General features: G+C 41.7%; 1 protein-coding gene across 1 annotated transcript; it reads right to left on the reverse strand.

The window, feature by feature from the left end:
- Positions 1-13,160: 13,160 nt before the first annotated feature.
- LOC125284351 (zinc finger protein 585A-like) lies at positions 13,161-35,743 on the reverse strand. Its single transcript, XM_048228266.1, has 3 exons — positions 34,623-35,743; positions 30,492-31,136; positions 13,161-13,287 (listed from the first exon to the last, which is right to left on the reverse strand). Exons 1-3 carry the CDS (start codon positions 35,741-35,743, stop codon positions 13,161-13,163), a joined length of 1,893 nt encoding a protein of 630 aa, XP_048084223.1.
- Between the last annotated feature and the right edge of the window lie 26,757 nt (positions 35,744-62,500).

The raw sequence follows: 62,500 nt of genomic DNA on the forward strand, positions 1-62,500 counted from the left end.
TTTCTCTCTATCCTCCTCCCAGTCTCTCTCTCTCTCTCTCTCTGTATCCCACTCTACCTTTCCCTTTCCCACCTACTTGTTGGTCTTCATCTCTTTCGTTTGATCTATATCTTGCTCTCTCTCTCTCTCCCTCCCTCTTTCTCTTTCTCCCTTTGTCCCTCTTTCTCTCTCTCCCTCTGTCAGTGTTGCGTTTTCACTTTCTGTCTGTTCCTCTTATTTCTCAGTCAGTTCTTTCTCTGTCCATTTATAATCTCTCTCGCTCCCTCTCTCTCCATCTCTGTCTGTCACCCTCATTCTCTCTTTCTGTCTCACTCTCTCCTTCTCACTGTCAATCTGCTCGTCTGACTTTCTGCCCCCCCATCCTCCTCTCTCTCTCTCTCTCTCTCTCTCTCAGCCTATCTGCCATGGCTAGAGCACTGGACACGCTGAAGGACGCAGCAGTGAGCTTCCGGTGTGGAACATTTTAGCCAAGTGAAGAGAAACCACTGTAAGGGGGTGCATGGGTCATCTCCCAGCATGCAACGGGAGAACGGAGGACATCCACTCTGTGCCCATCTCCCACCATGCAACTGGAGAGCGGAGGACATCCACCCTGCGGTCCTCTATGCCATAATGATACTTACGCACAAGACAAGTTGTCCGTGTTGTCATTCATAAAGCTGGATTTGTAGATGTGAACAGCAACTTCATTTTGTTTCCTGGTTCATCTCTTCAGTCCCAGTGTTCAGTGCCATGTGTGATGATGATGCGGGGTGGTCATATTCCTCCAGCAGTTTACTTTTGTTCCATATTAGCACTAGAGTGGTGGCAGGTCAGCTCCTTTGTCATAGTACTGTACGCTGAGATGCTTGGTGCAATATGGCCAGAGTTGGTGTAGTCCTGTTCCTTATGGACACGGAAGCAGAGACCCCCATCTGTTAGTAAATGTTTATTTGTTCTGTTTTGTTTGTTCTGCATTTATGTTTGTTTGTTTGTTTGTTTGTTTCAACAGTCAACCTCTTTGTGCCCTCATAGGACACAACTCAAGACAGCTTGTTTCCCTCAACATTCCTGCATTACTTCTCAATTTCAATTTCTCTCTCTCTCTCTTTCTTTCCCTCATCCCCTCTCTCTCTCTCTTTCTTTCTCTCATTCCCTCTCTCTCTCTGTTTCCTCTCTGGCCACACCTTCCTGATGACCTGTGAATGATAGATGACATTTTAGCACCCTTTATTTTACCAGGGTAAAAGGTCATGAACTTGAAAGTATTTTTTTCAAGCATGTATTGTTTATCCTGTGCTGTACTCTAAGTTTTATTCTCCTGTAGGTTTGGTTATATGTATTTATGAGTGTAGCCCCTCCAGCTGTCTGTGGGATATGTGGGGAGGACGCAACGCTGTATTTTACTGATCAACTGTCTGTGGGATATGTGGGGAGGGGACCAAACGCCGCATTTTACTGATCAACCGGTCCAGGATATGTGGGGGAGGAGATCCAACGCCCGTATTTTCCCATACGAGTCCCAGACACATGGAAATAAATGAGAGATTTTCATTATCATTATCCTTGTGTACGAGTGCAAATACGTCTTGCTGTGTGGTGTAGATTGTTTTGTTTTGTGTGTGTGTGTGTGTGTGCATGTGTGTGTGTGTGCATGCATGAGTGTGTGTGTGTGTGTCTATGTTTGAGAGTGTGTGTGTGTGTGTGTGTGTGTGTGTGAGAGAGAGAGTGCATTTGTGTTTGTGTGTGTGTGTGTGTGTTTGAGAGAGATTTAGAAAGAGAGAGAATGTGTGTGAGAGTGTGCATTTGTTTGTGTGAGAGTTTTTGAGATTGTGTGTGTGTGTGAGAGAGAGATATAGAAAGAGAGAGAATGTGTGTGTGAGAGAGAGAGAGTGTGCATTTGTGTGTGTGTCTGTGTGTGTGTATGCATTTGTGTGTGTGTGCCTGTGTGTGTGTGCGTGAGTGTGTGGGTGTGAGTGAGTGTGTGTGCATTTGTGTGTGTGTTTGTGTGTATGTGCGTGTGTATGTGTGCATTTGTGTGTGTGTGAGGGGACTCGGGTTATCTGCTCCCTGGGTCAGCCCTCCAGCCAAATGACTTTTCACAGAGCCTGACTCCAGCTCTGCCTCCGACCCTGGTGTGGCGCCGGGCGGCTCAAATGGAATTGCTGAATCCCGGCGCTTCACGCTCCGAAATAATGTGTCATCTACTTCCCCCAGTTAATCCTGTCAGAGGCGGGAAGCTTGGCACAGCACAGTGCGGTGTGGTGTGGTGCGTCCGCTACTTCCTGGAAGTCTACAGTCCTAATTAATATCTGGGGTTGGACGGAATGAACTCTGGTTCCATAATTGTAAAAGTCTGTAATTCTCTACATGATGTGTGGGTTTGTGGGGACTCGTGTGTAATATGGTCATTATAATAGTATTTTTGCTTATCACGAGTTGTAGTGGTAACACTAACAAAGTTGTGTGTCATTAGCATTCATGTTTTGGTCTGAATGTCATTTGTGTGTGTGTGTGTGTGTGTGTGTGTGTGTATGTGAGAGAGATATTAGGAAATCCTCAATTTTGCTTATCTATAAGTAGATGTTCTGAAGAGCGGGAGCCTCAAACAGATGGGAGTCTCAGGGCCAGGACAGTGGTCATCGATTCCTGACTTCTAATTTGGATGGAACAGACTGTGCTGTATAGTAACCATGTGCTCCAGGGTTACAGTTCATTTCTCCATTTTTGCCCTCCTTATCTTCTCCTCCTCTCCTCATCTTCTCCTCCTCTCCTCATCTTCTCCTCCTCTCCTTATCTTCTCCTCCTCATCTTCTCCTCTCCTTATCTTCTCCTCCTTCTTTTCCTGTCTCTTTTCATCCTCCCTTTTTCCATCTCCATCTCTCTCCCTGCCTCCTGTCTCTCCCTAGTGCTTTCTCTCCTTCTCTCTCTCTTTCTCTCCTTCCCTCTCTCTCTCTCCTTCCCTCCTCTCCTCTCCCTCTCTTTCTCTCCTTCCCTCTCCTCTCCTCTCTCCTTCCCTCTCCTCTCCTTCCTCTCCCTCCTCTCTCTCTTTTCCTCTCCTCTCTTTCTCTCCTTCCCTCTCCTCTCTCTCCTTCCCTCTCCCTCTCTCTCTCCTTCCTCTCCTCTCCCTCTCTTTCTCTCCTTCCCTCTCCCTCTCTCTCTCTCCTTCCCTCTCCCTCTCTCCTTCCCTCTCCCTCCTCTCTCTCCCTCTCCCTCTCTTTCTCTCCTTCCCTCTCCCTCTCTTTCTCTCCTTCCCTCTCCCTCTCTCTCTCTCCTTCCCTCTCCCTCTCTCCTTTCCTCCCTCTCTTCTCTCCTTCCCTCTCCTCTCTCTCTTCCCTCTCCCTCTCTCCTTTCCTCTCCCTCTCTTTCTCTCCTTCCTCTCCTCTCTTTCTCTCCTTCCTCTCCCTCTCTTTCTCCTTCCTCTCCTCTCCTCTCTCCCCCCACTCTCCCTCTCTCCTTCCTCTCCTCCTCTCTCCTTACCTCTCTCCTCTCCTCCTCCTTCCTCTCCTCTCTCCTTCCTCTCCTCCTCTCTCTCCTTCCCTCTCCTCCTCTCTCCTTCCCTCTCCCTCCCTCTCTCTCCTTCCCTCTCCCCCTCTCTCTCCTCCTCTCCTTCCCTCCTCTCTCCTTCCCTCTCCCTCTCCCTACACCTTATTTTTTCCCGTTCGTAATTAGACCTGACCTCTGTAGGCTCTGGTCCAGTGTCTCGGCCCAATGAACAATCCATCCATCTTGATCAGAGAGGTGCGGCCGCCTCTGCCAAGCGTAATCACCTCAGTAATGGCTCCGTTTGCACCGCAGAGCCCCCATGCACTGCAGGTCCAGCCCCCAGGATCTAGGCATCGCTCTGGGGAGAGACCCACGGCAGGTGGGGTGGGGGTGGTTGGAGGTTATGGTAGGCTTGACCAGTTAGGTTGTATCACTCAGTGGGAACTCATCCAGAGTATCAAAACCTTGCCACTGTGTCACCACAATGACTTACTTACCACTTACCTTACTTACTTACTTATCTGGGGCCGTATTCACAAAGAATTTTAAGGCTAAAAGTAGCTCCTAAGTGGCGAATTTAGGAGCAACTCCTAAAAATAATGGGCGTGTCACTCCTAACTTTAGGACTCCTAATTTTTTCACTAAAAGTAATTCACAAAGCATTTTAGACCTAAAAGTAGCACCTAAGTCTGGGACAGCTTAAAAGAAGTCGAGAGGACTCCTAAATCACTAAGACCTATTCATAAACAGCTTTTTGTGGCATTTCACGTTGCGATGTTCCAATCGTGAGGGAACAATTTCGCATTGTAGGCATACAAGGGATGCAATAACGCAACCAACAACAATCAAAACTACCCATTGTCAACATATAAATTAAATGTAACGTTTCATTGTGAATCAAATTAAAATGTTCTCCTCTTTGCAAACTTAAGCATATGGTGACAGATTAATTTAATAATGTTGCAAAGATACTGCATCAATCCATTATTTCATTAGGCTACTAGGCTATTTGTTTTGCCTTAGGCCTACTCTTTATTCATTTAGGCTAGGCCTTTTATTCAGTTATTTATCATCTTCAGTCCTTAGCTACTACTTGTGTAGCGCCGATTCTCGAACCTGTCTGTCATAATCATGGTAAGGGAGGTGTTTGGAATCATTCAGCGTTACAATCAGCCAATCGGGTGGCCACTTCAGTCCAGCTTCGTGCATGGTAATGACGTCATCCATAGCAACGAAGACTCACTGCTAGTTTAGGGTTGTCATTTTCACTACTAAGAGTGGGTCTGAAAGGCTTTGTGAAAAACTCCTAGCTAAAATCTTTTTGTGAGATTTGGGAGTGGTAAGCAAGCCATAACTTGACAAATATTCATCTGTGGGCCAAATAACTTTGCATTCATTCATAGTTTTGATGTCTTCATTGAGAATCTACAATGTAAATAGTTATGAAAATAAAGAAAACGCATTGAAATGAGAAGGTGTGTCCAAACTTTTGGCCTGTACTGTATAATATTTCATTGCCCATGTAGCTGGCTCTGTAGTTGGAGAGATGCACACAACAGAGGAAGTGGCATCACAAACTAATAGTGCAAGACACTTGGCATGGGCTAGTCTGCTGAAAGTATAAAATCATTGAGATGTCAAGATGAGGGTCTTGTCCTCGGTGGTCTTGTTCTCAAAAAATATTACCCCTTGGCCCATTTCGTTGTTTGTTTATTTGTTTTCAATGGCCCAGAATTTAAAAAATGACATTAGTTGATTAATTCTGCCTGCACTATGTCCTTATGATGGTGATAACTAAAGGCAGATTTATGGACGTATGGATTTCCTCTGAGATGCGCTCCATCTATATTAGAGCAAGAGGCACAGCTGTCCAGCTTATGTGCTTATCACCTGCATTATCACCTCCGCCGCGCTAGCAAATGATGCGGAAAAATAAATTAGATGCCACAATCAATTACCCTACATGGTGGTTTAAGCGTAATAAACATCCCAGTGCAGAGCTTTGCACTAAGCTCTGTGCTCTGTTACCCTGACGCACTGTGAAAGCGAGCAAAACGAAACAGCCACATCAGTTTATATTTTTAATCAACGTAGATGGTGTTCATCACATTTCTTATCGACAGAAAACCTCATGACCGTGGCGATTACTGCTGGTGCCCACTGTTCGGCTAATGGAAGTTCTAGAGGCTGGTCGAATCGACTACATGGCAAACGTGCAAAGTTGTCCACTTTCTGGTCACATGCAGTTATTGATGGAGAGATGCCTTGAACTGTAAACCGAATTGATTAAAGCCATTTTGGTGTGGATAGTGTTATGCTTGCTTTTTTTTTAATCATTGATTGTTTTTAACATTTTAACCTCCCTGGAGTCAGCTAAAGTGCTGTGCAAATGCTACACGAAACCAATCTGATTGCATGTGGACACGTTGTGGTTTCCACTTCACACGATGTTCTCACACTCATATACACTCAATGGCTCCTCTGCCTGATGGACAAAACACGCCACACTGCTCTGTGTTTGTCCAAATGTCTTGCGAGGGGATATTCATATTATCAGGCTGTGCATGAAGTACACATGCAGCACAAGAGAATTAAGCATGAGTTGCTTTTAACCTGCTAAATCCCTCTAAGTCCAGGCTTAGGAAAAAAAGAGAACAGTACCACTCAAAAATTGGGTCAGTCTCACTACCTATCTGAAGCTCCCTCATGGTCAGGATGTCTGTCCGAGTGCCTGGGCTAAGCTCGGGGAAGCTGGCACAGACGCTGAGGAAGGGGCCAGTCCCGTGTGTGTGTGCCCCTTGACATTTTGAGGTTATGCTGGGGAGACGAAAAAAAAAAATGAGAGTCTATAAGAACAGCTCCAGATTTAAGTCGGAAGGCAACCATGAAAGACACTTTTTAATCCAGTAATGGAAAATCACATTACAGTTTTCCCCCTCCAATTTTCTGCTTTGCTGTTTGAGAGAGAGAGAGAAAAAGACCCTTATAGACTGGGTACTTCCCACAGTAGCTCAACTACAAGCACTTTTTCCCTGCACTGCCTGCGTGTCTCAGACTGTTTTAAAGCCCAGTGATTGCGACTGAGGATTCTGTTCTCCCCAGCGAAGGCTTTCCCTATTGGATAATCTCTTGTCCTGTCATGGCCTCCCGGGCCTCTCCCCTGTTATACCCACAGGTGTGGACCTTACCGAAAGCACACGGTGGACATGTGTCTTATACAGACCCTCGATTGGCTTGACCGAAAGCACACGGTGGACATGTGTCTTATACAGACCCTCGCTTGGCTTGACCGATGTCTTAATTGTTAGGGAATCATGAAATATGATGAAGTTTTTTTTTCTCTCTCCCAGGGTCATTTCAATGCATAGATTCAATGCTCACTTTAGTGGTCACTTCAGTGCTTCAATGGTCACTTCAATGCTCACAATGTTTTTTTTTTTTTCTGAAATGGGAAGACCCCCCCCCACACACACACACACACACACACACACACACCGGCTGTCCTGAGTGTTTGCCTGTACTGTGAACATGTGTCTCAGTGTGTGATTGTAGAGATCTCTTGAGAATGACAGTGCACTGATGTGCCTGTAGAGGCCAAGGCAATTTCACAGCTGACAGTTTACCTTGCTGCCGTCTGTGTGTGGGGGGGGGGGGGGGTGGTTCTTGAGAGCTTTTGTGTGTGTGTGTGTGAGACTGGAAAGGTGGGTGTATGGTAGCCCTACCTTATTTGTGCTGTTCAGGTGTTTTTTCACAGATGTGTGTGTGTGTGTTGTGTGTGTGAGAGAGAGGGAGAGAATGTATACGTTCGTTGATGCATTGATGATTGAATGTATGATTGCATGCTTTTTTAGGACACTGTTGGCTTCATTTGGTTCATAATGGATTGTAGGGGATTAAACATATTTCTCCATTGTCTCAGTTCCTTTTGTCTCAGCATTCTTTTTACATGTTGGAAAGGTCAGGCTGTTGTGGACACACTCAACACAGTCATTGCCTCAGTTCCTTTTGTCTCAGCATTGTCTTTACATGTTGGAAGGCTCAGGCTGTTGTGGACACACTCAACACAGTCATTGTACCGTCACACCGGTGTGACGGGAATGTTGAGAAATGAACGTTCTAAAGAATATCTGGGTTCATTGAATTCAACATAGAATTTTAGAACCTTCAATTGTTGCGGAACTTAGAATGTTCAAAAACCTACACCTTTAAGGGTTAAAAGGATACTTTAGGTCAGTATGATGTTGGACAAACTGGACAAAGATCTGAACCATACCGACCTAAATTGTCTCCTTTCAAAACAAGCTAAAAGTTTGCACTGACTTCAATTAGTTTGTCATTTTGAATTTCAAATTTTTTTTTCTCGTTTTCACATGTTGCCCTTATCACTTAATGCTTCTGTATGCTTTTATGTAAAGCCCTTTGAAGCGCACTTGTGTATAAATTATGCTGCTCTGGCATGCACATCCTGCCTTGCTGGCGCGCATGTGTCCTTGAATGTTCTACTTTGTAGTATTTCTGTGTGTGTGTGTGGTTGTTGGTGGAAGCCCCCTGAGGGCTCTAAGGACGATTAAATGTGTGTCAACAGATGTGCTGTACAATTCCAATAAATGTAAATGTGTGTGTGTGTGTGTGTGTGTGTGTGTGTTTAAAGTAAGTGATCCTCGGAGGCAAGTTGGGGTTCTTGGGAGCATATAGGCCAGAGCAGGGTCCTGTTATCTACTTTCTAAAGCATCAAAAACACACACACACACACACACCACACACTAGTTCTGGGCATCTGTCCAGAAAGCACGCTGATGAGCATGTCTAATGGGGTCTCATTCCAGCACTCCCACTTCAGTATCTAACACACTGGTGAAGCAACAAGTCCGTAATGCATACACTCACTCTCTCTCTCTCTCTCTTTCACACACACACACACACACACACACACACACACTCTCTCTCTCTCTCTCTCTTTCACACACACACACACACACAGAGTCAGACCAGCAAAACTCTCCGCTACGCATACCAAACCCTTCTGCAGATTCACACACAGTTCTCACTCCCACTCATTCGTAGTCCCTTTGCATACACACACACAGTCATTGCCCACCGGTCACATGGACATCCCTACATACACACACACACACACATATCTGACAACGCACTCTCTGCACCTGCCCTTCCTCCCCAATCACACACATACCAGCCAAACAGCCACACCCACAGAATATACACACACAGGTCAAAGTGAAATGAAAATCAAATCAAATCATCAGTGCTGCAAATGGTGTGTGTTGAAATGAACTACGCAAAAATAAGAGCTGAGCGATGCCTGGGAAACATGAGCAGTAATAGGAATGGATTAGTTCACATTTCAAAGCCTCCTGATGGCACACGAGCCCATTTGTCCCCATGAAATTCCATTAGGGAAGAATCTGGTGATTTGGAGCAGCCTGAGCAGCCCCCAGCGCATGGCCTTTTTACACAGGCATAATTCCTGGGATGAGTGTGGCGCAAACAAGGGAAACATATTTATCCAGGCCTTTAATCTCTGTAATCACAAAAATGGCTTTTCATTTGACCTTGAAAAAATGGACGAGGAGGAGTTTAACCTCAATAGCACAGTGTGTGTGTGTGTGTTCAGAATTCACTGGCATCAAGGAACAATCATTGAAGGTGCCGTTCCAAATTCTAAAAACCATAAACTTTTAGTTTGATTCAGTGATGAACCCCTCCTCCCAATGTTTGTGCAGTGTGTGAGTTAAAAAAACTGTTTGTACAAAATCCTGCATAGATTGGTGCCAAGTATGACTTATATCAATCAGAGGAAGTAATAAACCTCTTAATATAAATGTAATAAACCTTTTAATAGAAGTACCCCACGGCTTCACTCTCCCTTCAAAAGCAAAACCCTAGAGGCCTTCTATTAGCAGGTTTACCTCTACATCTGAGTTATCTTAGTCAGGCTTGGGACTAATCTATGTTGTTAGAACACTCTGGTTCTGTAAATGGAAAACAAACATAGCAGACTGAGCCACAAACAACCCCAGCCAATCAACACAGAGCCACAAACAACCCCAGCCAATCAACACAGAGCTTCAGCAGCATGCCCACATCTGTTGCATCTTTAATATGTCAGTGCCCCTTGTTAGCCTATGGAAAGACAGAACATGTTTCAGTTGTTTCGTTATCATAATTGCCTGTACATCTTAGATAATGCTCTGTTTGAACAGTTAGCTAAATAGGGTCAGTCTATATTACTCTGGTAAGGCATGGTCCACAGGAACATTCTTCAATCCTTATGTACGTGTTTGTATGAAATGTGTGCTTCTTTGTGGAATGTACTTATGACCAATCAAGGCAACCTCATGTGATAATCTCTTGTTTGCGCCCAAAACAATAAAGAGCAGATTATCAATGTATTTTGTGGACGTAATTAATTAATACAGACTTACACTACCTCCAGACCGCTGCGCTCCTCTGACGAACGACGTCTAGCTCTACCACCGGTACGCTCAAGCCAATCCAAACTTTTCTCATCTGTTGTTCCTCGTTGGTGGAACACACTGCCAGTTCCTACAAGGGCAGGGACATCCTTTTTCACTTTCAAAAACTCCTGAAGACCCAGCTCTTTAGAGAACATCTACTCTCATAGCAACACTTACAACAAGTCTTACTGATCCTAGCACTCACCAGCCGTTTTAAACTGACAAGTAACTGCTAAAAACAGCACTCACCGACGCACTTATTCTTACTGTACTCTAATGTTTTTTTGAAACTGTCCTAAAATTGTGAGAATTGTTCTAAAACTTACTGTTTACCATGTTGTTAGTCGCTTTGGTTAAAAAGCGTCAGCCAAATGTAATGTAATGTAATGTAATGTAATGTAATTAATGATAAAGGCATCTCAGTCTTTTTGTTCCACATGTCAGCTGCTGAAAGTAATTGAATATAGTATCTTAAATAAGTACAGAAAGAAAAATAGTATTTTTTTCATAATCAATAGTCAGGCTTGTGGGCTGTTTAGTTAGGAAACTAAAATGATTACTGAAGGAAGTAATGGTGTAACGATTTGTGGAACTGTTCTTGAAGTGTGACTCAAGTAACAATGCTGAAGTAACTTGGCTTAAGTTTTTTTTGCAATTTCCAACAAGGTAAATGTGTGTGCGTGTGTATGCCTTCAAACAATTATGCTTTAGAGAGCTCTCTCTGATACACCTTGATGCCCGATTCTCAAGTGCACGACTCTCCCCGCTCCTCACACACACACACAAACACACGCACACACACTCTACACCCGTCACAGAAGCAATCAGCCTCTATCAGAGCATCTCACTTTTCACTTTTATCGATCATCAAAGGACGCTCATTATCTCCGTGCGAGACAATTAGCATGTTTAACAGAGGGAGGCCTAAGCACTTTCCCCGTGTGGCAAGAGCCGACACACACTAACACACACACACACACACACACTGTCTGACGGGAGGCGCCAATGTGATCCCATCTTTGCTTACCTCACTGCATCGCGGCGTGCCATCGATTGCGGAAAGTAATTAAAGAAGAGCTTGCTTATGCAAAGCCCTGCATGTAAACTAGGGAGAAAGCCATTCATTAGGAGCAGATGAAATACATGGTCTCCGAGATGCCCTGGAGATCTCCATCCCTGATAACAGACCAGCACTGGGGGGTGCCTGTGGGAGTCTGCCAATCAGTCCAGTCACTGCGTGTGTTTTTGTGTGTGTGTGTTGGTCTGTATGATATGCATGTAGGTATGTGTGTGTTTGTGTTTGTGAGTCTGTCTCGTGTGTGTGTGTGTGTGTGTTTGTGAGTCAGAATGATATGCATGTAGGTATGTGTGCGTGTGTGTGTGTGTCTGTTAGGAGTATGTGGAGGCCTGTCAGTGTGTGTGTGTTTGTGGGTGTGTATAATATGCATGTAGGTGTTTGTTAGTTTGTGTGTGTGTGTGTCTGTTGTGAGTATTTAGAGGCCCATCAGTGTGTGTGTGTTTGTGGGTCTGTATGATATGCATGTAGGTATGTGTGTGTGTGTGTCTCTGTTGTGACTGGAGGCCTGTCAGTGTGTGTGGTTGTGTGCTGAATCAATATCTATCTCCTTCACTCTCAGGCAAAGGAAGTGCTCCGTCAGCAGACACTGAGGGCCGGTTATTTGTGGGTCTGTGTGCTATGCATGTAGGTGTGTGTGTGTGTGTGTGTGTGTGTGTGTGTGTGTGTGTGTGTGTGTGTGTGTGTGTGCTATGCATGTAGGTGTGTGTGTGTGTGTGTGTGTGTGTGTGTGTGTGTGTGTGTGTGCTATGCATGTAGGTGTGTGTGTGTGTGTGTGTGTGTGCTATGCATGTAGGTGTGTGTGTGTATACATATAGGTAATAATGAATGAAAGAAGTCTATTACTATACATGTAGAGTGGCTATGTTTCTCTGTAATGTGTGTGTGTGTGTGTGAGAGAGTCTGTGTGCTATGCATGTAGGTGTGTATGTATGTGTGTGTGTGTGTGTGTGTGTGTGTGTGAGAGAGAGAGTCTGTGTGCTATGCATGTAGGTGTGTGTGTGTGTGTGTGTGTGTGTGTGTGTGTGTGTCTGTGTGTGTGAGAGAGAGAGAGAGTCTGTGTGCTATGCATGTAGGTGTGTGTGTGTGAGTGTGTATGCTATGCATGTAGGTGTGTGTGTGTGTGTGAGTGAGTCTGTATGCTATGCATGTAGGTGTGTGTGTGTGTGTGTGTGTATGCATGTAGGTGTGTGTGTGTGAGTGTATATCTGTGTGCTATGCATGTAGGTGTGTGTGTGTGTGTGTGTGTGTGAGTGAGTGTGAGTCTGTATGCTATGCATGTAGGTGTGTGTGTGTGTGTGTGTGAGTGTGAGTCTGTATGCTATGCATGTAGGTGTGTGTGTGAGTGTGTGAGTTTGAGTCTGTGTGCTATACATGTAGGTGTGTGTGTCTGTAGGTCTCTGTGTGTCTCTGTGTGTGTGTGTGTGTGTGTGTGTGCGTGCGTGCGTGCGTGCGTGCGAGGCAAGTACCCTGTCAGTAGTCACTGAGGGGCCGGTTATTTGTGAGCGTGATGAGGTCTCTCAGTCACGTCTCATTATGTAAGGACGCCATGTTCACCTGAGTGGGACTGAGATGAACAGTCAGCCAAGTGCTTTACATAAAGCATTAGTGCAGCGTCGTGAGCAAATTTCACTTAATGGCTGGCTATGGAAGTGGCCGATCTTTAGATCGGAATAGTGTACACACTTAGTGTGCTGTTTGTGTGTTGGAATTGTGTGCACTTAGAGTGCGCTATTTATGTGTTAGAATTGTGTGCACTTAGAGTGTGCTGTTTATGAGTTGCTGATGAAGGGAGGCAGGTCTCATCAAATCGATAGTATTTCCACCGCATGTCACAAAGGAAGTTTAGGGCTTTAGTGCTTAACACCTCTGCCAGTGGCACAGTGAGGAGGTCCTTTAAAGCATATGCTTCTTCATACTCCCACGGGAATAGAGCTGGTGGGAGGACAGGTTAGCCTGTGTGTGTGGGTGGGTGGGGGGTTCGAGAAGCCCTCATTTCACACAATCACGGCAATATCGCAACACGTCTGCACTGGGGGTGTCAACGTGTGCGTGCTGCCTGTTCACACATTGCTCTCGTGGGGAATCCCACCACACATTAGTGTTTGTGGCTGTCACTACAGAGCAGAAGAAAAAATACCTGATCAGCGCAGACACCTGTGGTTCCCATTGTGCAGCTGTGTGTTCCCATAGTGCAGCTGTGTTTCCCACAGTGCATCTGTGTTTCCCATAGTGCACCTGTGTTTCCCATAGTGCATCTGTGTGTCGACCCTGGTGTGGTGTGGAGTCTAGACAGACACAGGACCAATCCTTAAATAGAGTTAGGCAGATTAAAGCAGCAATGATGAAGAAGAGGAGGAATATCCCTACCCTGTTCTGCATCCAAAAAACAACATCCCTTAAAGAAATATGCAACTTTTTGCTCCTTAAGACTATCAGCCAAAAACAGAACTTGCACCAGGGTTGAAAGTAAATGTAGTTTTTGAGTGTACTATTTCAGGTGAACAGTGAATCTATCATTGAGACATTGAGACAACAATCACATAGTGAAATTTGCTGACGACACAACTCTGGTGGGTCTCATCACCAAGGGCGACGAGACTCAATACAGGTTGGAGGCTCCACCATCTGACCACGTGGTGCAGGGACAACAACCTCCTGCTGAACGTCCAGCAAGACCAAAGAGATTGTTGTTGACTTCCGGAGAGGTCACACCCAACACCTGCCACTGACCATCGACGGTGCTGTGGTGGAGAGAGCGAGCAGCACCAAATTCCTGGGGGTGCACATCAGCGAAGACCTCTCCTGGACCACCAACACTGCATCACTGGCTAAGAGAGCTCAGCCAGCCTGTACTTCCTCTTGGAAACTCAGGCTTAGAGCAAGTGCTCCACCAGCCATCATGACCACATTCTACCGAGGCACCATTGAGAGCATCCTCTCCAGCTGTATCGCTGTGTGGGGCGGAAGCTGCACTGAATACAACAGGAAAGCCCTGCAGCGCATAGTGAACACAGCTGGAAGGATCATTGGTGCTTCACTCCCCTCCCTGAAGGACATTTACACCACCCACCTCACCCGCAAGGCGACCAAAAATTGTGAGTGATGCAAGTCACCCGCTCACAATCTGTTTGATCTACTGCCCTCTGGGAAGAGGTACAGAAGCCTGCGCTCCCAAGACTACCAGACTCACCAACAGCTTCATACACCAAGCTGTAAGGATGCTGAACTCTCTCCCTCCTCTCCCCTCCACCCTCAGCTACATAACATCCTGGACATTGGACCCACAATGGCGCCTGCACTACTCCACTTGCACACTTGAACACTTGCACTTGTACACTTTACAACTTGGTGTTGTTGTCCTGAAAACACAACACTTCTGCTGCTCTTACATAACTTGCACCACTATGCCACTTTCTTCATTACTCAGGTCAAACAGAACTACCCAAGCCTCTTATTGGCCTGACTTTGCACTGGTTTTTTATTGACTGTCTATGCACAATTTCAACAAAATTTTGCTGCTCTATTTTTCATTATTATATGTGCCCTCTTATTTACTTATTTACTTACTTTTTTGTTTACTTGAATGTTATGTTTGTCTGTGGACTTAAAATTGGTAAAATATGTCTTGTCTTCACCGTGGGATAGTGAGAAACGTAATTTCGATCTCTTTGTATGTCTGGAACATGTGAAGAAATTGACAATAAAGCTGACTTTGACTTGTGTGATATTGTATTTTTTTTTCCAGTCATGATATATAGGCTCCAAACAAGCTAAAGAATACATTCTGTTTCCTTGAAAGGAACAAGCCAACTGAGCTTATTTGTCATCTACCCCAGAGTTAGATAAGAGGATATGTATCCTTTTCTTCCCTGTCCGTGCAATAACCCAGTCTGACATGTTAGCCTAGCTTAGCATAATTCACTGTGCAATAACCCAGTCTGACACGTTAGCCTAGCTTAGCATAATTCACTGGAAGTGGCTTAGACCCGTTAGCCTATAGAAAGCATATAGAAGGGAGTTATTGCACGAACAGAGAAGAGAAGGGTCTGTATGCTCTTTTCTAACTCTGGGCTAGACGCCAAGAAGCTAATTTACTAAAAAGTTGGCGTGAGTTGGACCTGGTGTAGTGGAGACTGAGTGACAGATGTGTGTGTGTACAGATATGTGTGTGTACAGATGTGTGTGTGTGTGTAACCAGTGAGTGACCAGTGGCGGAGGCTGCAAGTGTCCAGACAATGGCTAATCAATGCAGGGCTCCACGGGGCTCGATAGCAGTGATTGATGGGAGAAGGAGAGGAAAATCATCCTTTATCGATCCCTGTCACTCTCGGTCCTTTCACTTCAGAGAGACACTCATGAAGGCAGAGCTCATGATGCACTTTAGAAACCACTAATCACTAGGACATACAAACACGCACGCACACACACACACACACACACACAGACACGCACGAACGCACACACACACACACATACAGACACGCACGCACGCACACACACACACACACACACACACACATACAGACACGCACGAACACACGCACACACACATACACAATGACATTCTCTTTACCATGAAATTGTAGACTTCACACACACACACAATGCCATTTTCTTCACTTTGAAATTACACTTTACATGCACACTCATGCAAATACATAAATACACAATGATATTCTCTTTACTATGAAACGACAGACTCCACACACACACACACACACACATACATAGAGAGAGACTTGAGAAGGTGTGTGTTGAGGGTAGATGTAGGAGTGCAGTCTCGAGCTAGTTGGACAGTAGGACTCAGCAGTACAGTTGGAAGATGGGATTTTCCCAAATTAGGGCCAATGCTTGGCAATATAGACAATAATAAAAAATAACAAAAGAAAGAAGAAGGGGAAAAAATACTTTCAATAAATGAAACAAAAATTACATGGTAGTCAAAAAATCAAATATATAATAAGTTTAGCCAGCAATAACAATAAATGACCTTAAAGGGGAACTTGGCAACTATTTCAACGTAATAAACCCATTTAGAAATCATTTGGATGGTTAAATGACCTGAAAATGGTGACTTTTCCCGCTGCCCCTAGCGTCCCCAGGCGGAAAACCAACCTTGCAACATTGAGACTACCGTCCCGGAAAGAGAAGAGAGGAACAAGAAACTTGTTTTAAATCGTGTGCTTTATCGTTACCTTTTTCCACAGTTTGAAATAGCATAATGCACAATTTCTCCAGCAGAGGGGGAAATCCTGCCAAGTTTCCCTTTAAACAAGTGAAACCTTTGTTGAGAACATAAGGACTCACATCCTGTCACCTACTGTACTGCCCTCCCTATTGACTGCTAGTCCCAGCCTAAATAGGCCTGAGAATCAGCACTGGAATTGGAGCATACCAATTCACACTTAATAACAGGGGTGTTCCAGGTGAACTAACACCAAAAGCTAATACAGCCATTTTTCAATTCTCCATTACACTAGATATATATAAAAAATAATATACTTCACTACATTGCTCACTTTGACATAGCCAAAACGGCAACAAATATTAAATCACAAAACTTCGGGTCACTTCCTGTTGACCTGGAAGTTTCACCGTCATTTTAAACACACAGCTCACATTCTTATACATAACAGGACAAGACACCGGTAAGACAAACATAACGCTATGATAACACATGTATCCGTTCAGCTACATAAGTTGAACAGTTAACCCTCATGTTATCAATTTGACCCCAAGCAACGTTTAACATCATAAAATATATGGTTCACTTTTTTTTTTTTTTGCTTCATGTTTCATGACTTTTCCTCAATTGACCGATCCCAAGCCCCGCCCCCTTTTACTATATCACAATGAGGACGTCGGAGGACCTCGGTCAATTTTGAATTTTATAGTGTCCATTCTGTAGCCTACAATACGCCGGTTATGTGAATGCTAATGCTAATGGGAGCTGGGGCAGAGTTGCCAACTTTGGGTGTTTGGCTGGAGTGAGATTTTGTGAAGTCGTAGTGCGTGTGCGTTAATTTTTTCCCTAAACCTAATTTTAAAAATGTCTGTCCCCTGACTTTTTTGCTATGTACAGTATAATCCCTGATTTATGGTTTTTTTTTAAAAACCTAATAGAATGGAAAAAGTTTCTTCAAAATGTACAATTAAATTATTGATTGCACTTGAAAACAAGACCAGTGTTTTAACCCCGTGGCATGGAAGGATTACGAGCCACTGGGCCCCTGGGCACAGACATGAACCCCCTGTCCCCCTGAAAAAGGTAGTAGCTCAGTAGAAAAAATGTAAAAATAACCCCTTAAATGATGACTTTTGGCGAGTTTTGTGGAAAGAAATAGACAGATTGAGATGAATGTGTGTATGAGTGTACGTATGTATCAGGGATGGAATATTTTTTTCCACCTACCATTGTGGCTGGTGGATTCCAAAGTCTACCAGCCACTAGAAATACAGTATGAACATTTGATGAAAAATCATGACCAAAATTATCACGGTTATTGGTATTATTGCAATATGATTAAAATGTGCTGATTTTTTTCTAAACCTACCATCAATGTTGGACAGAACTCATAATTGACCTGCCCTTCATGCCCAGTAGCAACAAATCTAAAGGTCAACAGAACAGCTATAGTGTCATAAAAGTGGTGTGGCTCCTTTAAGACCCAATCCACTGGTGTGAGTTCTGGAGCCATCCAACTTTATCTAACTCTATACTATCCTAAATCATCTGATTTTAATATTATGTCTAGGCTATATTTAACATTTATTTTCTATTTGGCCTGTTATGAAATTATGCATTAACCAATATAAGCACACTTTTTTAAGACACTTAAATACATGCATGCTTAGCATTTTGTGAAAACAAATAATTATGGCTACATCGACAAACTCTTATAGGCATACAGCCATGAGCTGTAGCCTATATCCTCTGATTTTAATATTTACCCATATGTAGGTATTTAAGCACAGCTCAGTTTTAAGACACTTAAAGCCCAAAATTGGAGACCATATAGAAATTTGCTACCATTTTAAAACCGGATTACTCTGGAACGGCTTATTGTACAGGGGATTGCATTACATCTTTGTGTTCGGTAAGGTCTGCTGTTTATTCTGGTTTACGGTTTGTCATGCGTGGAACGACAAGTTTGTGAGATATTCCTCCTATATGAATTGAAATGAGCGCAGAGCTATAGTAGCCTAATATGATTATTTCTTGAAAGTTAATTTTCTCGCGAACCGTTTATCGCAGCAAATAGAGGCTATAGCACCTTATAAAAGATGAGAAAAAGTTATTTCATGTGATGTCTGTGAGGCTACTTCGCGAGTTCCTAGAGAAGAATGGATGGCCACACTTTATCGGTCTGCCTCATGTCTAAATAGCAGCGTGTTCCGTGAAGGTGTTGCGGACCGGATTAAAATAGCCTAGTCAGCGAATCAACAATCAGAGAAAACTGCGCTGAGAACGTTGTAGGCGGATAATAGACCTACCTGCTGTTGGTCTAGACATATGTATGCCTTAAACTCATATCCTGTCATTTAGAAACAATGCTGTGGTTTAGTCTAGTCATCAACAAAAAATGAACGGATTGCAAAAAAAAGAATGGATTTGGCGTGACATTTCTTGAGTGTGCGTGAGAGCGTGAGATTGGTGCTGAAAGCGTGAGTGTCACACCAGATGCGTGAGAGTTGGCAACCCTGCTGGGGTTGGGTTAGGGGAACATGATATTTGGTGGAGTGGGTGACTGTGAGTGCACTGGCCGATTGGATCCAACCACACCAACAGGGAAGGGAATAAGGGTATGAAAGAGGTCAACTGTCAAAATAAAATATAATAATATGTAAATAAAAAATATATAATTAGCCAAGTGGCTGGAGGTTAGGTTAAGGGGTGGGGGTTGGAGGTTAGGTTTAGGGATGGGGGTTAGGTTAAGGGGTGGGGTTGGAGGTTAGGTTTAGGGATGGGGGTTAGGTTAAGGGGTGGGGGTTGGAGGTTAGGTTAAGGGGTGGAGGTTAGGCTTAGGGATGGGGGTTAGGTTAAGGGGTGGGGGGTGGAGGTTAGGTTTAGGGTTGGAGGTTAGGTTTAGGGATGGGGGTTAGGTTAAGGGGTGGAGGTTAGGTTAAGGGGTGGAGGTTAGGTTTAGGGATGGGGGTTAGGTTAAGGGGTGGGGGCTGGGGGTTAGGTTAAGGGGTGGGGGCTGGGGGTTAGGTTTAGGGGTTGGGGTTTGGGCCAAGCAGCTGGGTGGGGTTAAAACTAGGGACTGGGGCTAAAAGAAAAAAGTAAGTGCAAGAATTGGGGCTGGGAGTAAGGGATAGACTAAAACCAGGAAAAGTGCTAGAAGTGCTAGAAATCAAAAAGTGCTATAAGTGCTAAAAATCAAAAGTGTAAAATTCATGAGAAACAACCTTTGAAAATAAACACGACACTGCAGAAATAAAAGGTAAAGACATCTAAATTGTGTAAGGTGAAAATGAATAATAAAAAGTAAAAGTCCTGGGTTAGTCTAGGGGAAATGGAAAAATGGGGTGAACTGGGGTGGAGAACTTAATAGACTAAAAAGAGGGGGGGGGGAGTAATAAGGGATTAATAACATTGTAATAAGAGTTTTTTTTATAAATAAATAGGACAGGACCTGGGAGGGGTTGGGGTGGTGGTGTGAACTTCACACTTTAAGGTGATGGGATGGGTAACTGAAGAAAACTTCGGTAACACTTTACTTGATGGGTGAGTTCGTAACACATTCATAGCAGCTGTCATTAACTGCACATAAAGCATTCATGACTGTTTCATGAGACATGACTCAACATTCATACCAAACCTTTCATGAATGTGGAAGACAGAACGACGAGAACTTGTCAAAATAAAAGTCCAACAATCACAAAGCAGCATTGCCATTATTCTTTCCAGCCTTTGTAAATATTTCATGAATATCTTATGAAGTCTACATTGAATGTCACTTTACTCTACAAGTTGTGAAGTATTCGTAATCACTGAGTTTAACACTGGGAGGTAAACTAGCATACATTCAGCTGACCCGTATTTGTGTATCCTGGAACGGTTGGACATTCAGTAGCAAAAGATGAGAAATTATCTGTAAAGGTTACATTATAAAACAAATATATTTTCATGAAACAAAAATTATTTGCTTGACCATGTTCTATCTTTTTGGCACTGGTCTAGCCCATTGACTCAGATGTGACGTGATCAGGTAAGAGGTTTGGAACAAAACCTCCTGAAAGCTTCCTAATCTGAATTTGTGTTTGTATGTTTTTAGGACTTGAGAGCTGCTTGATCAAGATGTATAAAAGACTTGACTTTGACTTGCTATTCATGATAAACTTGAATCAATTGACTTGAAATGACTTGCGTTTTTTTCCTCATAGATATTAAGGACTTAATGTACAATTTTAGAAAATCTGAGTGCAAACCTGTCACCAACTGATGCGACAGACCAGCAACAACCCTCACAAAATTAACCATGGTTTTACTATGACCCTTACAGAAATTAACCATGGTTTTACTGAACCTTACAGAAATTAACCATGGTTTTACTATGACAGAATAACCATGGATTTGTGGGTAACCATGACATTGTTTTTTGTTTTCATGGGTAACATGGGTAACCATGGTTTATCATTATAGTTGATATAGACACCATGCCCCGCAGGGGTGCTGCTAGAAAATGTGGGCTCTCTGGGAGCTCCCTCTTAGTGCTGGGCCCTTAGAATCGGCCGAAACCAGTTAATCTTCAGTGTCCCGCCGGCGGGACGGTTGTATGCACCGTATTGCTATGTACCAGAGTAATGTTATACACCATTTGAAAGCTTTGACTCTTGGGAATCCAAATATGACAACTTTTTTTATGAACAATCTGTATAGTGCTTTACATTCTCAGATTAATCTTATTACAGTTTTTTTCAATCGCTAACAAGCGCTTACCCATACTTCAGATACTTTTTCTAAACTCTTAACACAGACTCACACCTACAAAACACAACTGGCCAAATGGATAATTGTCTTTTCAAAAACACATTTTGTTAAATATACTACTAACACATCTTTCTCTACACACACTAACTTTACCAAAACACTGGAAATCTGACTCAAAATAAAATTATTCTGTCAAAGAATAACACTTGTTTTCACTTCACAAGGTACATGCAGTCAATCAAAGTACACCAGGTTTCAAAATACTGGCTATTGTTGACATTACAAAAACTGCATAGACTTTTATGTTTCAGTTTTACAGGTATTTGCATGCAAAACATGCAATCCATCGTTTTTACACTAAATGTCTTGGTTGGGAACTGTATGTCCACATGTAATGTCCACATTCAAAAGCATTCCAGTAAAAAGCAAATCAGTTTTTTTTTCCCTTTACTGTTTACTACAGGAGGTACAGGTGTTTACGGTATGATATAACAGAATTTCTTTACAGTACTGATTACAGTGAACAAAATATCCATAAAACACACAAAAGAGCATTCTGAACAAAAAAAAACAGCAAATAGCCCAGATAAAAATGGGGGAACTAAAAAAACACAAAATTACTCTATCTAATCTCTGCGATCTTCAGGGTTAGGCCACATGTTTTCATCAACATCGCATCTGATGTTATCCAAGGCGATGCACCTGGGATAAAACCGCTTGGTATGTCGGATCCACCCTTGGCAATCATCAACTGTGATGTCCCTGCAGCCAGCATCCATGGCTTCAATGAGGGACATCTGGTCATGTGGCTGATGGTCATAAGCCTTCCACCTCCATGCAGAAAAGAACTCCTCTATGGGGTTGAGGAAGGGTGAGTAGGGTGGAAGGAAGAGGCGTACCAGTCTTGGGTGGACTTCATGCTGTTATTGCTTGCGAATGATGGGAAGCCACATTGTCCTCATGTTTTCACCCTCCTGCTCTGGAACCAGGCGCTGGTGGAGATCATTGAGAAAGGCAAGGAGGCGCTCGGTATTGTAGGGTCCAACCTGACATCTGTGAAGGAGTAATCCTGCATTTCCAATTGCTGCACACATGGTAATGTTTGCCCCTCTCTGTCCTGGCACAGTAACTGTGGCCCTTTTTCCGATAACATTTCGCCCACGTCGACGCCTTTTGGCCAGATTGAATCCTGCCTCCAATTCCATAACTCTCTGAAACAAAGTTTATGTGAGTCATGTCATTACTGTATACCATACTGTACTGTAACCTATTACTGTGTAAGTTACCTACTTGCAAAGTGCAAAACTTATAGAACTGGACATTGAATTGAATACACACTATACCTGGACATATTGTCGTCGTAGCTCCTTGACTCTCTCACTGTTCCTCTCAAAGGGAACAGTGTCCCTGTGATGGTGACAATGTCCGTGTGATGGTTGTGAGGCTGATGCTATCAATATTGTGAAATATCTCATGGTCCTCCACAATTCTAGTTTTAATTTCATGCAGCTTTATTGCATTATTTGCAACAACCATTTCTACAATGGCAAGCTCTTGATCATTATTGAGGAGCTTTCCTCTTCCCCCAGAGGGTGGAAGACGTTGCATTCTTTAGAGGGACAAAACATTCAACATATGCATTACTGTATGACCATATTGACATGCCAAGTGAGAATAGAAACAATCCATGTAAAATGCAGTACTTACCTGTTGGTTTGTTGAAAGACGCGTATAATGGAGGCAACCGTTGACCGCCTCAAATTGGGCTGCACTCTTTCACCAGCCTCTCTTAGTTAAAGACCGTGGTTGAATACATGGTCAATGATAGTGGCACGAATTTCATCACTGACTACTGTTCTTGCAGCCCTTGGAATGCCACCACCACGCATTCTAACACCTCTACCTTGCCCTCTCCTTGGGCCTGCTCTTCTCCCTGGCCCTGCACCTCTCACTGCACCTGCATCTCTCACTGGGCCTGCTCTTCTCCCTGACCCTGCACCTCTCACTGCACCTCCAGGGATTAAAGTGAAAAAAAATCGTTTGACTGAACTTTTTTCAGGCCATAAGTCATACGTTCATATCTACCTATAGAGATAGCACCCCTTTTGCATTCGCGACCTATTGGTTTTTAATGTACAAAAAGACGCAAACAGCAAAGTAAAGGGAGTATTCGCCTTATTCACATGGCGGCCATTGTTTAAACCAAAACGAGGCTACAGGGGACACTTACTATATAATTAATGCCACCTACAGGTGAATGCATAGAACATAACAATCCTATGGGTTGTGTACCCTGTAGCCTCGTTTTAGCTGCCAATGGCCACCATGTGAATAAGGCGAATTGAGAGTGTTCTTGATTGAGATTGAGTTTTCCTGATGAACAAAAATATATTTTAGTACCATCCCTGACCATTGCTGATAAGCCATTGCTGTTCTTTTCTACTGCAGCAATATTGTAGAAAGGCTTTAACTTCTATTAACAATCTATAAAATCAAGTTTGCAAGACTTCCAATTTCCTCCTCATCATCAACGAATCAGAACGTTCTAGATATTGTTCATATTTCCATTTGTTGCCTCATCCGCATTTAATGAAAACATGGTAATTTTGAGTTTTACAGACAACTCAGTTTTCCAATGAGCAGCAATACTGTGTGTGCTCATGCAGGCTGTCTGCACATTTGATAACGACAATCTGGAGAGGGCGCTTTTGTCTTCAGCAACAGATTGTATAAGGTTGACAAGAGGTTGCGATATGGTGAGGGACAGGTCGTGTTAGCTATGAAAGAACATCGCGTGCAGTAGCCTACTTTCTAAACGTAAAAACGGTCAGTAGATAAACGTAGCTGTTGTGGTGGCTAGTTGCACCAGGTGGGGAAGATGTCCTGAAATGCACGAACGTTAATCTTATGGCGGTCTTCTGATTGGTGGCGTACTAAAACGTTTTCCTATTGCATCCATAAACAATTTTTTTGCAGCAAACCGCGCAAAAGCAAACCCCTGGCACTTTAATTTCTTTACACCATGGCTTGTTAGTTCTCCCCTATTTCCAACAGCCGCCCATCTCCATTTATTTTTTAACTTTTGACACCTGTCTTCCTTTAGCAACAACGCATCCATGACAGCTAGTGGCCTTGCCAAATAGACGCACACAAATGGCGCTAATATCACGAGGGTTCTGGTAGGCCTACTGGTTATGGTTTTGTGCTATAAATTAATAATATTTTATAGCAAAGTTTTAAGTTGACTATTTGTCAACATACACGACTGACCCCCTTACTAAACAGTTCGCGATGATGACAATATTATTATTATTTTATGTTAACATGCTCAGTCAAAACCTTCCGTCGCAAATTGTGAAAAACGTTGTTGTACATGTCATAACAGACGGGATAATAAATTGCATAGGCTAGGTTTATATTGCGTCGCTGTACATAATGTTAGTTGCATTGATTAAAAACTGTAACAATAATAGTAGCCTACATCGGGTGGCTACTACATCTGTTCAAGTCATAGGTGACACCCAAAATGAATGACCTCCCCTGACAAGAGTTCGCGATAGTAAGAAATTGTCCACATTGATGCACGGAAAGAACACAGCCTACACTTCTTTTCCGAATTTGCACATAGAGCTCACAATATCATATCCAAAAAAGTTAAACGGATTGGCCAACCTCATCAGCTGTCTCGATTGTGTCATTTTAATCCAACTTTTAGACCGTTATTAGTCCTCCATACGTGTCTTTTTTTTTAAGCAAACGCCCCAGGCCATTGAGACAAGCGTGTAGAACAAAAACAAAGTGAAGCTCATGGCTGACGTAGGCTATCTTCTTGAGCGGTCACTGATTGAGACACAGAAAGTTCTCAAGAACACTATTAGGTCTTTAAACATTTACCATCACACACATTAATTCATCGGACCTAATATTTGTAGTTGCCTTAAAAAAGGAAAAGAAAAGGTGATAGTCCCCCCCCCTCCTATTTTTTTTTTTCTCATCGGATCTGCATCAATCTCAAATATGACATTTCTAAAATCAAATTGACGGAAATCCGTCGTATGACGGAAAACTTGCACCTCTCACTGGGCCTGCTCTTCTCCCTGACCCTGCACCTCTCACTGTACCTGCATCTCTCACTGGGCCTGCTCTTCTCCCTGACCCTGCACCTCTCACTGCACCTCCCACTGGGCCTGCTCTTCTCCCTGGGCCCCTTGGTCTTACTCTTCCTCGTCCAGACATTATAGTGTAGTTATAGTTTTCTGTTTCTGTTTCCAAAAACATCACTCCTCAAAGTCCTCCTTTTAAGCCAGACTGGAATCAGCTGTGATTGGCCCAATTTACCCAACATAAATAAGCTGTGTGTCAATTATTGAATTGTTTGTTTATTATCAGCTGAGATATATTGCTTTTGAACTGATATCATTGCAGAAGCAGAGGTTTTTATACTGTATCTAAGGTTTGGAATATTGTTTTTGCTATTGTGGGATGATGTGTGTTAACATTTGTAAATACTGCAAAAACAATCCATCATTTTGTAAGCATTGTGGAAATATGTTCACTGACTGCATATTGTGTGAAAACGACATGAAATGTGTGAATGGTATGGCCACAAAAGGCCGATGCTGTGCTAACTGTGTTTAGAGTTTTGAAAATGTAACAACTGGGGCCTGTACTACGAAGCGGGGTTACTGGCTTATCTGGGTAACTTCGAGAGTAACTTGATCACGTGTGGCGTAACTTCCCGATTAACCCGTACTACGAAAGGTGGATAGGTTTTAACCGAGGTATGCTGCCATGGCAATTTACGCTGCATCTGAAACCTGCTCCGAGCAGGTTATGTTCTTGGTTAACCCGAGGTTTCCGTTAACCACACCCTTTATAAGTACCACCTCCACTAACAATTTCTCCCGAGACATGTCGGCGTACCTGGATGATCCATACGACATTGGAGCGCAAATCGTGAGGGACTCTATTCGCAGGGCGAGGGGTTTTAGAGACCGCCAGAAAATATATATAGCCTACCCGGACGATATTCTCTATGAAGATATAGATTGTCAGCCGAGGGAATTCGTTATGTTTGTCAGATGATCTAGGAAGACGTCTCATAGCAATGCCCGTACGTGGACATTCATGTATTCCATCGGTGATGCTGAACATCTGAGCAAGAATACTGCATGTCCGAAAATAAATCGGACATAGGCCTACAGTATGCTGAACATCTGAGCAAGAATAAATCAGACATATAGTAGGCCTAATAAATTAAAATCACCATTTTAACAAACGTATTGAATGGAATGTCATATTACTGTACCCTGCACATAAAGGCTACACATTTCCACAGCACCAGAATCCGACCGAATGCCTCCCTCAACCCCCTCCATAATCGGCCTTCCACTATTATTTGCGATGGCCAACTCTTCTGAAGGCTATAAGCATACTAGGCCTACATGTTTTCATAATTCAGAAATATTAATGCAAGCTATGACTGTATAAACCACTATTCTGAATAATGTGTTTGTGTTTCATTTTCAACTGCTGTCATGTGTGTTTGGCAACGGTGTTGCATCTGAAATGTTCACAGGATTAGGCATACACTAAATCAGTCAATGGGGCTACTTAAACATTCAATTATCCTTATTACTGTAATCTATATGCCCACTTCGGTAACGCTTTAGAATAACATGTGCTTATTAGGTATTAACAGTGCATAATAAGCAGTTAACAATTTATTACTAACAGTTAGTTAACTGTTGTTATCCTTTAATAACATTAACTAACGGTTAACATGCCGCTTGTAAGTGTTAATAAGCAGCCTTTTAAGTGACTTACAAGCATATTTGTTAACAGCTAACATGCAGCTTGTAAGTGTTAACAAGCAGCTTGTTAATGCTTGTTAATGTTGTATAAGACAAAGAGGTGGATAACTAATACGCTTATAAGACCTTTCTTATTTATTTGTAGTAAATTTTGCAGCCCCCCAATCTAAAGCGAGGACCATGTAGCCTATAGCTCCACAAGCCCAACCTTCTATCTCTACTGCATCTATCTATCTTGGTTTAGCTGTGCGAAATGCACCTTCAAAATTGCTGCAGTGAGCAGGAATTGAACCCTGGTCTCTTGAGTCATAGAGTGATTTGCTACTAACTGAGCTAAACTAGGCTACTTTACCACAACATTTTGTTCACAGCTATGTGCTGACAAGTGACTAGCAGTTGAGGAGCTTTGCTTAAACTTAATATACTGTTGCAAGTTCACTTGAGTATAAACTATCCACTTTAACTAATGTCAGTAATGTTATTCATCTAGTTGTCATTTTAAAGAAATTACACTTCTCCATTTAAAATGTTCTCTATGTAACTCCCCCTATTTCCACCGGTCCCGTATTTCCACCGTCTTGCGTGTATGTGTCACTTAATATCCATTTCTATACAAACCAAGACAGCGGACTCCTATAGAAACGCAACCACCCACAACATAGGTGTATTTAAATTAGCTATGTACCAAAAATGACATTTTACCGTGACTCGAGGAGCTGTAAACAGTGTTGTAAGGCTGCGTGTACACAACCGCTTGGAGCTCCAGTGGAATTTTAATTTCACGACGAAATTCTCGGTCTAACCGTCCATGTGCCGTTGAAAAGGTGTAAATAGGCGACCCATCAGGCCAGCACTATAACTCCGAAATGGTAAACAAAATCGGATATTTCAGGCAGTAAATGCTCCCGTTAAGAACCGAACCAGATTTTGTTCAAATCTACACAACTATGGCTACTGAAAAATGTAAGGTTCATTTAGTAAATGTTATTTTGAAGTGTTAAAAAACATCGTTGTTTTAGAATTTCTGAACAAAAGTGGTGATAATTGGGGGTGTTACGATACCTTAGATAGGCGGCTAGCTAACTCGCTAGCAACTGGACAGTAACTGACAGTAGCATGGTCTGATATTAAGTTATTTTGTTTACAAATTTTCCCCAAAAACCCTCAACAAATCCAGAGAGACATAATGACCAATTTTTGGTAAAATTCCACAAGTCTCCCATTGACATTGATGCAGCAACAGACCACAAATGTTCGCCTCTGTTCAAGGCAAAGGTTTCAAATCGATCCCGAACATTCGCCTATGTTTGCGACATTGAACGCACCCACTTGTCGTCTTTAACTCTCGGTTGCTATGTAACCAAACTATAAACAAAGCTGGCATAATATCAAAGATCCTTGATTAACCCCCTCTGATAATATCTTTAGACTGCTGACAAACTGACTGTTCACTGAACAAAGATTATGGAAATTAAACTTTTTTTTTTATCAGCAACATACTTGTAAAAGGCATAACTGGTATGATATAGAACATTAACAGAATATAGAATCAAGATGATCATTACATTTAAATGACAGGAATGTGGCTCAGTCAGTAGTACTTCACTCTTTGCCACAGGCGACCGGGGTTCAATTCCTGCTCGCTGCAGCAATTTTGAAGGTGCATTTCTCACAGCTTAAACAAACTAGATAGATGCAGTAGATATATAGAGATAGAAGGTTGGGCTTGTAGAATAGGCTACATGGTCCTCGCTTTAGATTGGGGGGCTGCAAAATGCACTAGGTAAGAAAGGTCTTATAAGCGTATTAGTTATCCACCTCTTTGTCTTATACACCATTAACAAGCATTAACAAGCTGCTTGTTAACACTTACAAGCTGCATGTTAACTGTTAACAAATATGCTTGTAAGGAACTTAAAAAGCTGCATGTTAACCGTTAGTTAATGTTATTAAAGGATAACAACAGTTAACTAACTGTTAGTAATGAATTGTTAACTGCTTATTATGCACTGTTAATACATAATAAGCATATGTTATTCTAAAGCGTTACCACGCTGCAACCCGCCCCTTTTATGTGAACGCGCACAAACATCAATGGAGTTTGACCTCTGGCTGCAGTTTAGCTGCAGCACAATAAGTAGATTGTTGTGGGAAAATATTGGGAAAATATTCACATATACTGAAATATTCACAAGAATCCATAGAAATCGAATCTTCGTGTTGTATTATCCAATATTAGTTGGACAGATGTATAGTCTCTTATACACACTCATTGAACCAACAAAGTAAATGCAAACATAGAGACTTTTTGTAATTATTCCATATTTTGTGTAGTCAGTCTATATCAGAACACCTGACATACAATCTAAATAGCAAACAGTTATAGTGTGCACATCCCACTTTCTGGCAGGTGCAGAACAAAAGAAAACTATACTCAATTGAAAAAATATAATTCGACCCTGCTGGGTCTTCTTACGTTGCATTAAATAATTGGGAGTCAAGAGCAGTGTTGCGGAGTGCGGACATTATATTTTTTTCAATTGAATACAATCTAAATAGTCCACAAGAAACCTCAGAGTGTTACCTTTCATTTGAGACCAGGATTATGCTTGTCCACAAAGGGGTTCATGTCCAGTAAGCATTTGATTGTCAGTATGCATTTTGGATAAGCAAAAGTCCTGGGGTCCATAGGGTCCATAGGCATTTAACAAAACACATGAGCATACCATGGCAAATAATGGTGTAAATCACTTATATTTTCATTCTATATTGATCTACTTTTGCACACAGCTTCATGAGACCTGGTGCTAGGGCTCTGTTGTGTTTCTAAGTGATATCAAGTGACCTAGAGGGCTGAAATGTGGTCAGTTCAGAGATGCTTGTAATCCGGCAGAAAGAAAAAAATATATTCTAGCCTCTGTAACTCTGTGTCAGTATATCACACAGTTATTTTGACTGTTTCCTACGAAAACTACAGGTTCACAGCTTTCTATAGGTCAAACATTTGATGGTAGGCCCCAAAAGAGGTGGGGGAACAATGCCATTATAGGTAGGCACAGTGCAATTTCAAAAAGTACAAAAAAGAACGCGCACATCCAGATTCAAACAGGTGCTGGACCAGAATACTTCAGAAATAAAAAATGACGTTAGTCCGCACACTGAGAACTCCTTTGTGTTCTCAGTGTGACGTTTCGGGCTGAATACCCTGTGTCTGAAGAAGCATGGGTCAGTGTGTGGACTAACGTCATTTTTTACAGTGCAATTTCAGGCAAAAACTTGAAATTTGTATTGGAAATCATGTGTTAAACAACCAGCTAAAACAAAATTAGTTCATAACGAAAACATATTTTTGCTCTAAACACCACTGTGCAGATGTATTTTCAGTTTAGACTTTGGACTAAAGACCTTGGATGGATCCTTTGATGAGTCTTGAGAACAGAATAAAGCCGAATAAAGGCTTTCACTGAGAACATTGATGTGGCTTTTCTCCAGTATGGATCCTTTGATGCTTCTTGAGAACAGACTTCCAAATAAAGGCTTCCCCACACTGAGAACATTGATGTGGTTTTTCTTCAGTATGGCTCGTCTGATGATACTTGAGATGAGATATTCGAGTAAAGATTTTGTTACATTGAGAACACTGATATGGCTTTTCTCCAGTATGGATCATCTGATGCTGATTGAGATTAGATATATCACCAAAGGTTTTTCCACATTGAGAATACTGATGTCGTTTTTCTCCAGTATGGATCCTCTGGTGTGTTCTGAGATTACATTTTTGACTAAATGCCTTTCCACATTGAGAACACTGATATGGTTTTTCTCCAGTATGGCTCATCTGATGATCCTTGAGATGAGATATTTGAGCAAAGGCTTTTCCACATTGAGAACACTGATGTGTTTTTTCTCCAGTATGGATCCTCTGGTGTGTTCTGAGATTACATTTTTGACTAAATACCTTTCCACATTGAGAACACTGATGTGGTTTTTCTCCAGTATGGATTATCTGATGATCCTTGAGATGACATATTTGAGCAAAGGCTTTTCCACATTGAGAACACTGATGTGGCTTTTCTCCAGTATGGATCATCTGATGACGCCTGAGATTAGATTTCCGAGTAAAGGCTTTTCCACATTGAGAACACTGATATGGCTTTTCTCCAGTATGGATCCTCTGGTGTATCTTGAGATCAGACTTCTGAGTAAAGCTTCTGTTACACTGAGAACACCGATATGTTTTTTCTCCAGTATGGATCCTTTGATGCATCTTGAGAGCAGACTTCCGAGAAAAGGCTTTCCCACACTGAAAACAATGACATGCCTTTCCGTCAGTATGCGTGCTCTGATGGGCAGTGAGCTCTGAATGTGCTCTGAATCTCTCTCCACATGTAGTACACTCGTACAACATTTGTCCTGTGTGTATTTGCTGATATGCAACAGCAGGGAGTTCATCAAGCGTTCCCAAACACTGGAATTCATGCTGTTTCTCTCTAGTTGTCTGGCACCACAATTGTTGTTCCTCAGATTGCACTCTGTTGTCAGCATGGATCATTTGAACGTCTCCTGCAACATTAGAAATAAAGAAACTCAAGATTTTCACAATGTCTCAATCAGGCGCTGTTGATATAAGTGTCACTTTGTAATTATTGTGATTCTTTTAAATTATAATACAAACTGTTTAGGATCTCACCTTTTGGAAAATGATCTGTGTGATCATTTTCTGTTAAATCAGATATTTCTTCCTTTTTAATATCCTCAGGTGGTGACATTAATATTTCAGTCCGAGTTCCATGATCCAGTCCAGGCTCTTCTTTCTGTTTCTGAGTTTTATACAAAAACTCTGCTACGAAATCATCAACTTCTTCATCTTCTCTCTCACTCTTCACTGGCATGGTCAGCTGTGACGGTATGAAACCTGACATTTCAAGCTTCAGTTCAGCTCAGCTTCAGCTGTTTAGCAAAAGTTGCTTCTAGAAATGACTTCTGTAAACTGTTCCCTCTGTGTGGTGTTTATATATTACTCCTGTCTGACCCATTAGCCTCCTGGATTTTAACATAACCAATCAGCTCTAGGGGCTGGTATGTCAATCAGAATAACAAAGGATTGTGGGAGGGCCTTCCATTTGAAGGGTTGTTACGTCTGATGGTCCACAGGTGCGCATGGCCATAACTCAAATAGCACCCACTCCACAAAGGAGGGCAGGTGGGGGTGGGGTGGAGGTGTGAACTGGTTGTGGGGGTGGGATGGTCAACTGGAGAAAAGTTCTATTCCACCTGAATGCTTCTCATAATGTATTTTCATATGTAGTAGGTAGTATATATCCTGTGTATAACTATGAGGATAGAGTGCAATATGCCTTTAGCTTGAACATTACATCTTGAGGTAGGCTAATAGTATTATCACTGCACCAGAATCTCAGACAATGTCTGTGCTTAAAATGAAACACTCGTTTCCATCCAAGTACAAACCCTAGGTTGTTGGTAGACCAGGGTTTAATTATTTGAGTGTGGCAGAAGATCTTTGGTAGAATTTTTGTTCTCAAATGTTTAAAAACATAGACGTTTATTTTAGGCAGAAAAGCCACTTAAAAAGAATAGGAAAGCACATTTTGAAACAAAATGTCAGATGTTTCTGATCACGACCCTTCAGAGAAATATAGCAAAATACCCCCTCATCCTGACATATTAGGATTATAGCCTACTGTAACCAAACAGATGCACAAGCTAATTGAATGCAAATGAGAATGAAAAGAAGGGAATTCCATATGTATGATCTCTATTCACAGATGTGATGGTCCACAGGTGGACCTGGTCATAACTACACTGCTGAAACTCCACAAAGAAGGGGATCTGGGTTTGGGGTGGAGCTGTGAACTTCACACTTTATGGTGATGGGATGGGTAACTGAAGAAAACTTCCATTCCTCCTGAAAGCTTCCTAATCTGAATTTGTGTTTGTGTGTTTTTAGGACTTGAGAGCTGCTTGATCAAGATGTATAAATGACTTGACTTGACTTCATGACTGGAGACTTGACATGAACTTGATTCAAATGACTTGAAATGACTTGAGTTTTTTTTCTTCATAGATATTGAGGAGTTAATGTACAATTTTAGAAAATCTGAGTGCTGTTGCATGCGTCATGTGAGCAAACCTGTTACCAACTGATGCGACAGACGAGCAACAACCCTCACAAAAATTAACCATGGTTTTACTATGACCCTTACAGAAATTAACCATGGTTTTACTATAACAGAATAACCATGGATTTGTGAGTAACCATGACCATGTTTTTTGTTTTCATGGGTAACCATGGTTTATCACTATAGTTGATATAAGCATCATGCCCCGCATGAGGTGCTGCTAGAAAATTTGGGCCCTCTGGGAGCTCCCTCTCAGTGCTGGGCCCTTAGAATCGGCCGAAATCAGTTAATCTTCAGTGTCCCGCAGGCGGGACGGTTACTCCCCTCCCCCTACACTCTAAATCAATTGTATGTACCATATTGCTGTGTAAGAGAGTAATGTTATACACCATTTGAAAGCTTTGACTCTTGGGAATCCAAAAATGACAACTTTTTTCATGAACATTCTGTATAGTGCTTTACATTCTCAGATTAATCTTATTATGTCTTAATTAAATTTCATCCAAAATCCCCCCTCCCCCTCCTCCGCTTTTGGTGCTACCCTGACTTCTGGCTGCAGCACAATAAGTAGATGCAACATATTGGGTACTGAAACATTCACAAGAATCCATAGAAATTTAATCTTCATGTTGTATTTTCCAATATTGGTTGTACAGATGTATAGTCTATCTTATACACACTCATTGAACCAACAAAGTAAATGCAAAAATAGAGACTTTATTTGTCATTATTCCATATTTGTGTAATCAGTCTATATCAGAACACCTGACATACAATCTAAATAGTCCACAAGGAACCTCAAAGTGTTACCTTTCATTTGAGACCAGGATTATGCTTCTACACAAAGGAGTTCACTGCACATGAACTCCTTTGTGTAGAAGATAGACTAAGCATTTGATTGTCAATATGCATTTTGCGTAACCAAAAGTCCTACGGGGAGTTTCCATAGGCATTTTACAAAACGCATGAGCATTGGCAAATAATGGTCTAAAGCACTTATACTTTCATTCTATATTGATCTACTTTTGCACACAGCTTCACAAGACCTGGTGCTAGGGCTTAGTTGTGTTTCTACGTGATATCAAGTGACCTAGAGGGCTGAAATGTGGTCAGTTCAGAGATGCTTGTAATGTAAAACTATTCTAGCCTCTGTAACTCTGTGCCAGTACATCACACATGTTATTTCGACTGTTTCCTACGATAACTACAGGTTCTCAACTTTCTATAGAGGTCAAACATTTCATGGTAGGCCACAAAAGAGGTGTGAACAATGCCCTTATAAGTAGGCACAGTGCAATTTCAGGCAAAAACTTGAAATTTGTACACAGAGTTTACTAAAAGGAGAGGTTTTGAACAACTCGTTTTTTCTGCTCGCTGCCATCTTGCAAGGTGCGAGTTGTCCAAAATCTTTCTTTTTAGTAAACTATGTGTACACGAACAATGTTCTTAATGCTCAAGTTCATATGTAGAGATACTGATGATGCTTCGATCAATGTTTCAAGTTATGTCGAGCCTTCTTAGTGTTTGAAAAATAGCCGGAAGACCGGAAGTACGTAGGCAGGCCGAGGCCAGGCTAGTGTTAAACAACCAGCTAAAACAAAATTAGTTCATATAGAAAATATGTTTCCTCTAAACACCACTCTGCCGATGTATTTTTAGTTTAGACTTTGGACTAAAGACCTTGGATGGATCCTTTGATGGATCTTGAGAGCAGACTTCCGAACAAAGGCTTTCCCACACTGAGAACATTGATGTGGCTTTTCTCCAGTATGGGTCATCTGATGATTCTTGAGATGAGATATTTGAACAAAGCTTTTTCCACACTGAGAACACTGATGTGGCTTTTCTCCAGTATGGGTCATCTGGTGATTCTTGAGATCAGACTTCCGAATAAAGGCTTTTCCACACTGAGAACATTGATGTGGTTTTTCTCCAGTATGAATCATCTGATGATACTTGAGATGAGATATGTGAGCAAAGGCTTTTCCACATTGAGAACACTGATGTGGTTTTTCCCTAGTATGGATCATCTGATGATCCTTGAGATCAGATTTCCGAGTAAAGATTTTGTTACACTGAGAACACCGATATGTATTTTCATCATGGATCCTTTGATGCTTCTTGAGATAAGACTTCAGAATAAAGACTTTTCCACACTGAGAACATTGATGTGGCTTTTGTCCAGTATGGATCATTTGATGATCCTTGAGATTAGATATTCGAGCAAAGGCTTTTCCACATTGAGAACACTGATGTGGCTTTTGTCCAGTATGGATCATTTGGTGATCCTTGAGATGACATATTCGAGCAAAGGCTTTCCCACACTGAGAACACTGATGTGGTTTTTCATCAGCATGGATCCCTTGATGCCTCTTGAGATCAGACTGCCGAATAAAGGCTTTCCCACACTGAGAACATTGATGTGGTTTTTCATCAGAATGGATCCCTTGATGCCTCTTGAGATCAGACTGCCGAATAAAGGCTTTCCCACACTGAGAACATTGATGTGGCTTTTGTCCAGTATGGATCCTCTGATGATACTTGAGATCAGATTTTCGAGCAAAGGCTTTTCCACACAGAGGCTTTTCTTCTGTATGGATAATCTGATGCTGTTTGAGATTACATAATCGAGTAAAGGTTTGTCCACATTGAGAACACTGATATGTTTTTTCTCCAGTATGGATCCTCTGGTGTATCTTGAGATCAGACTTCTGAATGAAGCCTTTCCCACACTGAAAACAATGGCATGCCTGTCCATCTGTATGTGTGCTCTGATGGGCAGTGAGCTCTGAATGTGCTCTGAATCTCTCTCCACATGTAGTACACTCGTACAACATTTGTCCTGTGTGTATTTGCTGATATGCAACAGCAGGGAGTTCATCAAACGTTCCCAAACACTGGAATTCATGCTGTTTCTCTCTAGTTGTCTGGGACCACGATTGTTGTTCCTCAGATTTCACTCTGTTGTTAGCATGGATCATTTGAATGTCTCCTGCAACATTAAAAATAAAGAAACTCAACATTTTCACAATGTCTCAATGAGGCGCTGTTGATATTAGTATCACTTATTATCATGCTTTTAAATTTGTTTACAATCTCACCTTTTGGAAAATAATCTGTGTGATCATTTTTCATATCCTCAGGTGGTGACATTAATATTTCAGTCCAAGTTCCATGATCCAGTCCAGGCTCTTCTTTCGGTTTCTGAGTTTTAAACAAAAACTCTGCAACGAAATCATCAACTTCTTCATCTTCTCTCTCACTCTTCACTGGCATGGTCAGCTGTGACGGTATGAAACCTGACATTTCAAGCTTCAGTTCAGCTCAGCTTCAGCAGTTTAGCAAAAGTTACTCCTAGAAATTACTTCTGTAAACTGTTCCCTCTGTGTGGTGTTTATATATTACTCCTGTCTGACCCATTAGCCTCCTGGATTTTAACATAACCAATCAGCTCTAGGGGCTGGTATGTCAATCAGAATAACAAAGGATTGTGGGAGGGGCTTCCATTTGAAGGGTCGTTACGTCTGATGGTTCACAGGTGTGCATGGCCATAACTCAAATAGCACACATTCCACAAAGGAGGGCAGGTGGGGGTGGGGTGGAGGTGTGAACTGGTTGTGGGGGTGGGATGGTCAACTGGAGCTAAGTTCTATTCCACCTGAATGCTTCTCATAATGTATTTCCATTTGTTTGTTTGTATGTACTTAAATTATATAAGTTTTCCAGGTAGTATGTGCTCTAATTGTGTATAACTATGAGGATAGAGTACAATATGCTAGAAAACATTCATATACAAGTAGATATAAAAAGCCTTTAGCTTGAACATTAGGTAACACTTTACTTGACGGGTGAGTTCATAACACATTCATAGCAGCTGTCATAAACTGCACATAAAGCATTCATAACTGTTTCATGAGACATGACTCAACATTCATACCAAACCTTTCATGAATGTGGAAGACAGAACGACGAGAACTTTGCAGAAAGTTGCAAAGCAGTATTGCCGTTTTTGGTCCAAACCTCTTGATCACGTCACATCTGAGTCAATGGACTACTCCTGTGCCAAAAAGACAGAACATGGTCAAGCAAATAATTTTGTTTCATAAAAATCTATTTGTTCATTGATGTAACCTTTGCAGATGATTTCTCATCTTTTGCTACTGGGAATGTCCAACCATTCCAGGTTACACAAATAAAGCTAAATGTAGGCTAGTTTACCTCCCAGTGTTAAACTCAGTGATTATGAATACTTCACAACTTGTATAGTAAAGTGACATTCAATGTAGTCTTCATAAGATATTCATGAAATATTTACAAAGGATGGAGATTCAGGTTACACACATACAATGTTGGACTTTTATTTTGACATATTGTCGTCGTTCTGTCTTCCACATTCACAAAAGGTTTGCTATGAATCTTGAGTCATGTCTCATGAAACAGTCATGAATGCTTTATGTGCAGTTTATGACAGCTGCTATGAATGTGTTATGAACTCACCCGTCAAGTGAAGTGTTATTAACATTACATCTTGAGGTATAGGCAAAGAGTATTATCACTGCACCAGAATCTAAGACAATGTCCGTGCTTAAAATGAAACACTCGTTTCCATCCAAGTACAAACCCTAGGTTGTTGACCAGGGTTTAATTATTTAGTTCTCTAAGTCTTGGCATTTTTCTTTTCCATTTTAACTGAGTGTGGCAGAAGATCTTTGGTAGAATTTTTGTTTTCAAATGTTTAAAAACATAGACGTTTATTTTAGGCAGAAAAGCCACTTAAAAAGTATAGGAAAGCACATTTTGAAACAAAATGCCAGCTGTTTCTGATAACAACCCTCTGGAGAAATAAGAGAATTATGGCAAGATACCCCCAAATCATGCAAATGAGAATGACAAAGACTTAGAAGGGAATTCCATATGTATGATCTCTATTCACAGATGTGATGGTCCACAGGTGGACCTGGTCATAACTACACTGCTGAAACTCCACAAAGAAGGGGATCTGGGGTTGGGGTGGAGGTGTGAACTTCACACTTTATGGTGATGGGATGGGTAACTGAAGAAAACTTCCATTCCTCCTGAAAGCTTCCTAATCTGAATTTGTGTTTGTGTGTTTTTAGGACTTGAGAGCTGCTTGATCAAGATGTATAAAAAAGACTTTGACTTTGACTTGCTATTCATAACTTGATACTTGACTTAAACTTGAATCAAATGATTTGAGTTTTTTTCTTCATAGATATTGAGGAGTTAATGTACAATTTTTGAAATGTTGCATGCGTCATGTGAGCAAACCTGTCACCAACTGATGCGACAGACCAGCAACAACCCTCACGAAAATTAACAATGGTTTTACTATGACAGAATAACCATGGATTTGTGGGTAACCATGACCGTGTTTTTTGTTTTCATGGGTAACCATGATAACCATGGTTTATCACTATAGTTGATATAAGCACCATGCCCCGCAAGGGGTGGTGCTAGAAAATGTGGGCTCTCTGGGAGCTCCCTGTCAGTGCTGGGCCCTTAGAATCGGCCTAAACCAGTTAATCTTCAGTGTCCCGCCGGCGGGACGGTTACCCCACTCCCCCCAACATTCTAAATCAATTGTATGCACCATATTGCTATGTAGCATAGTAATGTTATACACCATTTGAAAGCTTTGACTCTTGGGAATCCAAAAATGACAACTTTTTTCATGGACAATCTGTATAGTGCTTTACATTCTCAGATTAATCTTATTATGTCTCAATTAAATTTGATCCAAAATGCCCCCCTCCCCCTCATCCGCTTTTGGTGATACCCTGACCTCTGGCTGCAGCACAATAAGTAGATGCAACATATTGGGTACTGAAATTCACAAGAATCCATAGAAATTGAATCTTCATGTTGTATTATCCAATATTAGTTGTACAGATGTATAGTTTATCTTATACACACACTCATTGAACCAACAAAGTAAATGCAAAAATAGAGACTTTATTTGTAATTATTCCATATTTGTGTAGTCAGTCTATATCAGAACACCTGACATACAATCTAAATAGTCCACAAGAAACCTGGAAGTGTTACCTTTCATTTGAGACCAGGATTATGCTTCTACACAAAGGAGTTTATGTGCAGTAAGCATTTGACTGTCAGTATGCATTTTGAATAACCAAAATTCCTATGGGGAGTTTCCATTGGCATTTTACAAAACGCAAGAGCATTGGCAAATAATGGTCTAAAGCACTTTATACTTTCATTCTATATTGATCTACTTTGTGCCAGTACATCACACACGTTATTTTGACTGTTTCCTACGAAAACTACAGGTTCAACCTCCAAAGTAAACGAGCGCGACTCAACCTATTCCAGATGGAGTACTGTAGGAAAAAGAAATTGACTGGAAGTACGTAGGCAGGCCGAGCCAGGCTAGTGTTAAACAACCAGCTAAAACAAAATTAGTTCATATAGAAAAAATATGTTTGCTCTAAACACCACTCTGCCGATGTATTTTCAGTTTAGACTTTGGACTAAAGACCTTGGATGGATCCTTTGATGGATCTTGAGAGCAGACTTCCGAACAAAGGCTTTCCCACACTGAGAACATTGATGTGGCTTTTCTCCAGTATGGGTCATCTGATGATTCTTGAGATGAGATATTTGAACAAAGCTTTTTCCACACTGAGAACACTGATGTGGCTTTTCTCCAGTATGGGTCATCTGGTGATTCTTGAGATCAGACTTCCGAATAAAGGCTTTTCCACACTGAGAACATTGATGTGGTTTTTCTCCAGTATGGATCATCTGATGATACTTGAGATGAGATATGTGAGCAAAGGCTTTTCCACATTGAGAACACTGATGTGGTTTTTCCTTAGTATGGATCATCTGATGATCCTTGAGATCAGATTTCCGAGTAAAGATTTTGTTACACCGAGAACACCGATATGTATTTTCATCATGGATCCATTGATGCCTGTTGAGATCAGACTGCCAATAAAGGCTTTTCCACACTGAGGATGTGGTTTTTCATCTGGTGATTCTTGAGATCAGATATGTGAGCTGGCTTTTCCACATTGAGAACACTGATGTGGTTTTTCCTTAGTATGGATCATCTGATGATCCTTGAGATCAGATTTCCGAGTAAAGATTTTGTTACACCGAGAACACCGATATGTATTTTCATCATGGATCCCTTGATGCCTGTTGAGATCAGACTGCCGAATAAAGGCTTTTCCACACTGAGAACATTGATGTGGTTTTTCTCCAGTATGGATCATCTGATGATACTTGAGATGAGATATGTGAGCAAAGGCTTTTCCACACTGAGAACACTGATGTGGTTTTTCCTTAGTATGGATCATCTGATGTTCCTTGAGATCAGATTTCCGGGTAAAGATTTTGTTACACTGAGAACACCGATATGTATTTTCTCCAGTATGGGTCATCTGGTGATTCTTGAGATCAGACTTCCGAATAAAGGCTTTTCCACACTGAGAACATTGATGTGGTTTTTCTCCAGTATGGATCATCTGAGGATACTTGAGATGAGATATGTGAGCAAAGGCTTTTCCACATTGAGAACACTGATGTGGTTTTTCCTTAGTATGGATAATCTGATGCTGTTTGAGATTACATAATCGAGCAAAGGTTTGTCCACATTGAGAACACTGATATGTTTTTTCTCCAGTATGGATCCTCTGGTGTATCTTGAGATCAGACTTCTGAATGAAGCCTTTCCCACACTGAAAACAATGACATGCCTGTCCGTCTGTATGTGTGCTCTGATGGGCAGTGAGTTCTGAATGTCCTGTGAATCTCTCTCCACATGTAGTACACTCGTACAACATTTGTCCTGTGTGTATTTGCTGATATGCAACAGCAGGGAGTTCATCAAACGTTCCCAAACACTGGAATTCATGCTGTTTCTCTCTAGTTGTCTGGCACCACGATTGTTGTTCCTCAGATTTCACTCTGTTGTTAGCATGGATCATTTGAATGTCTCCTGCAACATTAGAAATAAAGAAACTCAACATTTCCACAATGTCTCTATCAGGCGCTGTTGATATTAGTATCACTTATTATCATGCTTTTAAATTTGTTTACAATCTCACCTTTTGGAAAATAATCTGTGTGATCATTTTTCATATCCTCAGGTGGTGACATTAATATTTCAGTCTGAGTTCCATGATCCAGTCCAGGCTCTTCTTTCGGTTTCTGAGTTTTAAACAAAAACTCTGCTACAAAATCATCAACTTCTTCATCTTCTCTCTCACTCTTCACTGGCATGGTCAGCTGTGACGGTATGAAACCTGACATTTCAAGCTTCAGTTCAGCTCAGCTTCAGCAGTTTAGTAAAAGTTACTCCTAGAAATGACTTGTGTAAACTGTTCCCTCTGTGTGGTGTTTATATATTACTCCTGTCTGACCCATTAGCCTCCTGGATTCAAACCTAACCAATCAGCTGTAGGGGCTGGTATGTCAATCAGAATAACAAAGGATTGTGGGAGGGGCTTCCATTTGAAGGGTCGTTACGTCTGATGGTCCACAGGTGCGCATGGCCATAACTCAGCACACACTCCACAAAGGAGGGCAGGTGGGGGTGGGGTGGAGGTGTGAACTGGTTGTGGTGGTCGAATGGTCAACTGAAGAAAAGTTCTATTCCACCTGATTTTGTATTTCCATATGTGTGTTTCTTTGTACTTACATTAAGTTTCCCAGGTAGTACTCTAATTTTGTATAACTATGAGGATAGAGTACGATATGAATAGAAAACATTTAGATACAAGTAGATATAAAATGACTTTAGCTTGAACATTACATCTTGAGGTAGGCAAATAGTATCATTGCACCATAATAGTTATCACTGCACCATAATCTCAGACAATGTCCGTGCTTATAATGAAACTCCACTCGTTTCCATCCAAATACAAACCCTAGGTTGTTGGTATAGACCGGGGTTTAATTAATTATTTAGTTCTCTAAGTCTTTCTTTCTTTCTTTCTTTTCCATTTTAACTGAGTGTGGTAGAAGAGCTTTGGTAAAATTTTTGTTTTCAAATGTTTAAAAACATAGAGGTTTATTTTAGGCAGAAAAGCCACTTAAAAAGTGTAGGAAAGCACATTTTGAAAGAAATTGTGAGACTATCCCTTTTCCATTAAATCTTATATTGCTTTCTTTATAATTATGTGCATTATTTCTTACACATACCCATGCATTCATATTTACACACACTTTACATTTAGCAACAATACGTGGTAACCAGTAAAAACACAACACATAGACTTCCAACTTCAAACAACATACAGACTTTATTGCTTAGTTAGTTCAATGGTACATATAACCAGCAATGTCAAGACCCTTCTCAATAGGAAAAAGATGGCGTTCAGAGAGGGGGACATGGCAGAGCTGAGGCGCGTACAAGGGAACTCAAAGTCAAGCTGAAAGAGGCCAAGGAGGACTACAGCAACAAACAGAGGGAAACTAAACTTGATGTCAGAGTTCAGCTTGATAGACTACGAAACACTTGAAAAAACGGTACAGAATCTCAGCCCTTCCACATGTGTCTTAGACACTACCAATTTCTTCAAAACTGTTTTTCACCTCATAGCGGCGGATGTCCTTCAAATTGTAAATGTATCATTGCTGTCTGGCACTTTTCCTAAGTCACTGAAAACAGCTGTTGTAAAGCCACTTCTCAAGAAGAATAACCTGGATGCCTCCATGCTAAACAATTACAGGCCCATATCCAATCTACCTTTTATTGGCAAAATTATTGAAAAAGTAGTCTTTAATCAATTAACCACCTTCCTAACATCAAATGGGTATTTTGATTACTTTCAGTCTGGTTTTCGGGCAAATCACAGCACTGAAACAGCTCTCATTAAAGTTTCCAATGACATACACCTCAACACAGATTCAGGTAAAACATCAGTCCTAGTGCTACTGGACCTTAGTGCAGCATTTGACACTGTTGATCACAATATTTTACTACACAGACTAGAACACTGGGTTGGATTTACAGGCATAGTTATCAGCTGGCTAAAATCATATCTACAAGAAAGGAGCTTCTTTGTTGCCATCGAAACTGTACCTCAACACCAACGTCCTTGACCTGTGGTGTTCCCCAGGGTCGATCTTGGGGCCACTATTATTCAACCTCTATATGCTCCCACTTGGACAAATCATTCAAAATAATTTGATTTCATATCATAGCTATGCAGATGACACACAAATTTACTTAGCTCTATCACCAAACAACTATGGTCCTCTTGAATCTATGTGTCAGTGTATAGAACAAATCAACACCTGGATGTCTCAAACTTTTCTTCAGCTGAACAAAGAAAAAACTGAAGTAATTATATTTGGTAAAAATGAGGAAAGACTTAGGGTTGCCACTCTCCTTGACACAAAAGGGTTGAAGGCAAAGGATACTGTTAAAAATCTTGGTGTATTAATTGACAGTGATCTAAATTTCAACAGCCACATGAAAGCGATAACTAAATCAGCTTTTACCACCTCAAAAAATATTGTCAAACTCAGATGGCTGATGTCAAAACATGACTTAGAAAAACTCATTCATGCATTTATCTCCAGCAGGGTTGATTACTGCAATGGACTGTTCACAGGCCTTCCTAAAAAAGATTATTAAACAGCTTCAGGGTGATACAAAATGCAGCAGCTAGGACTCTAACAAAAACTAAAAGAACTGACCACATTACTCCAATTCTTAAGTCCTTGCACTGGCTTCCAGTAAGTCACAGAATTGACTTTAAAGCACTATTGCTTGTTTATAAATCAGTAAATGGAGCAGGACCTAAATACTTGTCAGACATGCTTCAGCAGTACACACCTTCTCGTCCTCTCAGGTCCCAGGTGAAAAACCTGCTAGTAAAACCTACAGTTAGAACTAAACATGGTGAAGCAGCTTTTAGCTGCTATGCGGCTCAGCTGTGGAACCAACTTTAGGATGACATTAAAAGGCCCCAACTGTAGCCAGTTTTAAATCTAGACTTAAGACCAAACTGTTCTCAGACGCTTTCTGCTAACTGTGCCGAGTTACAAATTTCTGAATCTGCCTCGATAATTATTCTACTTTGTCTTTTATTACTTTTTTTAATATTTTTGCCTTTGTTTTTGCTTATTAATTATTCTTTATTTTTAAATGATTTTACCTTGTGTTTTATGTTTTCTTTTTATTATGATCTTTACCTTTTAACTATTCTTTGACTATATTGCCCTTCTATGCTTTTATTTGTTATTATCGTTTGGTTTTGTTTATGTAAAGCACATTGAATGACCTCTGTGTATGAAATGTGCTATATAAATAAACTTGACTTGACTTGACTTGACTACAGAAGGAAGGTGGAACAGAAGTTGCAGGAGAACAACATGAAGGAGGTATGGGACGGTATGAACACCATCACTGACCTTGAGAAGAGCAGCAGCTCTGTGGAGGGAGTTCTGGACAGGGCGAACCAGCTAAACCACTTCTACAACAGGTTTGACTGCCCTGCTCCAGCTCCAATGGCAGTGGTCCACCACCCCCTGCTGACTCAGACACTGCTCTTGCTTGCTTGCCTGCCCAACCCACACCTCCCCCCTCACTCTCAGTGCAACACTCACCCCCATCATCTCAGGCTATCGCACCCATCCCCCACATGGTGACAATGGCTTCAGTCAACAGCGATCAGTCTCCAGCCAATGTGACAATGGCTTCAGTCAACAGCCATCAGCCTCCAGCCACCCCTGCTCCCCCATCATAATGGCTGATCAGGTCCATGGACAGCTGAAGAAACTTCGACCTAGGAAGGCAGCCGGGCCGGACAGGCTGTGTCCAAGGCTGCTCAAGATCTGTGCTGCTGAACTGGGGGAGCCACTGATCCACATTTACAATCTGAGTCTCCATCTCGGACAAGTACCAACACTGTGGAAGACATCATGTATCACCCCTGTCCCTAAGAAGCCACACCCAAGTGAGCTTAATGATTACAGGCCTGTCGCTCTAACATCACATGTGATGAAGACAATGGAGCGATTGGTCTGCTCAGAGACCAGGTACGCCATGCACTAGACCCGCTACAGTTTGCATATCAGGAGAAAGTGGCCGTGGACGATGCCATCCCTTATCTCCTACACAGGACACATTCTCACCTAGACAAGGGGAAAAGTGCTGTGAGAATCATGTTCTTTGATTTCTCAAGTGCCTTTAACACCATCCAACCCCTCAGACTGAGAGACAAGCTCTTGCCGATGGGTGTGGACGCTCACCTGGTATCCTGGATCACAAATTACCCGTCACAGGTAACAGATTACCCCAACGACCTGATCATTGGGGTCAATGTGGAGGTGGTAAACACCTACAAGTATCTGGGCTTACAACTGGACTGGTCAGCCAATACTGAAGCACTCTACAAGAAAGGGCAGAGCAGGCTGTACTTCCTGAGGAGGCTGCGGTCCTTCAATGTCTGCATTAAGCTCTTCAGGATGTTTTACCAGTCTGTTGTTCCCAGCGTCCTCTTCTATGCTGTAGTATGCTGGGGAGGAAGCACAAAGAAGAAGGATGCTGGGCGACTAGATAGGCTGGTAAGGAAAGCTGGCTCTGTCGTGGGAGCCGAACTGGAGTGCATCACTTCAATATCAGACAAAAGGACCCTGAACAAACTGTTCAGCATTTTGGACAATGAATGTCATCCACTCCATAGCACTATTGTAAAGCAGAAGAGCCTGATCAGCTGAAGACTTCGCTCACTGCCTTTCACAACAGACAGACTGAGGAAGTCATTTGTCACCAGGGCCATTGAACTGTTCAACTCTTCACTTAAGGGTAGAGGAGAGATAGACTTCTCTGCATTGTCTGTTTACATGCTATATTAGCACATTTGCACAACCCCCTCCCTCCCTCCCGGACTGTGGCCGTACTTGATGCTTAATACCTTTGTAATGACGTCACTCGTCAGGACCAAAGAGGGAACTGAGAGTGGTCGAAGGAAATCGTGAAGCTGTCCACGCGCTGTTGGAAATATAACAATTGATTATAAACCCCCGTTAAACCTAATAAATCTGACTCCGCTCAGTATTGGAAAAGTTTCGGTTCAGTGTAACATTGCTATCCATAGTGGGTTGGTACGCCCACAGTGCATATTGTTAATGAGAATGCCTAACTCGTTTTCTTATGACACGCACTCAAGCTTAGGAATATATACTATAGGTCTCCTCCATCTGCAGATTAATTCGGGCGGTTCCTTAACATAACACGTACTGGTCTGGAAGTAGGTCAGAGGTTACATGCTGATCCGGACTGCGATACTCACCAGCGTGTTAGACAGTCAAGCAAATTTCTATGCTACAGGGGGTCAGGCTGTGGTAGGTTTTCGCGACCAATTTAGACCATCGCTGACAAACTGCCCACCGCTGTGTAATGCTTGGTCAGTTCATAATAACTTGCCATCTCCCAGGTGATTTAGTTTCTACGGCGGCGATAACTAATCCCAATCGTCCATTATGCTAGTAACGTTACCTAAACTGCTACTCTGGACTATAAGTACAATAGAAAGGCTATGCAGGTCAGAACATGACAATTTATTTGTCAGATACAAGCTATTCATCCAATACATTATAGAAGGTACATCTAAATTAATAATGTGAAAGTTACGAAAACAGGTTAAAGGAACATTTAGGAAACCATATGAAGCAATCAGAGAATGAACATACCAGCTTAGAGGATGATGACTTCACACCTTAGTGGTGCGGGAGATTCTGACTACAGAATGGCTCCTAGAATGCTCTGTAAACTTCACTTAAATAGGCTACCTAGTTTGTGGTTGGTTACATTCACATGATTGGAGGTCAGCTGATTTGGGATCACATGAGGTTATCTAATTTGAGAGTACTTTGATGAGACTTGAGACCATAGTTGTAGTGAGAGTGAATCAATTAAGACATGGCAAGGTATACATTTGATTTCACTTCCTGTCCCTATAGTTAACTGCTCCTGTGGACATGTGACAGTAGGCCCACAATAGGCCCACACTTAGTAGTTGATCAAGAGTCAATATATGACTGAAAAGATTATCATCAGCCTGGTAATTAGGATCCTTACACCTTATACTCAATACTTGATTCTCTTTTATGTCCATATTACTATCCCCACCCTTTCAACTGTATATTGCATCTTGCTTGTGTCTGTGGAGGGGTCCACGACCATGGCATCCTTGACAGGGACAACAAGGAAGCGATCATCCTCAGCTGCACTCTGAATTACAGGCTCAGTCCCTACCCTGTCATGCTTGATCATCCTTAAGCATCCTTAAGCACACTTTGTTGGTATTTGATATTTGATTTAGTTTTTATAGTATATTTAGTATTTAGTATTTTAGTATTGTGTTTATCTTCTACTGTCTCTATTTCACAGTGGAGTTTTTTATATGTATATTACTTTTTTCTGCTGTAAGTGCATGTTGTGTGTGATGTATGTATGCTACTGAGACCTTGAATTTCCCCTTGGGGATCAATAAAGTATCTATCTATCTATCTATCTATCTATCATAAATGTGTGGTTGAGTGCACGCAAGTTATCAGTTGTGTTCTGTTACTTAGGCTATCAGTTTAAGTTTGTTATTTACCGTTATTCGTTTGATTTACCATGTATCATGTTCGCGGCGTTCCGGTTTGAGTGCGGCCGACTCTCCAGGAGTTGTACGCGTCAATGTTGGGTCCGGGTGTACTTCCTGACTGGCAAGACGGTGCGGCACGTTCCGCTGATTTAAATTCTCTATGGCCACTTCCATTTCACGTTTTTGTCATGGGGGGAAGGAGGAGCCTTTTGTGCTTATTTGCCGCTTTCTGGTTGGGATTATTTTCCGTAGCCTATATTCACAAATGTCGTTGTGTAGTTTATTTATTGCTAGCAAATGTGTGGTTTTTGAATGTTTTGTTAATGTCTGAAAGTTAATTGATTTTGTTGTGTTCCCCTTTTAGTTATTCATGGTCTGGCCAGTCTCTATTCTTGTTGTGTGTTCATGTTGGAGGTTCACATCGGAGGTTAGCCTAATATTCATTCTGTTTAGATATCCTTATTTTGGGCACAGAACTTTATTTTATAAAAAGTAGTTTATTGATTTTTGGTAATAAAATGATTTTTTGTGGAATTCACAATCCACCCTGTGTTGACTGCTCGATCCCTCACAGACTTGAGGATTTTTTTCATAGAAATTGAGGAGTTAACTTTGCGATTTTAGAAAATCCGAGTGCTGTTGTATGTATGCATTATGCGAGCAAACTTGTCATTGTTACTAACTGATGCAACAGACCAGCAGCAAATGCCAGATCAAATGAAACTGACTGAGGTAACTTGCAAATATGTATCTGACAACTCAAAGAAGAAACAAACAACAGTTTGCAAGTAGCCTAGAAATCTAGACACGACCTAGCAGCGCAAATTAACGACATAACCACCACCACAACAATTTTCATCTATCTAAAGTGATAGAAACATCAAGTTTGAGGCATGTTAGGAGTTGGCTGTGAATCGATTATGCTTTTTAGTTAACAGGATATTACTAGCCTGGGTGTTCCCATGCTGCCTTGCGCGTGATTTGATTCACGCTGCTAAGGCAGCCTGGAGACCATGGAGCAAATTTATGCCTGAGATAGGGGACCAATCACAGAACAAGGGGGAAAGCAAGACAATGATGAGCTATGCACAGACGCATTTGATAGACATCCGTGGCACCCAATAAATGGATCTGGGCATTTTTTTTCAAATACGAGAAAATTAACGTTTGGTTCCCAGACCACGTCTCATTGAGAAGTGGTGGCGCTAGCCAGGCTAGGATATTACATTAAAATGTGTGAAATGGCAAAGTGATAATCCTGATATGCTAGCAAAAACATTGGCAATTTTAGGCAATGTAAAGTAAACCACTCTTTTTCTCCCTCCCTCTTAAACACACGGCCCTGTATAAGTTACGGTAGGTAGTCAATAAGTAAACTGCCAGCAATCAGCATAGAAACGTTTTAGGTGACTTCGCATGTTCACACGTTCAGTCCCCCAGCACTTAAAGCAACACCAAAGAGTTTTTTGTACCTTAAAATAATGTTTCCAAAATTGTTTCCGTGGTTCATCAACTTGTAACAGGGTGAACGGCACTTCTGCATTCGCTTCGCGGCCCTCTATCGGCTATAACCACACTATGTAAATTTGCCAGATCGGGTAGCGGATCTGTAGTTCGATGGAATGAGACATAAGAAACTACAAATTTGACAGTGCTGGATAAACAAATAGTGTGCGTGCGACAGAGGGAAAGTTATTTGGTGTTGCTTTAACCATCTCCAAGCTCCATCCACCTTGCCTTCCGCTGACTGTCATGTCACAACTTTCCCATCAGCTAGTGTGTGACCGCAAGTTTTCACCCTCCCCTCCCCATCATAACTAATTTGCATTTCAGACTTTGTCTCAGTGAGAGTTTAACAGGTGCGATAATTCAAAAACCCCATGTTATTTTCCCATAGGAAAAATCGCAAGATACCGGATCTTAGAGATGGCAGCTTTTTTGTAGGCCAACTTCAGAGGTCTATAGCAACCTTAGAACCTCCATACCTCTCCGACCTCCTTTTAGCATCCTCCGATGCTAAAACACTCAAGACCATCAGGACTAAACTCCGGACCTGGGGCAACAGGGCCTTCTCAGTCGCTGCACCCTCCCTTTGGAACGCCCTCCGCAACCACATCAAACAGTCAAGCACCGTACCATCCTTCAGACAGGCCCTCAAAACTCACCTCTTCCAACTTGCTTTTTCCTGTTAACAGACTTTCCCAGTTGTCCCCTCCTTTTCTTTGCCCAGCTCTCTAGCTTTGCCTCTGCTTTGTCCATGCACCTATGTGTTTTTCATATGTCTGTTATGTAACCTTGTCTATGTATCTTGTCTGTTTGCTCTTCCTAAACATAACTGTAAAGTGTTTTTGAGTGTCTTGAAAAAGCTCTATAAAAATGAATGTATTAATATTATTATTAGGTGTGTGTGTGTGTGTGTGTGTGTGCGTGTATGTGTGTGTGTTTCCCAGTACACCAGTGAACTCACTGCCCATCAATGCCCTCCATGTCTGATGGATGTGTAATCTGCGGTCGAGAAAAATTATCTTGGCCTTCAGCGTTTATGATTTCACACACTGCATTTGTAAGGATAAGGGATTTCTATCTTTCCGAAAGTGACAGCAAATCGGTCTCTCTAAAAAAAGATCAGTAGTTTGGTCATTTAGTCCTGACAATGCATTACAATGTTTGTTTATAATGACAACTCACAAGAAATGTCAAATGTTGGAGAGAAATCACGCTGATCGAAACGTCTCGAATCTTAATCTGATCTTTAATTAAATTGGCATCATCAGCCGAGAAATCTGTTCCAATCTCTCCAAACACGACCACCAGAGCGCGAATGCGACTGCTCCACTAATTCAGCGCTACATGCATAAACACAAGCTCACCGGGGGTCTGGCTTGCCCTTTTAGAGACAGATTCATTCCTTGATTTCCCATGAAAATGCATGCTGACCCCACAGGTCAGGTCCTGGAAGGTAGAGAGGCATGTCTACTGTGGCCAGGTCCTGGAAGGCAATGTTTCATGTGGCTGTTTATTGATCCGATGAGACCAAAAAGCCAAGATCTGATGATGGCAGCTGTTGATTTTGAATTTGACTCAAACATACTATCACCATTTGCCACAGATAGGTTTTTCCATTGAAATAATGTCCATCAAAGCTTGATGGATTATTAGGGCACAGAGTATCACAACCACTCTGTCAGAGGATGTAGGTCTGGTTTAAACTCCTTATCACTCAGGCAAAACATCATGTTGGATGACACATCTATTCTGATATCCTTCTGGCTTTGCCCTTGTCATGAGCGTCTCTGAAAGCATTTTGTGTGGACTCTGTCTACTGTAGGTGTTTATTCTCTGTCATTTTGCTTTTTACTGATGAAACGGAAAAATCAAGTCTCTCTCTCTCTCTCTCTCTCACACACACACAATAAGTCTCCCATAAAGACACTTGATTCAACAAGGAGTCTCATAACAGCGCACAGCTTCCCCTCCTCTCCTATCTTCTCCTCTCTGCTCCTCACCTCTCAGTTATTCTCCTCTCCTCCTCTCCTATCTTCTCCTCTCTGCTCTTCACCTCTCAGTTATTCTCCTCTCCTCCTCTCCTATCTTCTCCTCTCTGCTCTTCACCTCTCAGTTATTCTCCTCTCCTCCTCTCCTATCTTCTCCTCTCTGCTCTTCACCTCTCAGTTATTCTCCTCTGCTCCTCTCCTGTCTTCTCCTCTCATCCTCTCCTGTCTTCTCTCTGCTCCTCACCTCTGCTCTTCTCCCCTCATCTCCTCCTGTCTTCTCCTCTCTTCTCCTCCCCTCTCTTCCTGTCCTCTTTTCTCCTCTCCTCCTCTCCTGTCTTCTCCTCTCTGTTCCTCACATCTCTGTTATTCTCCTCTCTTCTCTTCTCCTCCCCTCTCCTTCTATCCTCTCTTCTCCTCTCCTCCTCTCCCATCTTCTCCTCCCCTCTCCTTCTATCCTCTCTTCTCCTCTCCTCCTCTCCCGTCTTCTCCTCTCTTCTCCCCTCTTCTACTAACTTCTCTCCTCCTCTCCTGTCTTCTCCTCTCTGCTCCTCACCTCTCCTCTCTTCTCCTCTCCTCCACTCCTCTCTTCTCCTCCCCTCTCCTCCTGTCTTCTCCTCTCTGCTCCTCACCTCTATGTTCTTCTCCACTCCTCCTCTTCTGCCAGTGATGTCAGAAGCCAAAGTCAAAGTGTTGTTGTCATGGTTGTTGTTGTTGTTGATGTTCATAATCAGCGCAGACACTCGAGGGCCTAATGCTTCTTATTCTCTACTTAACATTGAGCTGTTAAAGCACTGACTGCACATTAAATGCACTGCCTGTGCTGCCTTACTGTACACTTTCAAAGTTAAAAATGACTTCAGTTTTTCTGCAGGGACCCTCTCCACAGTATTACAGAACTTAAATGATATTTTGATCCTTGTCAGCGGCCATATTGCAACGCTTTTTGGGCACTTATCGGGCATCTATTTCGGCGCGTGCGTAAGGCTTTACTACACCGACCTTGCTCCAGCAGCGAGATCAAAACACATGATTGGCACAATGTCTTCACAACACGCCACATGATTGGCTCAATGTATTCACAACACGCCACATGATTGGCTCAATGTATTCACATGTCGACATTTTGCAGCGGAAGGGGTGGGATATGTGTAGACAACTGCCATATTGGTGTTACAAACTACAGTAACCCCATGCATTTCTATGGAGGATTTTTTGAGTGCTGTGTCTCCTCATTAAAAGTCTCTGCTTATAGTGGCTTCTCACCTCTCCGTTCTTCTCCTCCTCTCTTTTCTGCTCCTCTTCTCCTCCACTCCTCTCCTGTCTTCTCTCCTCTCCTCTTTTTTTCCCTCCTCTCCTCCCCTCCTCTACGCTGTCATCACTCTTCCATTCTGTCCTCTCCTTTCCCCACTGTCCTGCAGTCCTGCAGTGTGTGTGTGTGTGTGTGTGTGTGTGTGTTCACATGGTTGTGGTGTGTGTGTGTGTGTGTGTGTGTGTGTGTTCACATGGCTGTGGTGTGTGTGTGTGTGTGTGTGTTCACTGTCCTGCAGTCCTTCAGTGTGTGTGTGTGTGTGTTCACATGGTTGTGGTGTGTGTGTGTGTGTGTGTGTGTGTGTGTGTGTTCACATGGTTGTGTGGTGTGTGTGTGTGTGTGTGTGTGTGTGTGTGTGTGTGTGTGTGTGTTCACTGTCCTGCAGTCCTTCAGTGTGTGTGTGTGTGTGTTCACATGGCTGTGGTGTGTGTGTGTGTGTGTGTGTGTGTGTGTTCACTGTCCTGCAGTCCTTCAGTGATGTCTCAGCAGAGTGCTTCTGATAGGCCTCCCTTCCTCATGGTGTTCGCATGCAATATTCATGCCAGTATTTCTTTTCCTTAAACACTCTGCTCTTGTCGGCCTGACACGCGATACTCTCGCAGACCTTTGGGAGGCTCCCCCCATGTGTTGTTAAACCTGAAAAGCAGTGAATCAATACCAGTGCCACCTTCCCACATTTCTACGCACATTACAACACAAAAACTCAGACCGTAAACATTGAAAGCTCCTCTCGCATACACATTTGTTGCAGGTTTTATAACAGTGCGTGCAATGATGAGGGTTTTACTGATTATGTTCAAATCACTACACAACTCTACCATCTTGTTAAGGTCGGATTATGACTTATCTTTTAGATGTACGTGTTGCTATGGTTACTTCTAAATGGCAGTTTGTTGTGCAACTATGTAATGAACTTAAAGTCAATCTTCCATTACTGAAATCTCCTTCAACATGTAAATGGCTGTAATGCACATAGATAAAACACTTGGAGTGCATTTTTAGTCATTATGCTTGTAGTGTAACAGTAAGAGGATTCACTTTAAAATTACGGCATGTCCATCTTGTATACATACTATACACATCACTCAACTCTCTCTCTCTCACACACACACACACACACACACACACACACACACACATATACACACACACACACACACACACACACACACACACACACACACACACACCGATGTGCGTTGGTGCTGTGTGTGAGCATATGAGCCGTGTTCGTGCTGCTAAAGCTGCTGAATAGCTACTGATCCACATGTCCCTGTGTCACGGTGACATTTTCTCTTTTCTCTGTCTCTCTTCTCTTTTCTCTCTCTCTCTGTCTCTCTCTCTCTCCCTCTCTCTCTCTCTCTCTCTCTCTCTCTGCAGAGCATTATCTGCTCATGTCCAGAGTGGACTGTGGGAGATGGAGGCAGCACACGCCATGTGGCAGGGCTTACCAGAGCCTGATTGATTTGTGTCACTGTAAACTCGAGTCAATGGAGGAGCTCGCTGACCTGCCAGACCCTTCCCCCTCGTTCTATCCAGCACTGAGCACTCACAGGGTATTACACACACACACACACACACACACACACACACACAGCACTGAGCACATACACCACACACACACTCTCTCTCACACACACACATACACTTTTACACACACACACACACACACACACACACACACACACACACACTCTCTCTCACACACACACATACACTTTTACACACACACACACACACATACACACACACACAAACACACAGGATGTCCACATGATAAGAGTCCGTTCTGAGGGGTGTAGAATCAGACAAGAGAGACTCTCTCTCTCTCTCAAATTCAAAGGAGCTTTATTAGCATGACTGTTTGGATACAGTGTTGCCAAAGCCAGTGTTACAGATAACACAGTAGTGTCACAAAAGAAAGAAAATAGACATGGAGCAATGCAGGTAAACATAAGAATAAACAATAGCATATGAGTGAGTGAGTGAGAGTAAGAGTGAGTGTGTGTGTGTGTGTGTGTGTGTGTGTACGAGCGGGTGGGTCCGTGAGTACATATGTATAAGTATATATTTATGCACAGGAACATCTATGTGTCTGTTAACACAGACAGGTCTTTGTTTTTTTTTTCTATACCATGTCCCTCATGTTGTGACATTTTAGGACATGTTGTGCTGCCAGGGCAGCAGAGGGCCCTTCTCCAAGAAGTATGGCCATTTTATTATTGTCTTCAATGTCTATAAAATTTGGTATGACTTTTTGGATGTTCGTGAAAAAGGTCTGTCTTAAAGCGTCATATTTTTGGCAGTGAAGAAGAAAGTGCTCCTCTGTCTCAACCTCCTCTGCCTGACAGTGACCACATAATCTTTGTTCTCTTGGCAGCCAGGTTTTTCTGTGTCTGCCTGTTTCTATTGCTAGATTGTGGTCACTGAGCCTGTACTTGGTCAGGATGTGCCTCTGCTTCGTATCTCTGACAGAGATGAGATATTCAGCCAATTCATATTCTCACTTTTTCAATGACAAAATTGAAACAATTAGAGATAAGATTAATAACCAATCACCATCGTCTCACCAGATATTCGTACTCCATTGCTGAACGGTAGCGAAAACATAATTGAATCACAGATGAGACAAACAACTTTGAATTCATTTACAACGATCGACATATTAGACCTCACTTCCACAACTTCCTCATCAAAATCTACAACTAGTCTACTAGATCCTATCCCTACTCATCTTCTGAAATCTGCTCTCCCTTTCTTGGATAATGCTTTGCTCCAGATCATAAATAACTCACTGCTGTCAGGGAATGTACCACAGTCGTTTAAGTTATCTGTTATTAAGCCATCCCTCAAAAAACCTACCCTTGACCCTAACGGACTGGCCAACTATAGGCCTATATCTAATCTTCCTTTTCTGTCGAAAAAGAATTATATCGAAGAATCGAAGAATTATATCAGTCAGGTTTCAGAGCTCACCACAGTACTGAATCAGCCTTAGTTAAAGTTTTTAATGACCTCCTCATTGCTGCCGATAATGGACATATATCAATTTTAGTCCTCCTGGACTTCAGTGCTGCCTTCGACACCATAGACCATGACATACTACTTCACAGGCTTGAACATTTGATAGGCATTAAAGACGCAGCACTCGCTTGGTTTAGATCATACCTTTCTAACCGCAAACAATTTGTACAAGTCCACAATAAACCGTCTATCCAGACTATGGTAAAATATGGGGTGCCTCAAGGCTCAGTACTAGGGCCCCTGCTATTTTCTCTTTATTTTCTCCCCTAGGCTCTGAAATTAGAAAACATGGCATTAAATTTCATTCTTATGCAGACGATACACAACTATACCTTTCCGTAAAACCTGACGAATTAACTCGGTTAGCCAAACTTGACACATGTATAAGAGATATAAAGACATATAATTTCCTGCTTTTGAACTCCGATAAAACAGAAGTCATGGTTGTAGGTCCTAAAAAGATCAGGGATATCCTATCCTCATCACAGGCTACATTTACTGATATTCGACTATCCTCATCCACAAGTGTTAAAAATGTAGGAGTTACAATTGACCAAGACCTATCACTAAATAATCACATAAAACAGATTACCAAAACTTAATTTTATCATTTAAGGAACATTTCAAAGATAAGGAAGTCTTTATCCTTACCAGACGCTGAGAAATTAATCTATGCTTTTGTCACCTCAAGGATTGATTATTGCAATGCTCTATACACTGGCTGCAATAACACCTGTCTAAAGAGCTTCCAGCTTATACAAAATGCAGCTGCTCGCACACTCACGAGAACTAAAAAATATGAACATATTTCCCCTATGCTGGCATCTCTACATTGGCTGCCTGTTAAAAGTCGCATTGACTTCAAAGTATTACTTCTAACGTACAAAGCCATTAATGGCCAGGCACCAGAATATATTAAAGATCCCCTAGTCTCATATAACCCGCCCAGACCATTACGATCACAGAATACTGGCCTTCTTGTAATCCCAAGAATCTCAAAGACGACGAGCTTTCAGCTATCGCGCACCCCTCCTCTGGAATAATCTACCCTCCTCAATTCGATTAGCAGACACCCTCCCTATTTTTAAGTCTAGACTTAAAACATACCTCTTTACTGCCTCCCATAGTTAGGTATGGTGCGGTGTGGAACTTCACCCATCTCTGGGATTTTGGAATGAGTCCTCGTATGACTGGCACCCCAGTCGCGCGTGAGATGGTGGTCACTGACCATACCTGCGCTGGTGTCGACTACCCCTCACCATGCCTTAGTTATGCTGCTATAGCATAGTGCTGTCATGAACTTCTCATGTGCCACGCCGTACAACCCCCTCCCCTCTCCTCTCTCCCCTACCCTTTTTCTCTCAACTCTCCCTCTCTTGCCCATTCTCACTATGATTTACTGTAACAATATATAGCACCACTGATCACTTCTTGACATTAACCACATTGATTTCAAGTAATACTAACCCATTCTACATCTCTCTTTCTTCTCCCTTACTGTACCTTACTTGTGAGGTATATCATCACCAGTCATCAACCATCCGTGTGCCTGGCCCTCCTCTTACCCATCCCGCCTGAAGTCCCATCCTTGACTGCTGTATTACTGTCCCCCTACCTGGATTCCTGGCCCGTACAGCCCCATCACCTGCTTATGACAACTCTGCCCAGATTCTGGCCTGTCTGCTGACCCACCACTGGCCCCCTCACAACTTTCTTTCCTGGACAATTCCGACGCCAGACTTTTGCACTTTCTCTCACTAAATCATGATTATGCTTTATCATACCGGATACGTAATCATCCCACCTTTTGTAACTTTCACCTCAGGTGCTTTAAACACCATGTGCTATTCTCCACACCTGACTGTCATATGCATTTCTCATTGTTATAGACCTTACTGTCCGTATTGACCCTAGGCAGATGGGTCAGGCCCTTGAGTCATGGATCTGCTCGAGGTTTCTTCCTATATGTATCTCCAATTCTAGGGAGTTTTTCCTCCTCGCCCCTGTTACCCCGGTTACCTGGGCCTTCCTTCTTTCTTTCTTTCTTTTCTTTTCTCCCTCTTTTCTTTTTCTCTGATTGCCTACATTCTGTAAAGCGCCATGATACATATGTAATGTTTTGGCGCTATATAAGCACAATAAATTGAATTGAATTTTTAGGATCAGATAGGAATTCATTCTACTTTGGTTTGTAATTCGGTTTGTCCAATGGTCTAAATAATCTTCTTTTGCTTGATTCATTATTTTGTTGACTCTAATTGATGTTTGGGAAGCAGCGCTGGACTGAGCTTGATCTTTGTTAGTTTTTGTTATTGAGTTAGTTTACTTCAGTACCAGCTGGCTCAGAGGACTCTTTTCAGGGTTCAGCTCCTGGGTTTTCAGTGCCTCAAAATGGAGAGAGTTTTTGGGACTGCTGTTCAAATGCATCCAGAATTTTAAGGTTCTTTTTTGAATACTTAATGCCAATGGAAAGCGGCCTAATTCTGCCCTACATGCATTGTTGGGTGTTTTTGTTTGAACTTTTAATATTGTTCGGCAGAAACAATATAAAAAATCTTGCAATCTTGCAAACAATAAAATCTTGCAAACAATACACAAATCTCTCTCTCTCTCTCTCCCTCTCTCTGCCTCGCTCTGACTGTTTTAAACTTAGATCACACATTCGAATGTCATTGTGACCACACATTATGGAAGCACACCCTTACTACCAGGGAAAAAGGGTAGGCCTATGTTTTTCTTCATACACACCCACAGATGAAGCAGTGCTGTCCTAAATTATCAGTGGCCTTTCAGCCCCCTTCTCCTGAGGAAACGTAGTCAGCCGTAACCAGATAGTCAGACCGAAAAACCCTGTGTGGATGAATCTAAAAATGAAGTTGTATGGGGATTTTTTTAAATTATTATTATAAAAGTCTATCTACCTTCTTCTGCCAGTGACATCAGAAACCAAAGTCAAAGTGTTGCTGTTGTTGTTGTTGTTGTTGTTGTTGATGATGATGATGATGATGTTGTTGTTGTTGTTGTTGCAGACACTCGAGGCCCTAATGTCTCTCATTCTCTACTTAACATTGAGCTGTTAAAGATACACTATGCAGGTTTTTTTTAGCTTAATATGCAAGTTTTTTTTAGCTTAATTTACCTTTATTTAACAGCTTCAGAGTCATTGGAATGGTTATATGACTTTTTTCGGGTTGAATGGTGGCCGTCTCGCTTCCCCCTAGCGCCTGTGAGCGGAAAAATCACCCTTGCAACTGTGGGCCGGCTGGCCGACGGCCTCAGTGTCAGGAAGTAACAAGTGTAACGAATTGCTTTACTGCATTCAAATACACATACACGCCAGCAGTGTTGGGAGTAATGCGTTACAAAAGTAATGCAATTACTGTAATATATTGCTGTTTGCAGTAACGCGGTAATGTAAGGCATTACTAAAAAAAGTTGGCTAATATTTTACTCGGTACAAACTTCAGTAACGCACGTTACAATGCATTTTAACCCGAAATTAAGTGGTGTTTTGTTTTGATACATATTCGCAAACACGACCGCGAGAACAACAGAAAAGAAAAAAAATCGCGCATAATAGTAGAACGTTATCTCCTGATACTAGTTGAAGATGACTGTGGCTGCAGCAGACTCGAAGTCGGATTCTATTTGCTGGATAGACATAAGCCTACGCTTATTATTTTCAGCTTGTCAGAGACAAGGATATGAAGAACATAATAGTTAAGTAAGTGCACTTTGTGTGCGAAACCGAAAGATCTCGCTATGCCTCGCGAAATAGCACAAGTAATTTAATGAAACATCTAAAGTGGTGCCATGCTAATCTTTTTGATTCTTGTTAAAACACAAATTATGCTTTTAGTAGTGCATGTCAGCTTTGTGCTGTGAACTTGAATTAAAGAGAATAAAGGGATAGAAATGCAGAAAAAGATTGTGTAGCATGGCAATGCCACCGCTCCCACCACGCGTATCATGCACTTTGCGTAGGGCACCAAAGGACTGAGGGGGCACCCAAATATATCCAATGAAAAGTAGCTTTACTGCAAACGGCGTTTCACTCAATAACGTTTACAATGTCAAAATGCACTAACACCATGTTACATGCAAGTTTGATACTTTTTGGGTTCTCTCAATCTCCACCACGTAGTACTATACTAGAATGGAATTGGTGGGTCTTCAATAATTCATTTTCCAAGCATTTCATGAAGCACATGATATACCGAGTCGACTGAAACGCATTCCATTCAGATAGCTAGGTGGCTACCAGGCTTATATTTAACTTTTAATTGCACAAAGAAATGTGAAGCAACATGTCATTGCACACTTCCATTTCCAAAGCAATGAAGGCTGCTTATAACAACTTAACATTGTGCATATTATTGTTAATATTGTGCTATCAATGTAACTCAAATAAACAAGAGCTTGCAAAGGGCATTATGAGAACGTAAAGATCAATGTTCTTAAAGTGACAGTGCACCATTTATAAAATAAAAACAGCATTTCTTCAGAAATTAATGTTTAAAACACACAGTAATGGTCTTAAATTATAAGCCTTTTTATTTTACTTTAGGTGTTTGAGTTATCATTTAAATGTCACTCCTCAAAAGCCACTCAATTAGAATTTTGAAATGGCCAGCAGGCCACCATCTTGACATTTCTTTATGTAAGCTTTGATTTAGGCTCTCTGTTGATTTTAATGAGAAGGCCTAGGCCTTAAAGTTACAGTATTTCTAACACAATTTACCAGACTTTGACCTTTTGTCGGTTTTTAACAAAATTCTGACTATGATTGTTCCTTGTATTGCATCATGAGCACTGCTCCTATTGCATTCTACTGTTAGCATTAAGCCTAGCTCAGTCATTATGCTATACCACATCTCCCTCCATTGGAAGAGCAATGAGCTGCATTGAGCGTAATAAACTGCATTTAGAATGCCAAATCCATATTTCTAGATATTTTGGTGAAAGTAACTTAAAAGTAATGCAATAGTAATGTAATGCCTTACAATTCAGAGACAGTAATAGTATAATGTAACAAATTACTTTGAAATGACAGTAATAAGTAATACATAATACATTACGATTTTAAAGTAACTTGCCCAACACTGCACGCCAGGCACCGGTTAGAAAAAGGTAGCGATGGAGTTTCTCAGACATTCGTCCTGACAGAGCCAGCGAAAAAGAAGCAAAAACCGAGAACACAGTAAGGAAATTGCCAATACTGCATAGTTTACCTTTAACCTCCTGGGAACCAAGAAAAAAAAGTGTCCAACAATTTCTTTTTTTGTGTGATTTCCTTTATATTTAGGATTAAAAAAACATCTTACAATTTTTATTTTTTAAAATGTATTTTTATTTTAAATGTTATATCATGTCCCCTGTGGTGGACAAAAGGACCATTTTACTATGAAAAGGTAGCCATGAAAATAGACAAAAATGGACAAATTATGCTTTTAGTGGTATTAAATTAAGGGTAAATTTAACCAAATATAAGGGAAAATGTTATTTATCCTTCTAGACTACTTTATTTGCCTTTTTGGACAGTTGTATTTCTTTTTTCTGGATTGTTCATTTCATTTTCATGTTTTTCTTTCATCTGCGATAATTCATTTTTTAGTCTTACTCTTCCTCATTATCTTCTTGAGGCACAGGTTCATAGTCCTCATCTCTGTTTCACTCACTCATCACCTGAGAGCTCCAAATCTGACCCCCCCTCATTCATCCTATACAAATGATCTCCTAAATTTCCCAAAAAATCTAAATATTTTGGTCCTGGTGTCCATTATAATGGACATTCATAAAGTCACTATTATTTCAAAATGTAAATAACTTAACTTCTTTCAAAATGAATCATACGATTCCTGACATTTTCATTAACAAGACCATAAATTGCCATCATAATGAATGCTTAATAAGAAGACACTATTTGACTTATCTCTCCTCCTTCCATAAAATGTGCTTGTTTTGATGTGAACCATTTTTGAGAACCAGGAAGAGGAGGTTCCCAGCAACCCAGCCAATCACATGATATATCATTCGAAAACCCAGGATGTCCTCTTTAAAAGACCACAGGAATTGATAGAATAGCTCAAAGGGGTAAAGGGGTATGCTTCTAGAACTTATGTCCACTACAGAGGACATAGGTCTATGGATTGGTTCTCAGGAGTTAAAGCACTGACTGCACATTAAATACACTGCCTGCACACACAGTCATTTGTATGCCCTTTCTGTACACTTGCAAAGTTAAAAATGACTGTTTTTTCTGCAGGGACCCTCTCCATGGTATTACAGAACTTAAATTATATTTTGAGTCTTGTCAGTGGCTTATAGTAGTGATGTACTTTGACGTAGCAAGCTTGACCCTCAAGGCTATTGCTATGTGCTATTTGGTTGTAAATGCATATTCCGGTTTCACTTAAAACTACTCCGGTCCCCAGTGAGAGTTTACCCTTGGTTGTTCTTAGACTGGATTTGTCCTTAAAAGTGGCTGGCATAGGTCACACACACACACACACACACACACATTTCCACACAAATTTACTTAGACACACACTCATACTCTCAACTGTCTTTCACACATACACACACACATGCATACACACACACACACACACACACACACACACATAGAGAGAGAGACATATGCACTTCAACACTCACACACACGCACACACTTGGCTGTGAAATGAATGCCATTTCTGTGGCTGCTGAGTGGAATGCGGTCTGCGGGAGGCGGAGGTGTAATTATTATAATTACCTCTGAGGTAGGAGAACCGAAGATGCCGAGCCGAGCAAAGCCCATCGGTGCGGAGTGGAGTGGTGGAAATTCACTCCCAGAAGCCCCGACCAAACCACCAGGCAGCAGCAACAGGGACAGCTGAGGTCCTTTGCACAGAGACCCAGGGAGCCCGGCGCAGAGAAATGCAATTATTTGTACTTAATCAGTCCTTTTCTATGGCTGATATAGAGTTTCCATTTTTGTTGGGAGGGGAAATGTAATTTGATGCATACTGTATCCAATTTGGAGGGAACTGTGGAAGAAGTAAATGAGTGGATGTGAAAAAGAGTGAGTGATAGAGAGAGAAAGAGAGAGAGAAACAGGACAGAAAAAAGAAGACAGTGTATTACAGCAGAAGTGATAGCCCTACAAACTTTTCTTTAAAATGGTGTGTGTAT

This window comes from Alosa alosa, chromosome 19 (assembly GCF_017589495.1).
Source record: "Alosa alosa isolate M-15738 ecotype Scorff River chromosome 19, AALO_Geno_1.1, whole genome shotgun sequence".
Classification (NCBI taxonomy): Eukaryota; Metazoa; Chordata; class Actinopteri; order Clupeiformes; family Clupeidae; genus Alosa; species Alosa alosa.

Excerpts from the sequence above, each read along its gene's own strand:
- LOC125284351 (XM_048228266.1), bottom strand. The coding sequence starts at position 35,743 with ATGTTGTACGAGTGTACTACATGTGGAGAGAGATTCAGAGCACATTCA. Across the intron at positions 31,137-34,622 it reads GGGAAAGCCTTTGTTCGGAA|AGCACATTCAGAGCTCACTG; the intron begins GTCTGCTCTCAA and ends AGAGAGATTCAG. Across the intron at positions 13,288-30,491 it reads ACTGGAGAAAAACGACATCA|GGTCGACACACAGATGCACT; the intron begins GTATTCTCAATG and ends ACACCACACCAG.